General features: G+C 38.8%; 1 protein-coding gene across 1 annotated transcript; it reads right to left on the bottom strand.

Moving 5' to 3' along the window:
• Positions 1-20,681: 20,681 nt before the first annotated feature.
• adcy1a (adenylate cyclase 1a) lies at positions 20,682-69,370 on the bottom strand. The gene is made up of 20 exons (XM_039692974.2): positions 68,338-69,370; positions 66,000-66,149; positions 62,417-62,535; positions 56,607-56,718; positions 53,031-53,158; positions 49,265-49,423; positions 49,001-49,142; positions 45,357-45,512; positions 42,041-42,235; positions 39,465-39,562; positions 39,200-39,284; positions 38,645-38,734; positions 35,347-35,600; positions 35,016-35,142; positions 32,707-32,823; positions 27,818-27,964; positions 27,416-27,514; positions 25,985-26,099; positions 25,213-25,337; positions 20,682-23,587 (listed from the first exon to the last, which is right to left on the bottom strand). Exons 1-20 carry the CDS (start codon positions 68,953-68,955, stop codon positions 23,279-23,281), a joined length of 3,345 nt encoding a protein of 1,114 aa, XP_039548908.2. The 5' UTR covers positions 68,956-69,370; the 3' UTR covers positions 20,682-23,278.
• Positions 69,371-72,089: the final 2,719 nt, after the last annotated feature.

Genomic DNA, 72,089 nt, shown 5'->3' with positions numbered 1-72,089 from the left:
ATATCGAAACTCAAAAATTCGGCCCGAAAAAAAAAAAACGACAGTGGTACCCTTACGTTTTTTTTGTTGGCCAAAAAATTACGTTTTTTTCCAATCTTCCCAAATTCTGATAGAGGGCCATGAGACTTAGACCTGAGTGCAAAAATGGAGGCTCTAGCCCCTTCCAGAGCTGAGATATCGAAACTCAAAAATTCGGCCCGAAAAAAAAACGACAGTGGTACCCCTTACGTTTTTTTTTTGGGCGAAAAATTAAGTTTCTCCAATCTTCCCAAATTCTGATAGAGGGCCATGAGAAGTAGACCTGAGTGCAAAAATGGAGGCTCTAGCCCCTTCCAGAGCTGAGATATCGAAACTCAAAAATTCGGCCCGAAAAAAAACCCGACAGTGGTACCCCTTACGTTTTTTTTTTTGGGGCGAAAAATTAAGTTTCTCCAATCTTCCCAAATTCTGATAGAGGGCCATGAGACTTAGACCTGAGTGCAAAAATGGAGGCTCTAGCCCCTTCCAGAGCTGAGATATCGAAACTCAAAAATTCGGCCCGAAAAAAAAAAAACGACAGTGGTACCCCTTACGTTTTTTTTTGGGTGAAAAATTAAGTTTCTCCAATCTTCCCAAATTCTGATAGAGGGCCATGAGACTTAGACCTGAGTGCAAAAATGGAGGCTCTAGCCCCTTCCAGAGCTGAGATATTGAAACTCAAAAATTCGGCCCGAAAAAAAAACGACAGTGGTACCCCTTACGTTTTTTTTTTTGGGCGAAAAATTAAGTTTCTCCAATCTTCCCAAATTCTGATAGAGGGCCATGAGACTTAGACCTGTGTGCAAAAATGGAGGCTCTAGCCCCTTCCAGAGCTGAGATATCGAAACTCAAAAATTCGGCCCGAAAAAAAAAAACGACAGTGGTACCCTTACGTTTTTTTTGTTGGCCAAAAAATTACGTTTTTTTCCAATCTTCCCAAATTCTGATAGAGGGCCATGAGACTTAGACCTGAGTGCAAAAATGGAGGCTCTAGCCCCTTCCAGAGCTGAGATATCGAAACTCAAAAATTCGGCCCGAAAAAAAAACGACAGTGGTACCCCTTACGTTTTTTTTTTGGGCGAAAAATTAAGTTTCTCCAATCTTCCCAAATTCTGATAGAGGGCCATGAGAAGTAGACCTGAGTGCAAAAATGGAGGCTCTAGCCCCTTCCAGAGCTGAGATATCGAAACTCAAAATTTCGTCCCGAAAAAAAAACGACAGTGGTACCCCTTACGTTTTTTTTTTGGGGCGAAAAATTAAGTTTCTCCAATCTTCCCAAATTCTGATAGAGGGCCATGAGACTTAGACCTGAGTGCAAAAATGGAGGCTCTAGCCCCTTCCAGAGCTGAGATTTTGAAACTAAAAAATTCGGCCCGAAAAAAAAAACGACAGTGGTACCCCTTACGTTTTTTTTTTGGACGAAAAATTAAGTTTCTCCAATCTTCCCAAATTCTGGTAGAGGGCCATGAGACTTAGACCTGAGTGCAAAAATGGAGGCTCTAGCCCCTTCCAGAGCTGAGATATCGAAACTCAAACATTTGGCCCGAAAAAAAAACGACAGTGGTACCCCTTACGTTTTTTTTTTGTGGCGAAAAATTAAGTTTCTCCAATCTTCCCAAATTCTGATAGAGGGCCATGAGACTTAGACCTGAGTGCAAAAATGGAGGCTCTAGCCCCTTCCAGAGCTGAGATATCGAAACTCAAAAATTCGGCCCGAAAAAAAAACCGACAGTGGTACCCCTTACGTTTTTTTTTTTGGGGCGAAAAATTAAGTTTCTCCAATCTTCCCAAATTCTGATAGAGGGCCATGAGACTTAGACCTGAGTGCAAAAATGGAGGCTCTAGCCCCTTCCAGAGCTGAGATATTGAAACTCAAAAATTCGGCCCGAAAAAAAAACGACAGTGGTACCCCTTACGTTTTTTTTTTGGGGCGAAAAATTAAGTTTCTCCAATCTTCCCAAATTCTGATAGAGGGCCATGAGACTTAGACCTGTGTGCAAAAATGGAGGCTCTAGCCCCTTCCAGAGCTGAGATATCGAAACTCAAAAATTCGGCCCGAAAAAAAAACGACAGTGGTACCCTTACGTTTTTTTTGTTGGCCAAAAAATTAAGTTTCTCCAATCTTCCCAAATTCTGATAGAGGGCCATGAGACTTAGACCTGAGTGCAAAAATGGAGGCTCTAGCCCCTTCCAGAGCTGAGATATCGAAACTCAAAAATTCGGCCCGAAAAAAAAAACCGACAGTGGTACCCCTTACGTTTTTTTTTTTTGGGCGAAAAATTAAGTTTCTCCAATCTTCCCAAATTCTGATAGAGGGCCATGAGACTTAGACCTGAGTGCAAAAATTGAGGCTCTAGCCCCTTCCAGAGCTGAGATATCGAAACTCAAAAATTAGGCCCGAAAAAAAAACGACAGTGGTACCCCTTACGTTTTTTTTTTGGGGCGAAAAATTAAGTTTCTCCAATCTTCCCAAATTCTGATAGAGGGCCATGAGACTTAGACCTGAGTGCAAAAATGGAGGCTCTAGCCCCTTCCAGAGCTGAGATATCGAAACTCAAAAATTCAGCCCGAAAAAAAAAACGACAGTGGTACCCCTTACGTTTTTTTTTTTGGGCGAAAAATTAAGTTTCTCCAATCTTCCCAAATTCTGATAGAGGGCCATGAGACTTAGACCTGAGTGCAAAAATGGAGGCTCTAGCCCCTTCCAGAGCTGAGATATCGAAACTCAAAAATTCGGCCCGAAAAAAAAACGACAGTGGTACCCCTTACGTTTTTTTTTTGGGCGAAAAATTAAGTTTCTCCAATCTTCCCAAATTCTGATAGAGGGCCATGAGACTTAGACCTGAGTGCAAAAATGGAGGCTCTAGCCCCTTCCAGAGCTGAGATATCGAAACTCAAAAATTCGGCCCGAAAAAAAAACGACAGTGGTACCCCTTACGTTTTTTTTTTGGGCGAAAAATTAAGTTTCTCCAATCTTCCCAAATTCTGATAGAGGGCCATGAGACTTAGACCTGAGTGCAAAAATGGAGGCTCTAGCCCCTTCCAGAGCTGAGATATCGAAACTCAAAATTTCGTCCCAAAAAAAAAAAACGACAGTGGTACCCCTTACGTTTTTTTTGGGGGCGAAAAATTAAGTTTCTCCAATCTTCCCAAATTCTGATAGAGGGCCATGAGACTTAGACCTGAGTGCAAAAATGGAGGCTCTAGCCCCTTCCAGAGCTGAGATATCGAAACTCAAAAATTCGGCCCGAAAAAAAAACGACAGTGGTACCCCTTACGTTTTTTTTTGGGGGGGCGAAAAATTAAGTTTCTCCAATCTTCCCAAATTCTGATAGAGGGCCATGAGACTTAGACCTGAGTGCAAAAATGGAGGCTCTAGCCCCTTCCAGAGCTGAGATATCGAAACTCAAAAATTCGGCCCGAAAAAAAAACGACAGTGGTACCCCTTACGTTTTTTTTTGTTGGCCAAAAAATTAAGTTTCTCCAATCTTCCCAAATTCTGATAGAGGGCCATGAGTCTTAGACCTGAGTGCAAAAATGGAGGCTCTAGCCCCTTCCAGAGCTGAGATATCGAAACTCAAAAATTCGGCCCGAAAAAAAAAAACGACAGTGGTACCCCTTACGGTTTTTTTTTGGGGCGAAAAATTACGTTTCTCCAATCTTCCCAAATTCTGATAGAGGGCCATGAGACTTAGACCTGAGTGCAAAAATGGAGGCTCTAGCCCCTTCCAGAGCTGAGATGTCGAAACTCAAAAATTCGGCCCAAAAAAAAACGACAGTGGTACCCCTTACGTTTTTTTTTTGGGCGAAAAATTAAGTTTCTCCAATCTTCCCAAATTCTGATAGAGGGCCATGAGACTTAGACCTGAGTGCAAAAATGGAGGCTCTAGCCCCTTCCAGAGCTGAGATATCGAAACTCAAAAATTCGGCCCGAAAAAAAAACGACAGTGGTACCCCTTACGTTTTTTTTTTGGGCGAAAAATTAAGTTTCTCCAATCTTCCCAAATTCTGATAGAGGGCCATGAGAATTAGACCTGAGTGCAAAAATGGAGGCTCTAGCCCCTTCCAGAGCTGAGATATCGAAACTCAAAATTTCGTCCCGAAAAAAAAACGACAGTGGTACCCCTTACGTTTTTTTTTTGGGGCGAAAAATTAAGTTTCTCCAATCTTCCCAAATTCTGATAGAGGGCCATGAGACTTAGACCTGAGTGCAAAAATGGAGGCTCTAGCCCCTTCCAGAGCTGAGATATCGAAACTCAAACATTTGGCCCGAAAAAAAAAACGACAGTGGTACCCCTTACGTTTTTTTTTGGACGAAAAATTAAGTTTCTCCAATCTTCCCAAATTCTGGTAGAGGGCCATGAGACTTAGACCTGAGTGCAAAAATGGAGGCTCTAGCCCCTTCCAGAGCTGAGATATCGAAACTCAAACATTTGGCCCGAAAAAAAAACGACAGTGGTACCACTTACGTTTTTTTTTTTGTGGCGAAAAATTAAGTTTCTCCAATCTTCCCAAATTCTGATAGAGGGCCATGAGACTTAGACCTGAGTGCAAAAATGGAGGCTCTAGCCCCTTCCAGAGCTGAGATATCGAAACTCAAAAATTCGGCCCGAAAAAAAAACCGACAGTGGTACCCCTTACGTTTTTTTTTTTGGGGCGAAAAATTAAGTTTCTCCAATCTTCCCAAATTCTGATAGAGGGCCATGAGACTTAGACCTGAGTGCAAAAATGGAGGCTCTAGCCCCTTCCAGAGCTGAGATATCGAAACTCAAAAATTAGGCCCGAAAAAAAAACGACAGTGGTACCCCTTACGTTTTTTTTTGGGCGAAAAATTAAGTTTCTCCAATCTTCCCAAATTCTGATAGAGGGCCATGAGACTTAGACCTGAGTGCAAAAATGGAGGCTCTAGCCCCTTCCAGAGCTGAGATATCGAAACTCAAAAATTCAGCCCGAAAAAAAAAAACGACAGTGGTACCCCTTACGTTTTTTTTTGGGCGAAAAATTAAGTTTCTCCAATCTTCCCAAATTCTGATAGAGGGCCATGAGACTTAGACCTGAGTGCAAAAATGGAGGCTCTAGCCCCTTCCAGAGCTGAGATATCGAAACTCAAAATTTCTTCCCGAAAAAAAAACGACAGTGGTACCCCTTACGTTTTTTTTTTTTTTTTTGGGGCGAAAAATTAAGTTTCTCCAATCTTCCCAAATTCTGATAGAGGGCCATGGGACTTAGACCTGAGTGCAAAAATGGAGGCTCTAGCCCCTTCCAGAGCTGAGATATCGAAACTCAAAAATTCGGACCGAAAAAAAAACGACAGTGGTACCCCTTTCGTTTTTTTTTTTTTTGGGTGAAAAATTAAGTTTCTTCAATCTTCTCAAATCTCTGAATTCTGATAGAGGGCCATGAGACTTAAACCTGGCCACAAAAATGGAAGCTCTAGCTCCTTCCAGAGCTGAGATATCGAAACTCAAAAATTCGGCCCAAAAAAAAAACGACAGTGGTACCCCTTACGTTTTTTTTTTGGGGGGGCGAAAAATTAAGTTTCTCCAATCTTCCCAAATTCTGATAGAGGGCCATGAGACTTAGACCTGAGTGCAAAAATGGAGGCTCTAGCCCCTTCCAGAGCTGAGATATCGAAACTCAAAAATTCGGCCCGAAAAAAAAAACGACAGTGGTACCCCTTACGTTTATTTTTTGGGCGAAAAATTAAGTTTCTCCAATCTTCCCAAATTCTGATAGAGGGCCATGAGACTTAAACCTGGCCACAAAAATGGAAGCTCTAGACCCTTCCAGAGCTGAGAAATCAAAACTCAAAGTTTGGACCCGAAAAAAAAAAACGACAGTGGTACCCCTTTCGTTTTTTTTTTTTGGGCGAAAAATTAAGTTTCTTCAATCTTCTCAAATCTCTGAATTCTGATAGAGGGCCATGAGACTTAAACCTGGCCACAAAAATGGAAGCTCTAGACCCTTCCAGAGCTGAGATATCGAAACTCAAAAATTCGACCCGAAAAAAAAAAACGACAGTGGTACCCCTTTCGTTTTTTTTTTTTTCGGGCGAAAAATTAAGTTTCTCCAATATTCTCAAAACTCTGGATTCTGATAGAGGGGCATGAGACTTAAACCTGGCCGCAAAAATGGAAGCTCTAGACCCTTCCAGAGCTGACATATCGAAACTCAAAAATTCGACCCGAAAAAAAAAAAACGACAGTGGTACCCCTTTCATTTTTTTTTTTTTTTTTGGGCGAAAAATTAAGTTTCTCCAATCTTCTCAAAAGTCTGGATTGTGATAGAGGGCCATGAGACTTATACCTGAGTGCAAAAATGGAGGCTCTAGACCCTTCCAGAGCTGAGATATCAAAACTCAAAGTTTGGACCCGAAAAAAAAAAAACGACAGTGGTACCCCTTTCGTTTTTTTTTTTTTTTTTGGGCGAAAAATTAATTTCCACCAATCTTCTCAAAACTCTGGATTCTGATAGAGGGCCATGAGACTTAAACCTGGCCGCAAAAATGGAAGCTCTAGACCCTTCCAGAGCTGAGATACCAAAACTCAAAATTTGGACCCGAAAAAAAAAAACGACAGTGGTACCCCTTTCGTTTTTTTTTTTTTTTTGGGCGAAAAATTAAGTTTCTCCAATCTTCTCAAAACTCTGGATTCTGATAAAGGGCCATGAGACTTAGACCTGAGTGCAAAAATGGAGGCTCTAGACCCTTCCAGAGCTGAGATATAAAAACTCAAAGTTTGGACCCGAAAAAAAAAAAACGACAGTGGTACCCCTTTCGTTTTATTTTTTCGGGCGAAAAATTAAGTTTCTCCAATCTTCTCAAAACTCTGGATTCTGATAGAGGGCCATGAGACTTAGACCTGAGTGCAAAAATGTAGGCTGTAGACTCTTCCAGAGCTGAGATATCAAAACTCAAAGTTTGGTCCCGAAAAAAAAAAACGACAGTGGTACCCCTTTCGTTTTTTTTTTTTTTTTTGGGCGAAAAATTAAGTTTCTCCAATCTTCCCAAATTCTGATAGAGGGCCATGAGACTTAGACCTGAGTGCAAAAATGGAGGTTCTAGCCCCTTCCAGAGCTGAGATATTGAAACTCAAAAATTCGGCCCAAAAAAAAAACGACAGTGGTACCCCTTTCGTTTTTTTTTGTTGGCCAAAAAATTAAGTTTCTCCAATCTTCCCAAATTCTGATAGAGGGCCATGAGTCTTAGACCTGAGTGCAAAAATGGAGGCTCTAGCCCCTTCCAGAGCTGAGATATCGAAACTCAAAAATTCGGCCCGAAAAAAAAAAACGACAGTGGTACCCCTTACGGTTTTTTTTTGGGGCGAAAAATTACGTTTCTCCAATCTTCCCAAATTCTGATAGAGGGCCATGAGACTTAGACCTGAGTGCAAAAATGGAGGCTCTAGCCCCTTCCAGAGCTGAGATGTCGAAACTCAAAAATTCGGCCCAAAAAAAAAAACGACAGTGGTACCCCTTACGTTTTTTTTTTGGGCGAAAAATTAAGTTTCTCCAATCTTCCCAAATTCTGATAGAGGGCCATGAGACTTAGACCTGAGTGCAAAAATGGAGGCTCTAGCCCCTTCCAGAGCTGAGATATCGAAACTCAAAAATTCGGCCCGAAAAAAAAACGACAGTGGTACCCCTTACGTTTTTTTTTTGGGCGAAAAATTAAGTTTCTCCAATCTTCCCAAATTCTGATAGAGGGCCATGAGAATTAGACCTGAGTGCAAAAATGGAGGCTCTAGCCCCTTCCAGAGCTGAGATATCGAAACTCAAAATTTCGTCCCGAAAAAAAAACGACAGTGGTACCCCTTACGTTTTTTTTTTGGGGCGAAAAATTAAGTTTCTCCAATCTTCCCAAATTCTGATAGAGGGCCATGAGACTTAGACCTGAGTGCAAAAATGGAGGCTCTAGCCCCTTCCAGAGCTGAGATATCGAAACTCAAACATTTGGCCCGAAAAAAAAAACGACAGTGGTACCCCTTACGTTTTTTTTTGGACGAAAAATTAAGTTTCTCCAATCTTCCCAAATTCTGGTAGAGGGCCATGAGACTTAGACCTGAGTGCAAAAATGGAGGCTCTAGCCCCTTCCAGAGCTGAGATATCGAAACTCAAACATTTGGCCCGAAAAAAAAACGACAGTGGTACCACTTACGTTTTTTTTTTTGTGGCGAAAAATTAAGTTTCTCCAATCTTCCCAAATTCTGATAGAGGGCCATGAGACTTAGACCTGAGTGCAAAAATGGAGGCTCTAGCCCCTTCCAGAGCTGAGATATCGAAACTCAAAAATTCGGCCCGAAAAAAAAACCGACAGTGGTACCCCTTACGTTTTTTTTTTTGGGGCGAAAAATTAAGTTTCTCCAATCTTCCCAAATTCTGATAGAGGGCCATGAGACTTAGACCTGAGTGCAAAAATGGAGGCTCTAGCCCCTTCCAGAGCTGAGATATCGAAACTCAAAAATTAGGCCCGAAAAAAAAACGACAGTGGTACCCCTTACGTTTTTTTTTTGGGCGAAAAATTAAGTTTCTCCAATCTTCCCAAATTCTGATAGAGGGCCATGAGACTTAGACCTGAGTGCAAAAATGGAGGCTCTAGCCCCTTCCAGAGCTGAGATATCGAAACTCAAAAATTCAGCCCGAAAAAAAAAAACGACAGTGGTACCCCTTACGTTTTTTTTTGGGCGAAAAATTAAGTTTCTCCAATCTTCCCAAATTCTGATAGAGGGCCATGAGACTTAGACCTGAGTGCAAAAATGGAGGCTCTAGCCCCTTCCAGAGCTGAGATATCGAAACTCAAAATTTCTTCCCGAAAAAAAAACGACAGTGGTACCCCTTACGTTTTTTTTTTTTTTTTTGGGGGCGAAAAATTAAGTTTCTCCAATCTTCCCAAATTCTGATAGAGGGCCATGGGACTTAGACCTGAGTGCAAAAATGGAGGCTCTAGCCCCTTCCAGAGCTGAGATATCGAAACTCAAAAATTCGGACCGAAAAAAAAACGACAGTGGTACCCCTTTCGTTTTTTTTTTTTTGGGTGAAAAATTAAGTTTCTTCAATCTTCTCAAATCTCTGAATTCTGATAGAGGGCCATGAGACTTAAACCTGGCCACAAAAATGGAAGCTCTAGCTCCTTCCAGAGCTGAGATATCGAAACTCAAAAATTCGGCCCAAAAAAAAAACGACAGTGGTACCCCTTACGTTTTTTTTTTGGGGGGGCGAAAAATTAAGTTTCTCCAATCTTCCCAAATTCTGATAGAGGGCCATGAGACTTAGACCTGAGTGCAAAAATGGAGGCTCTAGCCCCTTCCAGAGCTGAGATATCGAAACTCAAAAATTCGGCCCGAAAAAAAAAACGACAGTGGTACCCCTTACGTTTATTTTTTGGGCGAAAAATTAAGTTTCTCCAATCTTCCCAAATTCTGATAGAGGGCCATGAGACTTAAACCTGGCCACAAAAATGGAAGCTCTAGACCCTTCCAGAGCAGAGAAATCAAAACTCAAAGTTTGGACCCGAAAAAAAAAAACGACAGTGGTACCCCTTTCGTTTTTTTTTTTTGGGCGAAAAATTAAGTTTCTTCAATCTTCTCAAATCTCTGAATTCTGATAGAGGGCCATGAGACTTAAACCTGGCCACAAAAATGGAAGCTCTAGACCCTTCCAGAGCTGAGATATCGAAACTCAAAAATTCGACCCGAAAAAAAAAAACGACAGTGGTACCCCTTTCGTTTTTTTTTTTTTCGGGCGAAAAATTAAGTTTCTCCAATATTCTCAAAACTCTGGATTCTGATAGAGGGGCATGAGACTTAAACCTGGCCGCAAAAATGGAAGCTCTAGACCCTTCCAGAGCTGACATATCGAAACTCAAAAATTCGACCCGAAAAAAAAAAAACGACAGTGGTACCCCTTTCATTTTTTTTTTTTTTTTTGGGCGAAAAATTAAGTTTCTCCAATCTTCTCAAAAGTCTGGATTGTGATAGAGGGCCATGAGACTTATACCTGAGTGCAAAAATGGAGGCTCTAGACCCTTCCAGAGCTGAGATATCAAAACTCAAAGTTTGGACCCGAAAAAAAAAAAACGACAGTGGTACCCCTTTCGTTTTTTTTTTTTTTTTTGGGCGAAAAATTAATTTCCACCAATCTTCTCAAAACTCTGGATTCTGATAGAGGGCCATGAGACTTAAACCTGGCCGCAAAAATGGAAGCTCTAGACCCTTCCAGAGCTGAGATACCAAAACTCAAAATTTGGACCCGAAAAAAAAAAACGACAGTGGTACCCCTTTCGTTTTTTTTTTTTCGGGCGAAAAATTACGTTTCTCCAATCTTTTCAAAAGTCTGGATTCTGATAGAGGGCCTTGAGACTTATACCTGAGTGCAAAAATGGAGGCTCTAGACCCTTCCAGAGCTGAGATATCAAAACTCAAAGTTTGGACCCGAAAATAAAAACGACAGTGGTACCCCTTTCGTTTTTTTTTTTTTGGGGTGAAAAATTAAGTTTCTCCAATCTTCTCAAAAATCTGGATTCTGATAGAGGGCCATGAGACTTAAACCTGGCCGCAAAAATGGAAGTTCTAGACCCTTCAAGAGCTGAGCTATCGAAACTCAAAATTTCTACCCGAAAAAAAAAAACGACAGTGGTACCCCTTTCGTTTTTTTTTTTTTTGGGCGAAAAATTAAGTTTCTCCAATCTTCTCAAAACTCTGGATTCTGATAAAGGGCCATGAGACTTAGACCTGAGTGCAAAAATGGAGGCTCTAGACCCTTCCAGAGCTGAGATATAAAAACTCAAAGTTTGGACCCGAAAAAAAAAAAACGACAGTGGTACCCCTTTCGTTTTATTTTTTCGGGCGAAAAATTAAGTTTCTCCAATCTTCTCAAAACTCTGGATTCTGATAGAGGGCCATGAGACTTAGACCTGAGTGCAAAAATGTAGGCTGTAGACTCTTCCAGAGCTGAGATATCAAAACTCAAAGTTTGGTCCCGAAAAAAAAAAACGACAGTGGTACCCCTTTCGTTTTTTTTTTTTTTTGGGCGAAAAATTAAGTTTCTCCAATCTTCTCAAAACTCTGGATTCTGATAGAGGGCCATGAGACTTAGACCTGAGTGCAAAAATGGAGGCTCTAGACCCTTCCAGAGCTGAGATATCAAAACTCAAAGTTTGGACCCAACAAAAAAAACAACAGTGGTACCCCTTTCGTTTTTTTTTTTTTTTTGGGTGAAAAATTAAGTTTCTCCAATCTTCTCACAACTCTGGATTCTGATAGAGGGCCATGAGACTTAGACCTGAGTGCAAAAATGGAGGCTCTAGACCCTTCCAGAGCTGAGATATCAAAATTTTTGAGTTTTGATATCTCAGCTCTGGAAGGGTCTAGAGCTTCCATTTTTGCGGCCAGGTTTAAGTCTCATGGCCCTCTATCAGAATCCAGAGTTTTGAGAAGATTGGAGAAACTTAATTTTTCGCCCGAAAAAAAAAAAAACGAAAGGGGTACCACTGTCGTTTTTTTTTTTTCGGGTCCAAATTTTGAGTTTTGATTTCTCAGCTCTGGAAGGGTCTAGAGCTACCATTTTTGCGATTAGGTTTAAGTCTCATGGCCCTCTATCAGAATCCAGAGTATTGAGAAGATTGGAGAAACTTAATTTTTCGCCCAAAAAAAAAAAAACGAAAGGGGTACCACTGTCGTTTTTTTTTTCGGGTCGAATTTTTGAGTTCTGATATCTCAGCTCTGGAAGGGTCTAGAGCTTCCATTTTTGCGGCCAGGTTTAAGTCTCATGGCCCTCTATCAGAATCCCGAGTTTTGAGAAGATTGGAGAAACTTAATTTTTCGCCCGAAAAAAAAAAGGGGTACCACTGTCGTTTTTTTTTTTTTTCGGGACCAAACTTTGAGTTTTGATATCTCAGCTCTGGAAGGGTCTAGAGCCTCCATTTTTGCACTCAGGTCTAAGTCTCATGGCCCTCTATCAGAATCCAGAGTTTTGAGAAGATTGGAGAAACTAAATTTTTCGCCCGAAAAAAAAAAAAAACGAAAGGGGTACCACTGTCGTTTTTTTTTTTCGGGTCCAAACTTTGAGTTTTGATATCTCAGCTCTGGAAGGGTCTAGAGCCTCCATTTTTGCACTCAGGTCTAAGTCTCATGGCCCTCTATCCTCTAGATGGCCCTCTAGACCCTTCCAGAGCTGAGATATAAAAACTCAAAGTTTGGACCCGAAAAAAAAACGACAGTGGTACCCCTTTCGTTTTATTTTTTCGGGCGAAAAATTAAGTTTCTCCAATCTTCTCAAAACTCTGGATTCTGATAGAGGGCCATGAGACTTAGACCTGAGTGCAAAAATGGAGGCTGTAGACTCTTCCAGAGCTGAGATATCAAAACTCAAAGTTTGGTCCCGAAAAAAAAAACGACAGTGGTACCCCTTTCGTTTTTGTTTTTTTCGGGCGAAAAATTAAGTTTCTCCAATCTTCTCAAAACTCTGGATTCTGATAGAGGGCCATGAGACTTAGACCTGGCCGCAAAAATGGAAGCTCTAGACCCTTCCAGAGCTGAGATATCAAAATTCAAAGTTTGGTCCCGAAAAAAAAAAACGACAGTGGTACCCCTTTCGTTTCTTTTTTTTCGGGCGAAAAATTTAGTTTCTCCAATCTTCTCAAAACTCTGGATTCTGATAGAGGGCCATGAGACTTAAACCTGGCCGCAAAAATGGAAGCTCTAGACACTTCCAGAGCTGAGATATCAAAACTCAAAATTTGGACCACTGTCGTTTTTTTTTTTTTCGGGTCCAAACTTTGAGTTTTAATATCTCAGCTCTGGAAGGGTCTAGAGCCTCCATTTTTGCACTCAGGTGTAAATCTCAGTTTTTTTTTTTGTGCGAAAAAATAAGTTTCTCCAATCTTCCCAAATTCTGATAGAGGGCCATGAGACTTAGACCTGGCCGCAAAAATGGAAGCTCTAGACCCTTCCAGAGCTGAGATATCAAAACTCAAAATTTGGACCCGAAAAAAAAACGACAGTGGTACCCCTTTCGTTTTTTTTTTTTTTTTTTGGGGCGATAAATTAAGTTTCTCCAATCTTCTCAAAACTCTGGATTCTGATAGAGGGCCATGAGACTTAGACCTGAGTGCAAAAATGGAGGCTCTAGACCCTTCCAGATCTGAGATATTAAAACTCAAGGTTTGGACCCGAAAAAAAAAAAACGACAGTGGTACCCCTTTCGTTTTTTTGTTTTTTTTGGGCGAAAAATTAAGTTTCTCCAATCTTCTCAAAACTCTGGATTCTGATAGAGGGCCATGAGACTTAAACCTGGCCGCAAAAATGGAGGCTCTAGACCAGAGGTCTCAAACTCGCGGCCCGCGGGATGATATTTTGTGGCCCCCTACTTGATTTTAAAGTTTAATGTTAGTGCGGCCCGCCGTTGCGTTTGCCGCGTTTTTTTATTATTAATATTTTAATCCCTTATGGGCTACCATATATAGTCTCGTGACAGCCTACCGTGTGTCTGTTGTCAATTGTCATAGACAACCAGGAAGTACAAATATACTGCGCCTGGAAAAAATGAGCGCGTCGCTTCAATTATGAGCGCGCTCGGCGCTTGATGCGCGCCTACATTTGAAACGTACTTGAGCGTGCAAAATATGTGAGCGCGATATGTGAACAGGCGAGCAACCACCACCAAATCAGCCCACAGCTACTGATAGCTCGCGAGCGAAGTGTTGGATACCCCTGCTCTAAAACAATGTGAGAATAATCATTTTGATCTTGTAATATGTGTTGTGTCTGAACGCGTTCAATGAACGATAGTTAATGAACTCGTTCATATTTTGGGCGAACGTGAACTGAACGTAGCCTACTCGTTCATTCTAGTGTCTGTGAACCGAGGAGCGAGGAGGCGTCGTAAGATCATTTAAAAGGCTTTTATGAGGTTGGTGAGGATGGGAAAATCTTACATGTCTGTGCAAACTTTGCCCGTCGATAAAATGATTGTTTTTTGTGGTTGTATATGGGTTGTGGCAATAATAATAGCCTAATAATAAAAAAGAAGCTCGCAGCAACATATGGAAAAAAAAGTTCATTTTTGAAATATAAACTGAAATAGTTCATTTTAAAATTTGTGAATTGAACTTTGAACTAGTTCATGTAATGAACTTGGTCCAACAGGTTGATAAGAAGGTTTGCTTTGATATGTGCAAAGTCAGTAATTTGCCTGAGACACTATACATGTGTAGAAAGAATTATTTGTATTTCAAAAGCAGTAATTGGTTTTCTAATAGGAAATGTGCCTTTTAGAAAAAAAATCAATATAATAGTGTTGTATAAAGAAAATAAAAAGCAAATATGACTATCATCACAACAAAGATGTTGTGTATAAGAAAAAGACAAAGAAAGTTTGTAAAACTGTCAACTGTCAGAAGGACAGCTCATCAAGAACCAATCATGTACAGAAAGGAATGTTCAAATTCAGAGGAACAGTTCAGAAGAAACGTTAATAATAAAGATTGAGAAGATTGGATCAGTTGTGCTCCATTTTTGGAATACTTAAATACATTTTTTTTATTTTTTGTAATACTTGATGCGGCCCGGCCCGGCCTGATCAGACTCTATCTCCAGCGGCCCCCAGTTAATTTGAGTTTGAGACCCCTGCTCTAGACCCTTCCAGAGCTGAGATATCGAAACTCAAAAAATTTTTGTATTTCAAAAGCAGTAATTGGTTTTCTAAGTATAATAATAGGAAATGTTAATAATAGGGGTACAGTGGTACCCCTTTCGTTTTTGTTTTTTTCGGGCGAAAAATTAAGTTTCTCCAATCTTCTCAAAACTCTGGATTCTGATAGAGGGCAATGAGACTTTAACCTGAGTGCAAAAATGGAGGCTCTAGACCCTTCCAGAGCTGAGATATCGAAACTCAAAAATTCGACCCGAAAAAAAAAAAGACGACAGTGGTACCCCTTTCGTTTTTTTTTTTTCGGGCGAAAAATTAAGTTTCTCCAATCTTCTCAAAACTCTGGATTCTGATAGAGGGCCATGAGACTTTAACCTGAGTGCAAAAATGGAGGCTCTAGACCCTTCCAGAGCTGAGATATCGAAACTCAAAAATTCGACCCGAAAAAAAAAAAACGACAGTGGTACCCCTTTCGTTTTTGTTTTTTTTTTCGGGCGAAAAATTAAGTTTCTCCAATCTTCTCAAAACTCTGGATTCTGATAGAGGGCCATGATACTTTAACCTGAGTGCAAAAATGGAGGCTCTAGACCAGTGTTGTAGTCGAGACCACCTCACTCGAGTCCGAGTCGAGACCGAGACCAGAGAGAGTCGAGTCCGAGTCAAGACCGAGTCCATAGAGAGTCGAGTCCGAGTTGAGTCCGAGACCAGAGACGGTCGAGTCCGAGACCAGAGTTTAAAAAATATGATCAGTTTAGGGTAAAAAGGCCACATAGTAGGTGGTGTTAAAAGTAATTTTATTACAATTTGTCATGTGCAGTTGCGCACTAGAAAATCACCAATCACTGAGCATGTCAATCAATTTAAAGAAATATTTTATTAACATACATTAATAATCATGAAAAATATTTTGAATTGAACTTGAGTGGACTCGGGAATAAGTCCGAGTCCTAAAAAAAAAATGTTCGAGTACGAGTCAATTCCGAGTCCAAATGCACATGAGTCCATGACAAGACCAAGACCATTAAAATATGGTCTCGAGACCGAGTCCGAGACGAGTCCGAGTCTCGAGTACTACAACACTGCTCTAGACCCTTCCAGAGCTGAGATATTGAGATATTTTTAATGGCATAAATGCTACGTGGGATCTCAATATCTCAGCTCGGGAAGGGTCTAGAGACTCTATTTTGGGACTCAGGTCTAAGTCTCATGGTCCTCTATCAGAATCCAGAGTTTTGAGAAGATTGGAGAAACTTATTTTTTCCCACCGAAAAAAAAAAATCGAAATTTTGAGTTTCTCTGATCTTCTTCCTAACCGACAAGCACAGACTGAAATAGAGAGAACTAAATACAGATACAACATGAACACCAACAAGGTGATGACAGGTGACGCAGATGATCAGGACGATGAACAGGTGGATGATTGAGGGAGTGAGTTCAGGTGTGGAGACAAGAGGATGCTGGGAAGTGTAGTGAAGAGGACGAAGACAGACTGGTGCAGACGACAATTATATGAAGAGTTCAGATGCAAAAGCATCTAAGTGCCATTTGAAATTTTCTTCTAGAATGATCATTTTTATCAAGCTTGTACATTTAAGTTCAGTGATTTCACTTAAATGGCAATGATAATTACCTATTAATTGTTATTTAAGTGAAATTACTGAACTTAAATATATAACTTTGATAAAAATCCTCATTAAAGAAGAAAATTTTAAATGGCATTTAGAGGCTTTTGCATCTGAACTCTTCATATAGTCAGTGAATAATTTTTCAATGATTATTATACTTTATGAATTAATTTGCTGAAGCATGTCGATTTTCTTGCAGTTTTTAAAGTCTTAACATGTCTTAATTTTTACCATATTAAGGCTTATAGGTCAAATATTTAACAATTTAATTAATGGGGTCTTAATTACAACAATAAACATTTGCATGTTATTTCAGCCATATTGAGGTCTAGAGAGAAAGCCATTTTACCTGGCCCACTTTAGCTGGAATAAACTCCTGCTCGGATGTATTACAGTGGCTGCTTTCTGTAAAAGCAAAAGAAAGATTAAAGTATAATTTCTGCAATAATGTGTTTAATTACCCACCAAATTGGTATAAAAATAAAGATTATGCACTGGAGAAAATATTTAGACCTACCTTGCTTAATTTGAAATGTCCTAAATACATGGAAGTGCTAAAAAAATATTAAATAAATGTCATAGAAATGATAAAATGTTATTTTTTAACACATGTTGAGACATTGTTACAACATTATTATTATTTTTTTTTTTAATTTAATGTTCAAATAATGTTTTGGCAGATAGAAACTTATAATTTAGCGAAAAGTGTTTTTTTTTTTTTTTTTTTTTTAGAATTAGAAGGTTCTATCTGCATTTGACCCATTCCAAAAATCCCCATTAACAAATTTGAGAGGATTTTGATATTGTATGTTTAGAATACATTTAGGGACCCTGTTATTTTCATGTTTGAATGAAACTTGTTCCCCATATAAATTTTCATATGTAATGCAAAAACTTTTAAGCTCAATATCTCAAAACTGCTCAGAACGTAGATAGAACCTTATAACTGCAAGGGGACGAGTTTTAAATTTCAATTACTGTGCGCGTGAAGAACAACAGTGCTCTGTCTGACTAGTGTTTTGCTCTAACAGACACCCGGTAGAAAGTAACATCATGATTTAGTTACAGCAATAAAGTCCAGCAAGACAAAGTTGGTTTATGCGAAACCATAGACGTTTATCTACAGATGAAGTATAATAATAGTAACATTAAATCATCTTTGAGAGAGTTTCATTGTATTGACTGTCGTAACCGAACTGCGGAAAACCTGAAGGAAGGTTTGGCGAATGCAAAATGTAAGTTACACTATACTGAAGACGGGGAGAAAAAAAATCTAAAAAAAAAAAACGATTTTTTGAAAATATGAATCGATTTGACCTGCCAACTCGATTTTTATTTCAAATCGATTTTTTCCCCAGCCCTACTTACGAGTCTTGAGCCTTCATTGCCCCTTAGGTGTCAGAGCTCATTCCACAAGAGGTATGGCCTCGTCATGGGCTTGGTCAAGTGGAATACCTATTGAAGATATCTGTGCTGCGGCCGGCTGGGCCTCGCCGTCCACATTTATAAGGTTTTATAACCTGGAAATTTCCACTTTGCAAATGAGGGTTCTTTCGATATAAAAGTGCAAGCACAAACCCCTCAAGCCATAGGGCTCGATATACATGTCTGGTCCAAGCTGAATTCGAACTATGGTTCTTGCATGCATGTACAGGTATATACAGTGGGGCTCAAAAAGGATTTAGTCAAAAGTAGTTAGTTGAAAGTCCGTGTTGCCCAGCGACAGCCCCGAAACATCACTGCTCTAGAGGAGATCTGCATGGAGGAATGGGCCAAAATACCAACTACAGTGTGTGCAAACCTGGTGAAGACTTACATGAAACATTTGACCTGGCAACAAAGGTTATGTTACAAAGTATTAAGTTGAACTTTTGTTATTAACCAAATACTTATTTTCCACCACAATTTACAAATACATTCTTTAAAAATCCTACAAAGTGATTTCCTGGATTTTTTTTTTTTGTCTCTCATAGTTGAAGTGTACCCATGATGAAAATTACAGTCCTCTCGCATCATTCGAAGTAGGAGAACTTGCACAATCAGTGGCTGACTAAATACTTTTTGGCCCCATTCTATATACTGTATATATATATATACACACACAGTATATACAGTATATATATCAGGCATCTTGCCTTGGGTTATAGTATGGAGCAAAGTTTAAGCACGCACTGCGCTTTGAAGAGGGGTTCCCATAGCGTAAGCTAGCCTTATGCAATAGGAGAGACCCCTCGAAAGGGAACGTCTCGGTTACTACCGTAACCTCGGTTCCCTGAGATGAGGGAATGAGTATTGCATAACCTGCCGTGCTACTGTGCTTGATCAGGGGATCGCTTCAGTCGATTAAACCTGAATGGTTTCCAACCTGTTAAACCTAGGCTGAATGGGTATTATTAATAATATTTTTAATATTACGTTATTATAAATATGTATTTAAAAAAATACATTTTATCTATTTTTTTAATCGATTTTCCCCCACCCCTAGTCTGACTAAGCATGACAAAAACACCAGAGCAGCCAAAACAACTTTCCAAGTTTTCTGATTTAAGTGAAGAACAGAATTTCTCGCTGGAAATCGTCTCCGGTTACTATCGTAACCTCGGTTCCCTGAGAGGCGGTCAGTATGACGTAATGTCGAGGGACCGCCTTGAAAGGGAACTTGCTCTCAGCTGTAACTTTATCTCATTCACGTTCTTTCAAAGAGCATGTCAAGATTTTTGCAACTTCTTTTTTGTTCCATAAACTCTCATTTTTGATCAAAATTCCTGAAAGGGTTAGTTCACCCAAAAATGAAAATTAAGTCATTAATTACTCACCCCCATGCTGTTCCAACTCCGTAAGACCTTCGTTCATCTTCGTTCAACTTCCTTATGGGCGCATGCGCGAGAACTGAGACGAGGACGTTCTCATTCGTCTACTTTTTGTTACCGGCTGCTCACCACTTAGGAGTTTTACCGGCACCTACCGTATAAAATGATGATCCATATATAAGGCGCTCCGGATTATAAGGAACACTGTCGTTTTTGAGAAGATTAAAGGCTTTTAAGTGCACCTTATAGTGCGGAAAATAGGCAATTTGAAAAGCGTATGTACAGCGCGCAACTTCCTCTGCTTGTAAACAGAAAGTTTTGCGCTTCCAGCTATATCAGCACATCATCTTATACGGTAGGGGGCGGTAATACTCCTAAGCGGTGAGCAGCCGGTAACAAGAAGTAGACGAATGAGAACGTCCTCGTCTCAGTTCTCGCGCATGCGCCCATAAGGAAGTAATGGAATAGTGGAATAAAGTCGTTATTTATGTTTTTTTCGCACAAAAAGTAGTCTCGTCGCTTGATAAACTTATAATTGAGTCGCTGTAGGCACATGGAATATTTAAACCTTTTATTTAATGACTTTATGGGCCGTCAAGAGCCAGTCCCTTAGGCAGTCTATGTAGGACTGATCTAGCTCTCAGATTCATTAAAAAATATCTTTATTTATGTTCCGAAGATGAACGAAGGTCTTACGGGGTTGGTACAGCATGGGGATGAGTAATTAATGACTTAATTTTCATTTTTGGGTGAACTAACCCTTTAAGCAGTCATTCAACTTTTATTTTTCCACTGTTGTTGGGTAGGGGATTCTTGTTTTTGTTTTTTTGTTTTTTACTATGAAGGATAATGTGAGGTTGACACTATTGCAAGTTAAGAGTGATAATTTGACCCCGGTAGACCACAATAACCAGTAACTATGGCAATGAGAGTGTTTCTCTTTCTGTGTCATGCTGAAAGGTCCATCCATCCCGACACCCTGAAATGATTGTGATATGAGTTTTCCTCTCATGCAGTTGTTTCCGGCAGTATGATGTGCCACATCCTTTCTATTTGCTGCTTACACATGCCTGCTAGATAAGACTCTTTTGTTTTCCCCTTTTCCACAAAATGTTTGGAACGGGCACATCCTGTAAATGGGAAATTGCTTTCAGTTGGAAAACTAGGGAAATATGCAGAAAAGAGAAGTGGGACAATAGGCCGGATCTACGGCAGTTCCTAAAGCCTCAATGCTCTGAATCACTGATATTTATTTCACACAAATATACAAGCACATAATCTAATGCAAACAACCAGACAGGAAAGCATGGGCTTTTAAAGGAGAAGGAACTGGTTTTCTAAAATATAAAAAAAATAATCATTTTAAATTAAATTAAATGAAATATGACCAAACTATTACAAAATTGACTCAAATGACCGAATTGACTTCCTTGTTTGCCCCAGTTGTTTTTCTCGAGTTGCAATGTCATAACTCGCAGGTCATTCACTCTCACAATCAGTCCATAGATTGACGTCTCCGTATTCAAGGCCAAGGCCATGGCCACGAAAACACGGATCGTCGCAAACAACACACAGAAGCCCAACGTCATCTCTCATTGTTATTTTATTTCTGAACAGTGCAAACACAAGTATAAAAGATCTCAATATGAAATTTACATTCACATAGAACCATCTCAATAAATACATCGCGACCCCAAAAATAGCACAAATATTACAAATCATCAATAAAATACTCTTTTTGTTTACTCTACAATATATTTAATACGTACAATAATTTTGACCCGTATCAAATATGAAAATATCTAATCGACATGAAAATCTACTTTATGGTTTTACTGTGCACACTTTATGCATTATTAAAGTTAATACGTCATTAATCTTCATAATATCAGTAAGTTAGGCCACTGTAGTCAAAATAGATCATATTAAGCCATATCAAATAGAACCATTTAGCTGTTTGGCTACATTTGTTGGATCATAGAATCTGAAATATTCAGTGATACGTTAAGCATTTTGGCATTCTGCATTTATATTCATTAAATAAAAACTAAAAATCTACAAATATGGAATTCGAATAGACAGCTCCTTACTTTACATTATTAAATATGCAAAATTCTGTATATGGTTAATGAGGCTAAATGCGGCGAAAAGTATAATCAGAGAAAGCATTCCTGAATACGTAGGTTAACATGAATGAAACATAGAAATAAAGGAATAGCCCATTTTGTGATTCTGTATTAAGCCCCACGCCACGTGGTTCGATCAGTCCATATGAAAGTACAGTTTAAAACGAAACGAATGCACACAAAGTCGCAAAGTTGTGCTATAAAGGAACAAGTTTGATATGTCGGTAACCATGTGTGTTGGCACATATTCAAAGAAATACACTTTTTCTTACAGACCCTGGATAAAAAGGCAGTCACTTTAAGAGCTTGAAAAGGCGCCAATGCTACAAATTCCCCACAGCACCACGCGTGAAACAGGTAAGCAGATACACTGTCAGAAAAAGATTAGTATGAAAAAAAAAAGATGGTTCGTTTCATCAAGGCCATTATTCTGGGCTCATGCAGTGCTACTAAAGCATGTTTCGCAACATATCTTCAACACTTTTCACCCTTGGTTTGTTTTTGCAGTAGGCATGCATTAGATACACAAATCAGTTATCAAATAGAGCGACGTGACAGAATTACGGCATGCTGAGTGGGACATGCAGAACGGCATGCTTGAAGCCAATCCCTAGGCATCATGGGAAATCTATCAAATATACAGTAAAAGCACATAAAGTAAATCAAAAGATATTTCTTAACTCGTATGAAATGAGACTCGTGAGGCTTTCGAAACCGAGAGCAGGTTTGCATGCTCTGAAATACAGTAGATGAACTATAATCCAGATGTTTAACCTACAGTAAGACCTAGAGAGCACATGACACATCCAGCACTAAAATATCATGCATGTTCGACCGCGTGTTAAAGATCATTCCGCAAGCACAGTGAGAGATGCTACCGTTGATGGGAGAATCTGAAAGCTAAGTGCCACTTAGAAAAAACACAGACAAAATATATGTAAAATAGATGTACTGTATATTAAGCCATTTTATCTCATACTGTAAGCCAATTTGATTTGTGAATTGTGAAAATTACAATGACACAGCTTCGATTGTGCTGGCTTCTCAAGCAGTGAAGCAATTGGAACGATATTTTGTGTCCTTTACGCTTATTATAATTTACGTTGGATCTGTTGTCATGTTATTACTGGAAAGGATATCCCAGAGGGCAAAGGGCAGCAGCAAATGCATACAGATGTTTTGTCCAAGTGCGTACACACATCGCATACAGGAAAACTGTGCTGATTCAACCCACGCAAAGTTAAACATTTACCCACGTCACAGACTCAACCGACTTTCTGTAAATGATTACAAGACACCATAGCGTTAGCATTCGCTAGTAAATCATTGCAGTCTCTGATTCACTGCGGTTGTTTAGTATTTCCGCCGATCTGTCTCTCTCTCTCTCTCTCTCTCTCTCTCTCTCTGCAACCGCAGACGTGTGCCTGAAAATCGAAGAGCTGGGAATAACTTTGCAATCAAGTCTGTAAACCCGTGACGTGTTCTTCATGTAAACAACTTATTCAAAGCAAATCTCAATATGAGTAACCGTATTTTTTCTTTTGTCGGTTTTGAAAAACCCCAACACGCGTTTGAAGTTTCTCCCTTCGTCGCCTGACAGTTACGTACAAAATACAGCGCTGTTTTGAATCGGAACTTTTGGTCCTCACCACTCACGTGTTAAAAATATTCATCACCGTGGCATCTCTTGATATTTTCAGATAATACACACACAAACAAACACACACACACGCTGGGTACGTGTCTCCACGGCTGGTGTGAAGCTGCCTTTGCAGTAGATCGCATGCTCCCATGTAGGAGACCCTGATATCCTGTTGGTCTGGGGAAGACTCAATAAAACACACGCATACGTGCACACGTAAAGACATACATGCTTATTATGTACTTGCGTGAAGGGGCAGGGCCTTTCTCAGTTTGGCACGTTTGAATGTTTCTCTCCTCTGTGCAAAACTGTCCCGTCTCTCTGTGTTCTTCATCCCACTTGTGTTCGGTTTCCCTCCCTGCCTCTGATTTAATAATGCATCGATTGATCACCGCCAAACCCGTCTACTTGCTATCACACCTCCATCTCTACATCGACGGACACGGAGGGCAGGTACAGAATGCTGTTGTTTGGGGTGCTAATGTGCCCCACGGTGAGACTTTTCACACCGTAACTGCTGACAGCAGGCGCGGACCCCAGCTTGGTCCTTATGCAGGGGCTTAAACCACGCTCTGGATTCTTGGATCGCTTGGGGTTCATGCCTTGTGCGGTTCGGCCCTCCAGAAAGTAGGTGAGCATTTGACCTTTGCCCTTCACGCTGACCTGGCCGCGACACAGGAAGTGATAATAACTGGAGAGTAGGCGGAAGACATCCTCTGTCACCTGGGAATGTAAGAGCAAATAAAGTCCGATGTGTTTGGAGTGACGTGCCAGTTTACCTTTGCAAAAAAGGAGTTTGTTCAAGTGTGCTATTGGTGTACTTCTTTTCAAATAAAAAATAAGAAAGTATACTTTTAGTCTTCTTTTTATGTACTTCTCAGAAATAGACTTAACATTACACTTAAGTATCCTTGACCTACTGTATAGTGACAGAAAAGTATATTTGGCATATACCTGTAATCTTTTGATCGAGATATAAAAGTATTATTAAGTATTCTAAGTATACTTGGCTTGTAGGCGGTTACTCTTTTTATTGATTAGCCTATTAAATACTTTCTTCCCATTGTCTTATAAATTATATTGTTTGAAATGTATTGATCTATAAAGAAAACAGATATGTTCCTAATTCTGAGTATGTACATTTTTGTGTACATGTACTTCAGATCTACTTAACTCTTTCCCCGCCATTGACGGGAATGTCTGTCATTTATGACACAATGCTTCCTGACAGTATTTTCCGGCAATCCATTTTTTTCAGCAGAGGGTGCTATTACGCATCTTCTGAAAGAATGCAGAATCTCTGGATCAAAAAACGGGCGAAGAAGCAGAGACAAGCGATAGAAGCATTGCTTACGCAAAATAACGTGATCATCAAACATTAAACAGCATATAAATCAAAACTGCCTAACGTGATCAGATAAAATATTGACCCAGGACGAACTACAGGACTGTGCAAGCATTAGGGGTGTTGATGGACTCGATCTACTCCATCTGTTTTTTGATCATCGTTCTGAATCCCTTCCGGACTAAGTTGACAAAAAAAAAAAAAAAAAAAAACACACATATTGAAGTGTTGATAAAAAATGAATGCATTAAGCTAGAATAAATTGTTTTGTTGTTTGTTTGTTTAAAAGCAGAGGCTTTGTTATTTCGTTCAATAAATTGCATGTTCAGATTCTCAACAAAATATTTAGTTGGCCATGGAAGTTTTAAATTATCAAAAATGTTGGTGCTGGCTAGCAGCAAAACACTGACGGGGAAAGAGTTAAAGAACAGTTACTGTAACGGTATATTTAAAGTATAAAAAAATACTAAAAATACTATAAAAAGAATATAGTAGCATGCTTAAAGTGCAAAAAAACAATATATAATAGATACTAAACACTTAAAGAAAACATGTAAGTATACTTGCAGTAAAACTACTAAATTAGAACTTCAAAGTGTAATTTCATAAACTAAACATTTTGTACAAGTATTTGACCAGTAATACCTATACGTTAACTTGTAGTAGTTGCAGTATAAGCGAAATGGTGAAATCAAATTTAATACTGTTACACTTCAAGTATACTTTTATACACAAATAAGTGGGCTAAAATAGTCCCAAGTAGTACTGAAATAGTACATTACACTTACACTTAAGTATACTACTAGTCCATTGTGCGTTAGTTCACCCAAAACTGAAAAATTCTTTCACTTGGTACTTTTAAGGGTGAACTTTAATATTAGTAAACTTCTTGCATAAAGTATACTTCAAAATATAATTGAACTTTACTTAAGTATACTTAATAAAATTAACTTGAAGTACACTTATTTTTTTTGTAAGGGCGGTGTAAGTCACAGTGTGTTACCTGTATTTTGCCCTGAACTCCAGTGCTGTCCATTCTGCTGGCGACGTTGACTGTGTTTCCCCAGATGTCGTACTGAGGCCTGCGAGCCCCAATCACTCCAGCCACCACTGGACCCACGTTAATGCCTGATCAATGAATCAAATCAATCAGTAATCAGATTTAACTTAAAATTTTAACTTAACCTAAAAGATTAATTTATTAATTTTCAGCAGTAATGTTTATACAAATTATTTAATTTTTTTTACCGCCCATGAAGCTTTGGTTATATCCGCAGAAATGATCTTACTTCATTATTAGTATATTGCAAAATTACTTCTCATAACTGCAATTTTATATTTTGCAAATGCGCCTCGTCTGCGGCTTAAAAAAATCGTTCTGCCCTTCTCATTAAAAATGATTTGTAGCAGGTATGCTTTTCCGAGCAGCTCCCTGTGTTAAACTTCTGCTGTCTGCGTGTGAAAAAATCTCCTTACCAACAAGCGTCTTGTGAAAATTCATGCCAAGAATGTTTTGTCATTTTTTTAATGAAGTTTGTATGCAGTGTAGAATGTTTATTTTTGTGCATTAGTGCAATTATGTGTTTGTTACATGTAATCTGTTCCCTAGCAAATAGGTTACACTCAGGACATCCTTCTGGATGTAGGATGTCTGGCACAATGTGTACACTCACTGACGTGTTTCCTCTACTCATACACAAAAACACACTCATTTACGCACACTAACTCACACAAACACATGGCTGATGACACCTCGCTCTAACAAGGTCACTCACCAACTCGAAGCACAAAGTCGTTGTAGGACTGGTAGTTGATCGCATCCAGGACATCAAACATCTCGATGGCAAAATCAGCCACTGTGCACAGGTGTGCAGAAATGGACTTCTTTACCTGTTGAGGGAGAACAGATGCACACATTATTCATATTCTGACACCTTTATACACTTGTTAAGACAGAGTGTCAGGTGATTTTCTAACCAGAATATGGGAGAAGTCTTCTTTTGTGGAATACATTTGGTGGGACAGAATTTTATTTTTTGGTGAACTATTCCTTTAATTAATGGGAGCTGTGTGATTATGTTAGCTTTAGGGTTCTGAGAAAATATCATTAGCTCAGAATAAAAATAGCTGTCAAAGTCAATGGAAAGTCTCCACTATGATAGAAAAACAAATGCATGTTGATGTTTGTTTTGCTTTAAAAGCTGTGGCAGGTTTGACTGGTAGCATAACAAGATATTCACCTTTCATGTCCAAATGCAAATACAATCTGAGATTAGCTCAAACGCGCACACACACAAATTCTCTCTTGATGCTCTAACTTTTCAAGATCTTACATGCACACTTAAACACATACACACAGACCCACACACACACAGACACACACACACACACACACACACCAAGGCCTAGACTCATGATGCCCACATAGGCGCATACACTGGAAGAAAAGATTTGATTAATGTGAGTTGTTTTCGTGTATTCAACAAGATAGATTAACTTATGAAGCAAAATTGATTTCAGAAAATTATTAAATAAAATGATTAATAAATCATTAAACAACGTTTTCCTTCTTTTAGGTGTAAAACTCGATTGATCGAAGGTGATAAACACATTACATATTTCTAATAAATGCTGTTCTTTTGAACGTTCTATTCATCAAAGGATCCTGAAAAATATCTAATATATTCAGTCGTGGTCAGAATTATTGGCACCCCTGGTAAATACGATCGAAGATGGCTGTACAAAAAAAAAAAAAAAAAAAACATTGTTTGATCTTTCGTTCAAAAAATACACACACACAAAAAAAAAAAAAAAAAAAAAAAAAAAAAAATCGAACTTTTCATTGAAGTAAAAGAATTGAAAGTGGGTTTTGTTTTTTGTTTTTTTTTTGTTTTTTTTTACATGTTTTTACCCAAAACACATTGGCCACAATTATTGGCACCCCTACAATATTTACCGAGTAAAATATCTCTAAAGCATATTCCCATTCATATTTACGTTTTTTAGTATGGTGACTGGGAACATGAAATTGTCTCGCTATGCCTTCTTTGTTTCAAATGAGAATAAAGATGTGGAAACATAAAGGCCAAATTCATGTCACAAATGCTTCAAGACTTGAAGTTCAAGTAATTGTCTCTTGGAAAATAAGGCAAAAATTCTGATTGAGAAAATGATTTTTGCTGTGTATGCACACACACTTTGTGTACCTTGGATCCCTCAGTGGGGACGAGTCCGACCGCAGCCATGTAAGTACTGCCAATAGTTTTGATCTTCTCAATGTCTTTGTAGCATTCCTTATCCATCAACTACAGACAGAAAGAGAGAGAGAGAGAGAGAGAGAGAGAGAGAGAGAGAGAGAGAGAGAGAGAGAGAGAGAGAGAGAGAGAGAGAGAGAGAGAGAGAGAGAGAGAGAGAGAGAGAGAGAGAGAGAGAGAGAGAGAGAGAGAGAGAGAGAGAGAGAGAGAGAGAGAGAGAGAGAGAGAGAGAGAGAGAGAGAGAGAGAGAGAGATGGTATGACAGAGAAATAAATGAAGCCTAGTGGGATTAAGGTAACTCACACACTGAGCCAAAACATACATTTCTCGGACTGGGAAACAAGAAATTCTCACCGCATCAAAGTCAGCAATAATCTCGTTTAGCAGCCGGAGGCATTCCACACCCATGTTGTTTCCATCCAGCTCAATGTAGAAGTCATTGAAGTTGGGGATGGAGGCGAATAGGACGCCCACCTGAGAGTATGACTGATAATACAGGTCCTGGAACAGTGAAAGAGCAGGAAAGGAAAAAGACGTCAGACCCTCAGGGGACGATACCACCGATCTAGGCTGAGCTGGGAATATAACAGCGCTTAGAGAAGGTAAGCTTACAGTCATTAGTCAAGACACATGACACCCATGAGCTGGACAAGCTGACTCTGGTCAAAGCAAAACTTGCTCTCGATATTAAAGGGTAGAGTACGTCAGATTGACCTGTCGATCTTAAATCAAAGATACAACCGCATCACAGCGGCTTATACGCTAAAACAAGATTTTTCTTGGCCTTCTGAAATAGAAGAGTTTAATTTACTATACTTTATGTAGTCACATACACACTAAAAAGTTTTGGGAGTGACAACCGCATTTAAATGCAGAAGTGACTCCCTTTAATTATCATTCTGAATGTATGGAGTACAGGAGTCCCTCCCAAAATTATGATTTGGTCATAACCATAGCAACAATTATGTGTCTTATGGATGTCAACAAAAAACAAAAGAGTAGGATAATAACTGTGCATTTTTGTTTAACAAAGTAATATTAGAATTTACATACACTTTGAATATTTGATTCCAGTCGGAATAAAGCAATATTTTGTCTTTTAAAAGGTCATGTTAATGCTTTACTCTGAAATCATACGAGGTTAGCCATTTTACATTACTGTTCAAAGTTTGGGGTGGGAAAGATTTTGTAAGAAATCTCTTATTTGATTATTTGACAGTAAAAACAGTAATAATGTGAAATATTATTGCTAATTAAAATTATTGCTGTGATGCAGAGCTGAATCTTCAGCAACATTACTCAAGTCTTCAATGTCATGATCCCACAGAAATAATTTGAATGTGCTGATTTGCTGTTCAAGACACATTTCGTATTACTATCAATGTTGAAAACAGTTGTGCCGCTAAAAGAGATAGTTCACTTTGAAATTAATTTTTGATATGTTTTAGCTTACCTCAACGGCATCCAAGAAGTAGGTGTCTTTGTTTCCACAGTATTTTCAATTTTGATATTTTTAGGTCAAACCGTTCTTGTTTATGGTCACCACCTCAACGAGCATGCACAGAGACGTCCAAATTAAACATTATTTAATGACTCGTACTGTAAATGTAAGTACACATTGATGGCCTAAGACACGAAACGAGCAGTTTTTGTGAGAAAACGAACAGTATTTAAATAGTTTTTATCTCTTGTTACCACAGCCACAAAGCACCCGCGCCCTCCGATCACTATGGTTACAAGAGGTAAAAACGATATAATTACTGTTCGTTTTCTCACACAAACCGCTCGTTTCGTGTCTTAGGCCATCAGTGTGCGCTTACATTTACGAGTCATTAAATCATGTTTAATTTGGACTTCTCTGTGCATGCTCTTTGAGGTGGTGACCATAGACCTCCATTATGACTGACAGACACGAACGGTTTGACCTAAAAATATCAAAATTGAAAATACTGTGGAAACAAAGACACCTACATCTTGGATGCCCTTAAAACAGGTAAGCTAAAACATACCAAAAATTAATTTCAAAGTGAACTATCCCTTTAAATACCTTTTTTTTCAGGATTCTTTAATGAATACAAAGTTCAAAAGAGCAGCTTTTATTTGAAATTGAATTTTACTGTCACTTTTAACCAATTCAAAAGTATCCTTGTTTGAATACAAGTATTCATTAAAAAAACTTACTGACCCCAAGCATTTTAATGGCTATACGATAATATAAAAGTCTTAAGCAAAACAGTGTGTTTTTATTATAAAAGTCAAAGTAAATATTATAAAAAAATTGTAAAACTAATTTAGAGTGTTTTTTTTTTTTTTTTGGTGCAAGAAAACAAGTGGACTCAAGGGAACAGTTGTACACTACAAATGCACACTTTTTAAGCCTTTGTTGTAGTAAAAAAAAGAGAAAAATTGAGGTTAAGTGAAATTTAAATAAACGGAAAGAATGCAAGGAAATAATTCCAGTGGTTGCATCTTGTGTGTGCGTTTGTGTATACTGTGTGTCTAAGATTTTCACTTCCCCGTGCCACTGTTTACAATGGAATTCCACTCTCAGGAGCTTGCTTCAGAGCAACTGTAACAGATTTCAGGATGTCTGATTGCATCAATTCCTTGGAAAGGATCTTGGACAGGAAAAGAGGCGAGTGGCATGTGTTGAGCATGCAGCAAACATACAAAACATAACAAACTGCATAACAGGACTGTAATCACACATTCATTGTGTTCATACGGCCTCACAATGAAGCCTGGTGAGTGAGATCACAGAGTCAGATGGAGTGGCTGAGTATTTACACTTTACACAATCATAATGTTATCTCAATTACATGATCAAAACACAAGCTATCATCAAAGCATCTGCGCTGACCTCTCACCCAATTAGCCGCTGGATCACTGCAACATTGCCATGAAGTGGTGACTCCGGGAATTACAACAACCAAGATGTACATTTTGAGGATCGCATAAATTCAAAACGAACCTAGTTTACATTCTTACCGTTTTTCTCAATTGGTTTGGCTCATTTTTTGAAACAGAAATTACATTCTCAAAACTCTAAGATCATATGGCAAAACAGTCTTACAGTTCAGCACAACACTATGGCTCACTTGCAAAAGCTCATACCTCTCCCAAAACAGTTCACTCATGTGGCAAAACTAAATTTCTTTCTCAATTAAATAGTCAGTGGCCCCAAAATGCTTAGTGCCTTTGGCATTGTGTAAGCACTGCAAGTCAAAATGTTTAGATGTTTTGTCACCATTGAAATGTCCCTCATGTCCATCTTTCAGTCTTAGCCCAGTCCTTCATTGACAATGGTTACAATTGTCTAGCTAACAGAATACAATTGTGCATAAAACTGATTTTTTTTTTTTTTTAGGGTTAGAGTAGCCTCCAAGACATCACACATTGCACTCATACTGCCAAGGAATTGACATTAGGCTATCATTCACACACATAAAGTAACTACCATAGATCAGTGGTAAAAGAAAATACATTCTCAAAACAACATGGACACACCTCCAATTACATAGGAATGTTCTATGTTCTCCACAAGTTCAATATACTGCTGGCCACTTCACCAGTGGCTCCAAACCTGGGGTACATGGACCCCTATGCAGAGGTACTACAGGGGGTATCTGACAGAAAGGGAAGGGGGAAAATCATCAATGACAAGACTTACTGAAATGTTACAGTAAAACCCACAGCATTAGATAGATTTACTTGGGAGGCACTAATTGCAGCTCTATGACCAAACATATGGTTTGATTGGTCATCTGAGATTAGTTAGATCCTCCTTCGTTAGTCAAGTTCTGTCAATTGCTGTAATAAATGTATCAAATGCTCCAAGGGATTCATATATATGGTATTCATGGTATTATGTTCTTGACTAATTTTGACAAATGAACAGACTATTGTGCATGTGATGACTTATACAATGAAATGACGCTGACACGTTTTGGAGTGAACAACCATTAGACTGAGAATGAACAATCAGTTTAGATCAACAAGATCTATTCACTTGGAAATTGTGCTAAATGTAGGCTACCTGTGCTTAATCATTTGCAAAGATGTACATTGGCATTGAGAAATGTACTTAGGCATTTGCAATTTGATGAACTGAATGAGAAATTCAATTCTGTTGTAAACAATTGCCAAGTAGTTTGGAGGTTTGTCCATGTTGTTTTGAGAATGTAATTTCTGTTTAAAAAAAAAACTGTAATTCATTTATCGGGTCTTATTGTGCTTATTCACCCTTATGTCGGACCAAACCAAGATGACTTTCTTTCTTCCGTAAAGAACATATAAAAGTTATTTTAGGATTTTTTTTTTCTCCATAAAAGTTGTATACAGACAGAAGCCATCTTAGAAAATAAGTCTCGGTAAGTCAAACCACGAACGTCGTGCTGAGTGAGCTGAACTGTATGAAGTTCAGCGAACTTCTGAACTGTATGAACGGGGTTCGGGGATCGACTTATCGAGATGGCTCCTGCTGTGTATACATGAAGTGAACTGTCTTTATAACGCATCATCTTATTAAACAGTCTGTACTCTTACAAAGTTCTCAATGCTTCGTTTTGCATGTATGGACACTCATTATGTTACTGTGTTAGTGTGGGGCTATTTTGTGCCTTGTTAGTGGTATAAACTAGCGATTTCTTTTTACTTAGTCAATGGCTCCATTACTAGCATTATATGCTAAACAGTATTAGAGATAAAACTCTTTACATTCAATCATCATGAAAACAAATCTCAGAGAACGATCGACTAGATACCGATGTTTTATTAGACCAAAGGTTCATTGTTCGCCGGAGTTCTCCTTTAAGAGGCTAAAAGCAGGTTTAGAACATGCCCAATTGAAGTCAACAGGGTGCGAATTTTAAAAAGAGGATAAAACGGTGTAGGCAACACCGATTTTTGTCGTTTTTGTCTGTACTGACAGCACCCCAAATGTACAAAAAATGAGCTTGATGTTAAAATTACCCGGAGTTCTCCTTTAACCCCTGGAGCCATAAAGATTACTTTTATGGTGGATGGATGAATTTTGGGGGGTTTCAAAATCTCAGGCTCTATTTATTTTTTATTTAACTCTGATTGTGTTTGGCTGAAAGAAAAAAATCACATACACCTACAGGATGGCTTGAGGGCGAGTAAACTATGGGATGATTTTTGGGTCTACAGACCCATTAAATTTACTCTAGGAGTGGGAATTCATGTTTTCCTTAACCCTCTGTGACGTGTAAATGAAATCTGACCATGTTTCGTGGGTTGGACAGCAGGAAGTGTTGAGCTACATGTGCAGGCAGCAGGTTGAACAGAATCCTCTTGTTGTCCAACTTCACTCTCTCCATGTCATCTCTCTCCTCCGCAGCCTGAGGATGAAACACATAAATAGAAATATTAACAACTACCTATACAATCATACTAGCTGCATCACCTGTACAGTCACTGGAGAGCGTATTGAGAAAACATTTAGAACTACAGTCTGAAAATATGCATCCGCCAGAGGGCACTGTTGCAGTAGCTTGTCTATCACGCTGCTGATGATGCTTATCAAGATTACATGTGACTTTATTTTAGTGTTTTCTGTTATAGTTTTTTTACAATCACTTTGCTACTATTTTCAGAACCTTGATGTCATTTTTCTCTAGACACAAAACTCAAAACGGTTATCACTTGTAACACAGGCAGTCTAATGTTCAAAACATTGCATTGTGCATTCACATCTTTAAAGAAATTGCACTTGCACAATCATTGATTCAAAAAACAAAATTACTGTGAAATACCATTGAAACATAACTATAGATCACCCACACAGGCAACCGATAGTTTCACTGTCGTTGTTTGCACAATCATTAAATATTGTAGAACAAAATAGGTGATACAAGTTTCATTATGGCACTACATGTACAGTAAATATACATCTCTGTAAAAGTACTGCAGTTGTAGAGAGAATACAGACAGTGTAATCATTCAACAAAGTGTGTGATGTATTGATGCAAAACACTAGTACAAACAAAAAGCAAAAATATATAATATTATGCTACATCCATGGATATTGTAGTCGAATTGGTTCATGCTCCACGCTAATTGGTGACAATGAATCTCGTTATCTTGAAACTTTCATGATTTACTGTAAACATGGAAGTGTGTCTGTTTCCATACAACTATGCATGAAAAGTACTGCAACAGTTACTTATCATTTCGAGCAGTTGTATCAATTGATAGTCAGATCATTGTAAGGAAATTAATAGACACTCATTTGAAATGCAATGTGTGAATTGCCTTTTGAAATAGTCGTACTTTGATGTTAAGTTGTGTCATTTTGAACAGGTGATTTATGTTGAATGAACAAATGATCTAAGTTGTATGTGTATTGTATCCAAGCAATTAAGAAATGAGTTAAAGTTTTTAAAAATGTGCATTTTGATCATTGGTTTTGAGTTTTGAGTTGTGAAAAATGACATCAAGGTTCTGAAAATAGTAATAAAGTGATTGTAAAAGGTGTAGGGTCATTCATTTTTGGTTTCAGGGTTTCCTCAAAAATATTAAGCAGCTGAATAATAAGCAAAAGATCATGTGACACTGAAGACTGATGCTTGAAAATTTAGCTTTGCCAACCCAGGAATACATTTAAATATGTAATTAATTATAATTCATCTAAATTTTATAAATTGAGAACTTAAGTATTTTAGCTATCTGTAACATGACAGAGACATAACATGCAACAAAACACACACACACTGGCCTGGTAAATCCTACATCATGAAAAACAGCTTAAAAATCATATTAAGTGATGTTTTTTGTACATGTAAAAATGCAGAAACTTTTCTGTGATGGTCAGTGTAAGGGGCAAATTGTGTAAGGGGCAAATACAATTTGTATCATTATGTCTATGGGAAGTCCCCATAAAACATGAAAACGAGTGTGTGTGTGTGTGTGTGTGTGTGTGTGTGACTGTGGGTGTGTGTGCCGGTTTGAGTTTTACACCAGCAGAGTAAGGACAAAGGGAGTAAAGAATGTGGAATCCAAGTGTACCAGAAGCTGGCCCGATAGGCAGACACTATATTGCTGTCTTGGTAGCTATGTTTCCATCACCCTGTTTTTCTGTGCATTTTGAAGTATCACATCACAAGCAAATGATAGAGACACAAGAATAATATAATTAAAAAAAAAAAAAAAAAAAAAAAAAACACTGACTCAAGGTGGTTTTTGACTTGAAAAACAGTTCATGCAAATAATGGGAGATGGAAATGCACTTGCCCAATAAATTCTGACATATGTGAACATTAAACCTACATAAGTAAGCAGCTTTTTTTGCTGATTTATTTACTGTTGGTTATAAGGTTCCCAATATCACCGCCTTGAACAACTTGATGGAAACGGACCGAATTCGCATTTGTTTGCGAACTTTGAAAAGATTTGCTTCACATTTGGATAGAAACCCAGCTTATGTGTACAAAGCTTCACATGGATTTTACACAGTTCTATGCATCATTTTGCTTCTTGTGAACCTAAGTATTTTAGCACTCTGTAAAATTGACACACTCACACATAAACTCACCTGGGTGGCCCAGAGGTAGTCCAGTCTGAGTTTAAGATCCAGTTGTCTGCAGTGAAGCACCAGAGCTCCAGAAAACAACAGCATTGCCAGAACCGGGTCATAGCCATGTGTGTGAAAGAATCCACCTCTAAACACACACACACACACAATAATATCCATCAGATTATCAGATAATTCAGGGATTCAACCTTTAGACCAAAATCGTTGACTTTAAATTGCTGAGATTTTAAGTAACTATTAGTTATTATTTTACATTTTTAGAATCTTTTCACCAACTTGTAAACAGTTTGGAAAATCTATTTCTGTAACCTTTGCGTTTAGCTCGACTCACCCAATGGCCTTCCTATAACCACTGGTCTCCATGACGACAGTGTGGAGAACGTTGAGAAGGAGAAGCAGGAGGATCTTGGGTAGTGATGACACACGAAGGTACAGGGCCACAGATAGTGACGCCATCACACATGATAAAAATATGTACGGAGTGTATTTGCACACCCCGGAGCCGTCGGAAGTCCCATTCACTGTGACAACTGTCACCATGGAGACATTGGAATTCCCCACCAGTGACCACGGTACACATCCCACCTGTGCAGGTTCAGAGAACCATATGCAATTAAACGCACACAGACAAGAACATTACAAAGAAATGTCCTATGTTTGGAAGTGATAGCTTTAATTAATTCGGTTGCAACGAATTATGGTTGCAATGAATGGTTGCAACAATTATAAAAATACATTACAAAGGGTATTTTAAAGCTTTATAAAAACATTTCTTATGTATTAAGATATAATAAAGGCACAGTATGTAAGTTTTGCCAAGGTCATTTTTTACAAAACAGTAACAAAGGCGCAGTTTGTGAAGCGTGGAATCATGGGAGGTGTCGTCTTTGCCTCCACAGCCAATGGAAAGCTATCCGACAGGACTTAGGCAATAATCATCTTCATGGGTGAGCTCATTTATTAACATTACCAGAGCCCGTCTAACGGAGAGCCTTGGCATTTCCTATTTGCCCCATTGTGTATATTCTTGGTTGCAGTTCCATTAGAATTCCACTGGAGGTAATCACGGGCGAGTGCAGAATGAATGGGAGTCTATGGAGCTAAATAGCTAAATGTGTCTCTTTCTCCTGCTTGTTGTTGAATCAACATAGATTTTATTGTTGATACTGCAAGGTCAATATAGATTATAGGCCAAAAGTCGAATGAACGAGTACTTATGTCCTTTCAATGTCTTACAAGTTAGGCCGTTGTTGGCCGGAACATGTTAGCATTCTGCTATTGTGTGACGTCATCACATTTTTGAACGGATTTTTAGAACAGATAAGTGAACTTAAAAATGCAATTTTCAGCTGAGTGTATTTTCTTAGCTCTCCCTTTTGAATGCAACTTCCAAATTACTTGACAAAAAATTACATCCTGAGAAAAGTGGATTTCTGGGGGTGAAACCCCATAGACTCCCATTCTGCACTCGACCGTGAGCGCCCCGCATGGACAGAGACGCGTTACTGCAGCCAGTCCAGAAACCGGAAGTAACCAGCCAGTGCCAATTCTCTTCAATTAGACATTCTCTGACTTTGCTGTGTGTTTTACCTTGTTGTTTTATTATGCTGCAGTTGACCACTTTAAAGTTACGTTTAATGTCCGCCTCCTTCTTCCGTGAACTTGAAATTTTGTTACTGTTACGTTTGATCACTTAAATTCACATTATTGTATTTAATTCTAATAAAACAGCTGCAAGTGCTGAATTACTATTCATACAGGTCACTTTATCTGGCCAATTAAAATTGTGGGGTAACGCAGCACTGTTTTACTTAATCAAAACAATCATACTAAAATTGTGTTGAAAGTTATGTTAACGTTACTCAGTGCCTGGTATGAGACACGTATTGCACATTGCAATTAGATTGATATTAGAAAATAATTTGCTCCCAGGCACCGCAGTGAATGGCTGCCCACTGCTCAGTGTGTGTGTGTGCGTGTGTACTCACTGCTCCTAATGTGTGTGCACTAATTTGGATGGGTTAAATGCAGAGGACAAATTCTGATTATAGGTTGCCATACTTGGCCTTCACGTCACTTAGATTAATAAAAGCTGGATGACTTGTGTTGATAAATGGCATGTAATTAATTTTTTTAATGTATTGTGTGGAGGAGAAAATGCTATTACTGTTACTATAAATAAAGCTTTTTCTGATTATGCCATGTTATCCTCTTGACACTGAGGCTTGTACAAACATGTTATTTGAGGTAAATCAAGAAAACAAGGGACTCAAACAATAAGACTAACACTGAGTGATTTCATATCGAGAAACGTATCCAAACAGTTGCTCTCCTGTCTAATAAAACATACATTAAAGTGTCTTTGATGTTTATGGTTTCTACGAAAATCGAGGGTTATGCAGATATGCGTCATTGACAGGCAACGCAATGGCACCGGCAGTTACACTGGTTGAAACTGCTGATTTCTCTGGATTTAAACATTATTGTAAACATTTGAGATAAAGTACACAAGTCAGCCAAATATATAATATTGTTCTAGTGGTTTTTGGATATTTTAATCCCAAAATCTTACATATTGTGACTTTAAGGCGAGACACGGCAGGCAAAAACCTTAATTTTCTTTTTTCACTGGTCAATTTTGAGATTTTGGGATATTTGTCTTCAATAACAGACTTCTTTCAGACTTGTGATGAAAAAAAGTCCGAAATAAACATTTAGGTGTACACTTTGTCTGTTTGCGTCTGTAGATTTCTCATAAATTCTTCAAAAGTTGTTGTTATAAATCATCCTGCTGCTCAGTGATCGCGATCTGCACCCTGTCATCACAGACACCGTTAGAAAGCACTCTTTCTCTTGTAGAATGCTGTTGGATCCAAATATGGTCATTTCTTTTTTATCAGCAACCAATCGTGAAAGTAAAAGGGGGGATTTAACTCGAAATGCACAATCTCATTGGCTGATGCTAAATCTTTAAAGCCAGTTTTCTCAAAATGACATTTCTCTCACACTCCAAGTCTGAAATCTTCACTTCAGCTGCACCTATATACACCAAACTTTCCAGTCTTGTACCTAGTTATATTATGAAGACATTTACAGAGGGATTTGTAAATATATTATTCCTAGCCTGATTTATATAACATTTTTTTTTTTTAAATGGCGAAAACCATTTTTTAAGGCAATTGACAATATATTCTGATTTACAGGATAGCAAAAGTAGATTTCCATAAATCCCTCTGCAATTTTTCTCATCTAATATGTGAACACAATAAAAAAAGAATTTTGAACCTGGCTTTATTCAAAACCCAGATTTCGTTTTTTTTAAATATATGAAAATTAGTGCATATTTAATTAGATAATGCATCATTTGCATATTTAAATTACAGAAAACTTGTAATATATATATTTTTTTCTCATCTTAATGGTAATCAACTGGGAAAGTTTCATGGTGATATCTGCTTGTTAAAAAAAAGACCCAATTCACATGTTGTGTCTCGTCTTAATACATTGAAATGTTACAATAAAGTTTAAAATATTGTAAGCAACATTGCTCTAATCAACTCTAGTCATTGCTCTAGTCATAAGCAACACCCTCAGTTATTCTCTCCTCTACTACACACACACACACTCACCACACACCCCTGGGTCACGGAGTACATCAGCAGCACCAGAAACCCACACAGAACTGTTCTGATCTGCAGGGTCAGACAGTCAGGAGAGCACTGAGAAGACACACAGACAAAGACAGGAGAGAGGAATCAGCAAACCTGCAGGGAAAAACACAACTAGAGTTTTACATTTTTCTGAAGAAAATGACAGTGGTGGCTGTGGGTGGATGCTAAGGTATTTGTAGCGTGTTCTGGATGCTTGTTAGGTGATGCTAGGGAGTCGAGCTCTGTGTGTGTGTCTGTGTACCTACTTAACTATATTATAGGGAAAAATTTGTACCCAAAAGTGATGAAAAACTGACAAAATCTCCAAAAACCTCCCTTTAGGGACACCCTCACTTGTAAATCTAGTATAAAAATAAAGTAATTAACGGTTTTCTTAAAATATAAAAATGCAGAAAGTTTTCTGTGATGGGTAGGTTTAGGGGTAGGGTTAGTGTAAGGGGATTTCATATACAGTATGTACAGTATAAATGCCATTACGTCCATGGAATGTCCCCATTTAGATGTGTGTGTTACCTGTACATGACTGATGTGAAGGTACATCACACTTGCCATGTGGAAACACAAACAGAGAACCAGAAGAATCACAACCAGAAGACCTCTGCAGTAAGAGAGAGAGAGAGGGAAAGAGAGGGGTTACATATTATATGCATGTGTGTTATGTTGTGTGTCAGTGACCTGAGCATTTAAAATGTGTATTTAATTTAGTGTGTCTGGTAAATAAAGCAAAGGTGCGTTATGTTGTTGTGTCGGGTATTGTGTGTATGTGCCAATTACATACTGAGGAATGATGAGAAAATAGACCACTGCAAAAAATGAAGTGAGGACAAGCGAGATAACCACCGCACTGATGAAGGCCTCGTCATACACTTGCTGATACTGTGTGACAGAGAGAGACAATTTGATAGATCGTAGAAATTACATGTGTACATGTGTGTAAATGTCTTTCTTCAACATCTGCACTTTTAGCCCTGATGAGTATTAGAAAATAAAGTATTTAAAACTGTATTTCCAGAACCATAATGCACAAATATCATTTCAAGCTCATTAAACATCACCATTAATTTTGTGATGGAAATGACGATGAAATTCATTGTTTTAAAAAAAAAAAAAATGGTGACTCTCGTCTTTCTAAGGCTAATTTTGCATTTCATGTATCCCAAACACACACAATTAAATCATATTTCCACACAATTAAATATATATTTTTAAAACCATAAACAAAAAAAATATCTATATTTTATCTGTTTTCTTTACATCTAAATGCAACAAAATTTATAAAGGGGCGACGTTGGCTGTGCCATTGTTCAAACAATAGATTCTTAAAGATACATTAATTTGTTTTGTTAGTTTTAAACATTTAATATTATTTGAAAGATTGTTTTAAGATTAAAAGGAAAGAATAAATCGAAATTAAGTACGATATAAAAGCCATTTTAAAAGTAACAACGTGGTTAAAAGTTCCCAGGACAATTTTAATAACATATTAAATTTCAAACATTTAATTTTGACAAAACTCAATACATAAAAGTGCTGAAAGTTGAAGAAACAACCGCGTGTGTGTTCTGTAAACATATGTTTTTTTGTATCTCTTGTAGGTGTCACAAGCAAACTTGTATTTGTACCATTCCAGCGCAGCCTGCGAGAGATCAATGCAACACACTGCTTTGAGCGTCAGCTTCATTAGAGTATAAAGCCAGCATCCCACTCTTCACAAGAGACAGATGCAATGTCATTATACTCCCAGAGAGAGAGCAGGGAAAGCCACCGCGCTCGAGAGTTTGTATGTGTGTGTGTGTGTGAGAGAGAGAATATATGTCGTGAGTCTGACAGATTTTCCCAAATCATTACTGTTGCCCCCATTCTAAGGGTGGGCAGGCGTCTAAGGAATAGAGAACAGAGCAATGGAGAGAGCTAGTGAGAAAGGAGGAGGAGGGGGAGAGGTGAGGGGGAGAGAGAATGTTGAAAGTGAGAGGAGACATGGAGTCACGAAGCACAATGCGGGGGATGCGGCGAAATTCTTCACTCCATCTCTCTCGCATTTCGCCATGTCACTACTGCCAAACGCCCTGGATCGCTTATCGCTGTGTTTGGGACGCTGGGGCATGTTGTCACACTTTTCACTCCAGTGAATATTTCACATGGTTTTTAAAGTCTATTTCTGCATGGACATGCATGTAAAGGTTTGGGGTCGGTCCGAATTTAAAAAAAAAAAAAATGTAGCATTTTAATGTAGCAAAGGATTTCGGTGTCAAATATATTGAACTTTCTGTTAAATGTATAATGGTTTCCACAAAAAGCAACATGACTGCTTTCAACATTGATGATTATAAGAAATGTTTCTTTAGCAGCAAATCAGCACATGATCAGAAATTATTTATAAGAACCAGTGGCATTGATGTGAAACTTCAGCTTTGCCATCACAGGAATAAATTACATTTTTAAATATATTTAAATAGAAAGCAGTTATTTTCAAGTGCAATAATATTTCAAACAATATTGCTGTTTTTACTGTATTTTTGATCAAATAGATGCAGTTTTGGTGTGCATAAGAGACTTAAAAAAATGTTTTTTGTAAATAGCCAAACTCCAAACTTTTGAATGGTAATTTTCTTTTTAAAAATTAAAAAAAAAAAAAAAAAGGCTTTTGATTAAGGTCCAAGAACACACGGTAACCGTAGTGGAGTATGTTTAGTATTAGATTTAATAATTTTATTTTCAGCTATTTAAGTAGTATTATACAAAACAAAGAAAAACAAATTGCAGCAAAGCTGTAACTGTCACGGTGTTGTGGTGCAGTGAGGACAGAAGAATAAGACGGACGAGGTGAAAGCTTAATACAATTACTTTACTAAGGAATCCAAGAGGTACACTCACAGAAACACATCTAAACAGGAACAACGACCGACAATGAATGACTGGGTCAAAGGGAACTAAATACACAGAGGAATCAAACATAATGGGGTGAAAACAGGTGGTTCTGATGAACGAGACGATGAACATGAGACTAATGAGGGAGTGAGTTCAGGTGTGCAGACGAGAGGATCTTGGGAAGTGTAGTGCTGATGACAAGACAGACTGGTGCAGACGAGGACTGTGACAGTAACATTGTAATAAATACATTTATAAAACACAAAAAATAAATTACACTTTTGACTTTTTTCAGTGTGGTTTTATGGTTATTACTTATTTAGCAAGCAGTTATAACAAAAGTATGACAATATAATATGATGTTATGTTGGCTTAGACACATAATTTAAAAAAATCATTCTATTTTAAGAGGTTCAAACCCTCCCATGTAACAGCTAAACTGCTCACACCTACATATTTATCCATTATGCAGCTGTGTGTACTCACTCTCTGCTCTCTCTCTCTGCTCTTGTATGTGAGGGTAATATAGTTGAGGTCTGCCGTCTCGGACTCCGTCTGTCGTGCTTCTAGCATTCGACCGATGTAACGGTTCACTCTGGTCCCGGGAGAGTTCTGCACCTGGCCCGCCGAAAATGACGTCCGATCGCGCAGCTTCTCAGAAGCTGTTCGCAACGCCCGTCGCTGGAAACCCAGGGACAATTTCAATTCAATTCCACAATAGCAGATTCCAGTTAAGCAAAGGGAAGATTTTCAATAAATAGTCATTTTTTAATCTGTTGCTTATGCAAAGCTGTCATATAACTTCAAAAGATTTCAAATATAATGCAGGATTCATATGAACCACTTTTATGGTGCATTTTTTAACAGCATAACATTTTTCAAACGTGTGTATATACAGGTTTGGATTGACATGAGGTTGAGTAAATGATGACACATGTTTCATTCTTGGGTGAACTATCACTTTACAATTATTAGATAAAGAAAGAACCACAAACCGACATACTTTATAACTCATTTAGACACAAATCTACATAACACAGTGACAGATGGGTATTCAACACATCTCAGCATATTTTCTCACTCATGCAATGGTGATAAGATGTTTAATTATGCACTGATACAAGTCAAAACACACACAGGTGACACACACACACACACACACACACACACACACACACACACACACGATGTGAACAGTAAATCTGCAGTGGTGATTGGATCTGTGTGCAATCATCCACGCATCTGAAGGAGTGGCATTAGAGAGTGGACTGGATTAAAAGAGAGTAAGAGTGAATGTGATTTGTGTGGGTGTAAAAGGTGATTTAGGGTCATTTGGGGATTTTGGCTTTGCGAGTATTGGAGGACTGAACACAAAGCAATCACAATGTACCAGCAGCACCGGAACAAGCTTTCGTTGACTGTCTGGTCATGTCATGACATCATAACACTGTGATGTCTTAGCTCATGGTTAATAATTAGGCTATCAGTATATTTACAATAACCTTCGTAAATTAGGTTCTTGTGAAGATACAATTAAGACATTTTGACATTTTGCTGTAATTTTTTCACTTTTTATAAGCATTACAAACACCTATTTTAGGCTGTTTACTCAACAACAATGTAGAAAAAACGGTAACACTTTACAATACGGGTGCACAAATATGCATTAATTCATCCTTAACTAATGCACAGATAATCATGAGTTAATGTATAACTCATGAAGAATTAAGCCATTAATTAATGATTACTGCATCAGCAACTAATAAACAGTCAATATGATTAATATATTAAGTAATACATGAATTGCTATTAATTCAATGTGTCATTGTGTATTAATTTCTTAATAACATATTTTATTAACTAATAGTGTAAATTAATGTGTTAATTACCACAATTAGTCAAAGTTTTGCACTTCAACTTCCAGTTGTCTGCTTTAATTAATCATTAGCTAATGACTTGCAAAGGTATCATTATGTTATGACTTTACTTGTTGGGGCACATCATTATTAACTAGACATTTAGTAATTGTAGTAATTTGCACATGAATTTGCACTAACAATGAAGTAATTTATGATGTATTAATGCATATTAGTGTACCTGTCATATTGTCTGGAAGTTGAAATACAAGGCTCTGGCTCATTCTGGTAATTAACATATTAATTACCACTATTAGTTAAAAAAATGAGTTATTATGGAATTAATCCACAATTACATATTTAATAAATAACAATTCATGTATGAACTAATACATTAACCTTGCAGACTCTTAATTAGTTCCTAATGTGGTAATCATTAATGAATAGCTTAAATGATCATTAGTTACACATTAATTCAATATTATCTGTGCATTAGTTAAGCATGAATTGATGCTTATTAGTGCACACGTATTGTAAAGTGGGTAACACTTTACAATAAGGTTCATTAGTTAACATTAGTTAATGTATTTACTAACATGCACTAACCATGAGCAATACATTTGTTACGGCATTTGTTCATCTTTGTTAATGTTAGTTCATGAAAATACAGCTGTTCATTGTTTGTTCATGTTAGTTCACGGTGCATTAACTAATGTTAACAAGATTTTAATCAAGTATTAGTAAATGTTGAAAATAACATTAACAAAGATTAACAAATGCTGTATATGTGCTATTCATTATTAGTTCATATTAACTAATGCAGTTAACTAATGTTAACTAACGAACCTTATTGTAAAGTGTTACCGTAAAGTGTTACCGAAAAAACGAAGTGTTTTCAGAGCAAAATGCTGTATTATGCATTTTCAAAGTTGATTTCAAAGGTTTTCTTTTCATTCCTTCTTTCATTGGTTTAAATATAGAGATTACTTTTGCAGTCATCAGCATTTTGTTGTACATGCACTCATTGTGATAAATATCTCCATAAATAGATATTACTTCAATCAATCTCCATACCTATTCATTTGTATGACTAAGAATCATTTTCATTCGTTTTGCTTAACAAAGTCTCATCCCAAGAGGTCATAAAACTGACGCTTTTGACCATACGTCAACATCCGGCATTTTAGGGTACCCTTAAATGCCGGTTAGATGACGATCCTGGGGCGTCATCCAACTGACGCTTTACCTTTAACGTCAGTTAGCTGACGGGTTAGGTTTAGGTCTGGGGTAGGGTTAGGATTAAATACCGTCATCTAACCGACGTTTAAGGGTACCCTAAAATGGCGGATGTTGACGTATGGTCAAAAGCGTCAGTTGTATGACTTGAGATGAGACTGTAGGGGAGGCAGTGGCTCAGTGGTTCATGTAGGTTCTCAACAAACCGAAAGGTTGGTGGTTCAATCCCCGGTTCCACCTGACCAAGTGTCGAGGTGTCCATGAGCAAGAAACCTAACCCCAGCTGCTCCCGAACAGCTGGATGGCGCCTTGTATGGCTGACACCGCCGTCGGTGTATGAATGAGTGTGTAAATGGGTAAATGTGAGGCAATATGTAAAGTGCTTTGGTGGCCATTAGGTCTATGAAAGCACTATATAAACGCAGTCCATTTACCATTTACCATTTTGCTGGTGTCGGTGTAGAGATCAGTGGGTCAATGTTCAACATCTTTCTTATCATATACGTATATTTTTTAAATAGTTATATTTAACTCTTTGAATAATATCAGATGTTAAAGCTTCAGACTATTGGATGTTATGACTATAAAACTGTTTAATTTCAGTCTATTAAGTTTGGTTGATGAGAAAAAGTGGGCAGCTGCCACTGCTTCTGGCCCTCCTGGTTCCACAATATATCAAATTAACATGGACATATGCAGTTATCACGCACCTTATCATCATCCTCACAGGTCATGACATTGGAGAAAGGGATCTCAGCCTTGAACATCTTTCTGCAGTGCATGAGCTGCACCAGCAGGTAACAGACTGTCTTAAACTTCATCCTTTTCGCTGGCTTTATGTCTGATAGGATCAGCCCAGGAAAAATCTGCAGAGAGAGAGAGAGAGAGAGAGAGAGAGAGAGAGAGAGAGAGAGAGAGAGAGAGAGAGAGAGAGAGAGAGAGAGATGGGGAGAGGGAGGAAGAAAGAGTGGAAGGGGGTGGGAATAAATGTGGAATGAGGAAAGAGAAAAGATTAACTGAATGTGTGAAAATAGCTGCAGTAATTGTCGTCTGAAAAAAAGAAGTGACTTAAAAAAGTGATATGAATCCTTTTGAACTCCAGATGGATTAGGATTTGTATAAGGCTTTTGATTGTGCATATGTGACCCTGGACCACAAAACCAATCACAAGTCACACGGGTATATTTCAGTCCCTCCAGGATTTCACGATTTTTTTTGTGTGATTTTTGCGATCAAATTGACTGATTTTGTGGTGGTAATTTCCAAAAATTTGTGAAAAAATTTGCGATTTATATCTGCGATTTATGTTTTCTTTAAAAATGCGATGGAATATGCGGTATATTTATGCAATTTTATGCGATGAAATTGCAGGAATTTGCAAAAATTGAGGGAACTTGCAAAAATTGCGGTTTGATGAAAAAGAGAAAAAAAGTGATTCCCCCAACATCCTGTTAATGTAAGAGTCATTTCTTATTACTTCCTTTGATAAACAAGCATACTACATCATGGAAAGTGCTGGGAATATTTAATTTCTCATCTTGTTTTATTTCAGACTGTAAGAGTGTAAATAAGGTGTGGCCCCTTTAAGAGCTGCGTGCTCTCTGCAGTGTTATATGTGCGCCTCGAACACCCCATGTGTGCGGGTAATTTCTGATTGATAATACTTCTTTTATCTTATGTTGTTTATTAAGTAACGATGTGACAGTAGAACGTGCGACAGGCAGAATACGAGTTTACGAGATTTGTGAGATGTCAATCGTCTCCGTGAGTCTGTCTGGCGTCGCGTAATTGCGTCACTTCATAACGTTCCCATGGAAACAGGGGGAAATGGCTGCTCTTGTGTGAAGCAAACGCAACATTTTTAAACTTTCTGCTAAGATACATGTGACTTTTTTGCAACGAAAATGCGAGGATTATGAAATTATGCAAACCCCGCATATTTTGCATGTAAATCGGCAATTTATGCGGCGAAACTGCGGCGTATTTGAAAAAATGCGGCCCCTGCATAAATATGCGGACTTTGGCTGATTTTGCATTGAATTCAGCAATCGCATAATCGCGTTTTTTCTGGAGGGACTGATATTTATGGAAATAGACAACAATGTTAGAATATGATCTGTATGTTATTCTAATGTTGATCTAATTTACTTTTAGTCTTATACAGCCAACAAACAAACACATAGAATAGAATTCAACACACTCAAATGCTGTTTAGTGTGATCGTGTAACTGTTAGACCAAGTGAAACAACGTTGCCTCACAAGTTTAATTCGTCTAATAAACTGACCTGTGTGAGTAGTAATAAAGCACTTGCGTGTAGTTCGGTAGAATTAATTGTCCCTATTACTTTATATCCACGGGATTCGCTCTGATATCTGTCTCTCATCAGCAATCACGCCCTGCTTCATGTTAAAAACATCAATGTATTCACTCATCCATAAACATTATTAGATCCATCAGCTTGACGACAAGATCCATAATTCCACTTAATGCTTTGCGTCATCAAGCTACACCTTTGTAATTCTAAGAGGTTAGCGACCCCTAGCGGTGAAAAAAATGACATATTGTAGCTTTAACTAATCATGAAAAATGTTGATTATAGCATTAAATTTAGATCTACTCCCGTCGCATGAAATGTTGCAGAGATGAGCATTGAGCAGATGACAGGCAATCTGTTGAGAGCATGAATGCACATCACTGCAACACTGTAGTGTACATGTACTGTACATGTGGTGTAGTGTACATACTGTAAAATAAAGTGCAACCTTTTACTCTACTTGCATTTATTTGTGCTGCAAATGAGTTTGATTATTTGTTCTTATTTTCTTTATTTTATTTGACAGTTGTCGATTTTCCAGTAACATAGCATATACCGATACCGTGACCCTAAAACTGTGATAAAAACCGAACCGTGAGTCATTTGAACCGTTACACCCCTAGGTGTTTAATAAACAATTCTTATTAGTATCAATGTTGAAAACAAGTTTGCTGCTTTTTGTGGAAACCATGATCATTTTTTTTAGGAATCTTTAATGTATAGAAAATTCAACGTTCACAACGAATGTTTAAAATGTTCTTCCCACTAATAAGCAAAAAGGTTCTTTGATGAACCAAAATGGCATTGGTGTCAAAATTTTAAACCTTTCATTTAAACCTTCAGAGTGTGGCTGTAATATAAATAAAGTCTATTGGCTATTTAAATGCTACCCGTTTCATTAGGAAATGAGTCAACAAAAGGAAAGAAAACTGCTCATCATTTGTGGCTCTTTAAAAACAGCATTAAAAAAGTTAAATGGAGTTTTGTTCTTTGTAATTGTTAATCAAATGCAATCATTTCTTGTACCACTAAAACTACTTTACCTAATTATTTACTGTCAATGTAACCAAAAAATAAATAAAAATAACTCTACCCAATTATAGCACAGCCTTATGTACACTTTGCACAATCCAGTCAAATTCTAATGGATAAAATCAAGTCAGTCACGTTTGACGTTATGTCAAATGTGGTCTCTCTTGGGAGCCCCAATAACCTCTGAGTTGTACAAAAAAATGGCTAATGGAATTGGTGAGTGTAATTTGCATCCCAAGCCACTATATCTATATAAGATGTTGCTTGTATAAGGTATATAAATGGCATCACGCATACACTGATTAATATTTTTGCTTCTTAGTTGCGTACAGCATTCATTCTCTTCCAATTGCCTCAAAAAGAGTTTCCTGATCTAAAAGAGCTTGCAAACAAAAGGAGATCTCTCTTGCTGGAGACAAAGCGCATTCAGTGGCGTTTCACCTTTGAGCCAGTGCACAGTTATAAGTGCGGCGATTCCCTCTTGGTGCTTCGGCGCAAATGAAGCTTCCTTAAAAGATCAAGCACGAACTTCTTTTGTAAGATGCCTTTCCGTCTGTGTGTTTCTGGATGCATTCATTTCCTGTCCTCATCTGACAGCCACGATCGCTATCTCACATGTCTGAGCCGCGAGCATGCTCAGATTGTGGCGTTCGCGGATGGTTCATGCTCGAAGCGGAGGGTTACCGTGGAAGCGCTTCCGCTGGGCCAGTCCCCACGGACCTCCCACTCCTCAAGCATGCCGTGTGCTGTCGAGCTGTCGAGTAATGGCGCGGGTTCTTCTCGCGAGGGACCCAGCGTGTCATTCGGCACTCTGGGTTCCATTGCCTGCTTTTCTATAACTCAGAGATGATTGGGTCTCCTAAGTGAGGGCCTATTTGCCAGACTTTGACATAAGGTCTCAGTTCCCTCCATCAGGGAATGACGCTTACATCAGTAACAAAGACTTTCCCTTACGTTATTTACAGTACAGGTTGTATTATCAGGTTGTATGATGATGTGTTTGTACCTTGCGTCTGTGTGAGGGTACAATGAAGAAAGTCTCGATGGCGTGTTTGCTGAGAAAAGCGTGTCTCTCGTGGCCGAGGCCCGGCTCCACCTCGTAATCTCCATTAAGACATTCCAGCGTTGCCTTGGTGATATGAACTTTCCTGTTGAGGGAAGGGCAAATGGTCACACTATCATCTTTCTGCTCATATAGGAATGATATTCCACGTAACATGTTGTATGATGGTTTGATATCGAATTATGATGAATGTGGTGTGTGACTGACCCAGGCAGTCCTCCTGCCTCCATCATATTGGCCAGTGTGACGTCATTGGACCAGACATCATATTGCCACTTTCGGAGCCCCAGAACCCCGCAAAGCACGCGGCCCGTGTGCAAACCCACACGCATGTTCAGGTTCACCTCGGTCGCTTCCGCAACAGACCTGATTACACACATATTTGCAAAAAGGTACATTTTGTTTAAGTTTTGCATTTTTAATACATTAGTGGTCTTTATACTGACACTTACTTTGGTTACAGATGCAATTGAAGAAATGACCACAGGCACATATGATAGTGGGTGTTATTTAATAGGGTAATAAAACAACAAAAATGCAGATATATTAGGGACTTGTACAATTGGGATTACCAGATCTGGAAACTCATAAAGTAATGGAAATAGTAAACTTTTAGTTATAATCTGTAAAATATTGTATTTGGCGGAAAATTACTTTTGACACTTTTGACTCAAATCAAAATACGAATCTAATGGGTTTTTTTAAGTTGCAAAGAAACAGAAGAAGCCAAATAACTTTTCTTCCTTATAGTGATGTATACTTTACATGGAAAATAAAATGGATTATCCAAAAGAACATAAAAAGGTACTTGGTTCTATCCATCAGTTATAGCAAATAAATAATAAAAATAATAATAAAAATAAAAAATATACATGGATAAATCATTCACGATAAAATCTATAACAAATATATACTGTCACCGTCCCACAGGTGGGACGTTTGCCACTATATTTTTAAAACAATAATATCTTAGTAAATACCTTAAATAATATTGACAAACTATATATCATTTGAAAGCTTACAATCTCTAGTTTCCATATTTGGTGACTGATTTTCAAAATATATTACAGAGGAGCCATAATTTATCAATATAAAACAAGAATATTTTCATACTCATAAGGCGTGTTCAGACCTTTATTTTAAAATAGCAGTAAACATGAAAAATCATGAAAAAATGGTAGATATCTCAGTTTGTTTTCATGCCAAAAGTTCAAAAGATAGAATCCATTCAATTATTTTGGAAAAAAAAGGCCTGAAAAGTTTGAAATATCAAGAAAAAAATAATAAATTCACCATTTGTGACGTGGCAGCTAGCTATGACTTACATGCGTGTTCTTTGTATGTGTTTCTTAGAGGTTCAATTCATATCAAAATCTGCCAAACTTCCCATGCTACTTCTGAATAGGATCTCTACTTCAGAAATTGTATGAAAATTGTGAAAATAATGGTTCATATCACTCAAAACACGAATGGAAATGCAGGCGCCCTTATATGGGCAGTAATGGAGTCTGATTGTGCCCTAGTGAAAAAGTTTGGTACTGCGCTCAAACAAAATCTTACTGAAAGCTCATTTTTTGAGATATCAACCTAAAATTTGAAACACAACTTGTTCAGATTTTTGGCTTTGATCTTTCTGCCATTTTAGAGTAGCCCAGGTTTTGAAAATATATATTTTATGTAAAATATGAATAATTAATATTTTTACATTGTACATTTCCATAAACTCAAACTTCTATAACTTTTTTTCTGTTTTACTTTCTTAATTTATTTCACTTCTACAAAAATCTGCCAAATTTCTTCTTTAAAACAAGACCAATAATATGTCTATATTCCAAAGCATTCTTGAATTACAACCATTTAAGTTCGAAATGTGCATTTTCATGTCTATTCAAAAAAGGGGGGGGGGGTGACAGTTAACAGGTTAAACTGATTACAAATCCTCATGTACTGAAATCACTAGGTGTGTAACGATGCATGTATTTGTCTCGGACGTCATGGTTTGGTGCATAATGTCAGACGACGAATACAGTCGTTACACTCCAATCCAGAAGGGGGTGTGAGGTAATGCAACGCTGTTAGCTAACCTCCACAACAGAAAAAAAAGAAGAAGAAGAGATGATCTTTGCTAGCCTGGGATGCCAGACCTACATCAAGTAGGTTAGGTTAATGTTAGGTCTGGGAACTCATCATTGACAGGGCTGAATCGGATGTCTTTCAAATTCTCTTTGCGCGCAATTGGATAGCGCTACAATCATAGACTACAACCAATCAGAGCAACGTAGAAGGTGACGGCTGAGTCCCATGCGTTTTCCCAACAGGGGAGCAAGTTGATGTATTAAATTTTTACCGTATCCTCTTTTTTTTTTAAATTAATCAAGTGCCGTTCTTTGTTCTGGTTTCAAAGAAAAGCTTAAGTTCAAATCATTCAGAGTAGCGGTCAAAGCTGAATCGAAAGCTGTTCGCCAGCAGCAGCTGTTCACCATTATTTGTTTTCTAGTAGCAGTGAACCGTCGCAACTCTGTCATCACTATGTTAACCCCGCCCACCGACTCTATATATAATGTGATTGGCCTGACCAGAGTTTGGTTTTTCCAGCTAAAACGTCTATGGAGAGTTGCTCGACCACACTGGCTGTGAAATAATTTGTCTAGATTTCAAGGCTAGATCTTTGCACCACCACCTCAAAAGCTTTCAGATGGCATGCAAGAACTTTCTAGTGGCCAATACACTGAGTTTCGACTAATTTTTGGGACACGCTCCACTAATTTCATGTAATGAAAACCAGGAGGGCAGAAAGCGGCATCCTCTTTGTTTTCTTTATTTTACAAAAGCACAATGTTTTGTTTTTATTGTGAGTGCACACAAATACAAATTTTACAGTTTCTTTACAGTTTCGAATGATGTCTTACTATTTAGCTGCAAGACTATAAATGAGTATTTTTCAGCTGTTTCCGCTGTTATAATGAGGTGGGTGGGCAGACGATATCATCCACATGTGCCAATCACCAGAGCTAGGCAGAAAAAAAAGTCTCTAGTCTTCTAATCTCAGCACAAGTTTTATTTTTAATTATTCTGTTTGTATTTATCTATTTTGTTCTTTTACGCAACACAAGAGATGCTTTACAGTTTTCAAATCACTTAACAAAAAATATGACCTATGCAACAGTGTATTTACTGAATAGTGCTTTACACTCTAAAGGAGTCTATAATAAACAAACTGTCATTTACACCACAGTCGGGTCAAAATAAATGAAAAGAAACCTAGCATTGTGGATATGTTGTTTTTTGTTCTGTTGTAACAAACTCATATTGACCACTGACCCCAAAACCTAGGTACATTTTGAACCGTGCTTTCTGTGTAGCCTACCATTACACCCCTAATAATCACCATAACAAACAACATGACAAACAATAGAAAAGATCCAAGAAAATAATTGGTGAAAAGCGCGGGAACCCTGAACGCTATATTTCCATCTAGAAAAGTAGAATCAGGTTTTTCCCCCTTTTTTTTAAAGCTTCTTATTCTCTCCTCACTATAATGCTGGATCTGATGATTGAAGAGAGAGGGGGCTTTGGCAGGAGGAATTTCTTTTCTGTTTGCTACCAGCACAAAGCAAGATATCTACACTAATGTGAGATCGAAAGTGTGTGTGTGAGAACGAGAGATATGCGTTTCTGTGAGAGTTTTTGTTCGTGCATGTGTGTGTGTGTGTGCATATTCTATCACCTGTGTGAGGTGATAAGAGACTTCAGCAGCGAAAGCTGCCTTAGAATTCAGAGCAGAGAAATGAATATAGAGGAGCTGCAGGTCTCTCACATGCACGCGCACACACACACACGCACACACACACACACATTCCCACACAAAATCACTACAGCTTTCAAATACAGCCTGCCAGATGATGGTCCTGCTGGTTGGCTCAAGTGACTGATGTTAAAACGAAATGAGATTTAGCCACAAACACTGACTCACGTGATGGTGTCGATCATGTCCAGACCCATCTCCACACAGCAGTGAGCGTGGTCCGTTTTGGGCTGGGTCAGGCCAGACACACAGTAATAACAGTCTCCCAAGATCTTAATCCTCCTGCAATGGTTTTCCTGCCAATCAGACACACAAAAGCACGATGGGAGTTTTGCCAGAGACCCACAGAGCCAATAAGAGGGAAGTGCAGTTGAAAGCAAGTCATAAATATCACATAAATACCAGGTTACAGAATCTGGTTTCCGAAATACAGTATTTACACAATTTATGAGTAAAGAAAAGTATGATCATGATATTTCTGAGACAAACCATTAAGAAGTGTCCAGTTAAGAAATGACCAGATGAGAATTAAAATACCACTTATGTTTGTTTTCATTATATAAAGCTGTTTGTGTGCTTGTCACTTTATAAGGAACTTTAAGTCTAAAGGCCTGTTCACACCAAGACTGACAACGATAAATTTAACTTAGAGTCCACACCAATGCATGATAACGTTCTGTTTATTGTAACTGCTTACTGCAGTTTTGCACTACTTTTAAATGCTTGAATTAATTGAAGTGCCAGGTTTCTGATTGGCTGTCAATGTTTTTATCATTCATCACCTAAAAATGTTTTAGAAAGTTTTTCCAGCAATTTCGTTCCTCTAGTATTATCTTTATAGTTGATTTGATGTGGAATTACCTATATTTGTATTAGACTGATTAATAAAACTTTATAATTATCATCCTTGTTATGAATGGGCCTTAACAAACATATTTTTCTGTGTTAAAATGGATAAGGTCAATTGAAAAGGTTGTATTTTAAATTGTAATATGTCACAATATTACTGTTTTACTGTATTTTTGATCAAGTAAATGCAGCCTTATGCTGAGGTGAGCATAGGACTTTTGAACAGCAGAGTAGTTTCTATTAATTTTTCCAATTGAGTTGAGATTTTAGAAGCTTTAACACATTTGGAATTTCCACTCCACAATTTTGGGTTACACTTTATTTTAGGTGTGATGTCGTTACATTGTACTCAAATAAGTAATGAGTAATATTAATTAACTACATGCAAGAGTTATGGTTAGAGTTAGGATTTGGTTTAGTGTTAGTTACTTGTAATTATAATTTACTGTTATTACAATAGTAAGTATGTGTAGTAACGTGTAACTATGTCACCTGCAATTAAAGTGTTACCCAAATTTGTTCTTAAACTATAAATACTAATACAAATGGGCCTAACCTTTTGCAAATGCATTATCAAAAGCATACCATTCAAATTAATTAAACAAAACAATGAGACACTTAGACCAGTGGTTCTCCGGTGCTGGGGACCCACATCCCTGCACAGTTTATATGTCTCCCTCATTTAACACACCTAATTCAGATCATCAGCCCATTAGGAAAGAGCTCTATTAACTGAAGTGGGTGTGTCAGATAAAGGAGACATATAAAATGTGCAGAGCAGTGGCTCCCCAGGACCAATAAATAGAGTGAGGCGCACGCACACACACACACACACACACACACACACACACACACACACACACCATCTGTGCCAATCAACTGTTGCCTGAATTTCAAACCGAAATCTACCTGAATTATTATAATTTATTTATTTTATTTTTTTGAGCTACACGTCACAGAAGTCGTAACTTACTATGGAACAGATTGTATTTAATAAAGACTTGCACTTGCTGACTTGGGGATACAGAAAAGCAAACTGAGCCATGAAATTGTTGAAGGAAAGGAAGATTATTTAAGTGAAAATTTAGAGCCATAATCTCTTTCAACACCAGGACATTAAACAGTTCTTACTTATTGGAGGAATTATTACAATCCACGAAGAAGATCCAAATAATGCAAAAAGCCTCTACTAAAAGTTAGTTGTAATTTACAGTGCATCAAAGATCCTTCTATATGATCACAGGCTGCACCTTTGAAAAGTGCAAACACAATCACAGCTGTCAGGATGATAATTTAGCATTTACTGTTAAGGCCTGCTGAAATATGTATTGGTGTTTGAGACAAGAATCTCTATTACTTTTGTTTGGGATCTGAAAAAAAAAAACCTAAAATTCTATCAAACTTCTGTGAGTAACCTGTCTTGCACAGTTTATTCTTTGAACATGAATGATACCAAATAACATCTCAAGTTATGTGGTTTGTTCAGGACATGGTGGGCAAATTCAGCGTGTTTCAACAAGATAGACCCGACTTGAATTCACTACAGTATATCTCTGCAACCACAAACCACACATGAATTAAACTCTCAGCACTTGAAAGAATGGGGCATAGAGTTTCAATGGTCGCCACCTGATACCTCTCCCAGCGCACCAACAGCCTCTAGCCTCAATTATTCACAAAATGGTGACCCAATTGGTTCCATTTATTTGAAACACCCTGTACTTTTCGAAGTGATCTGGTGGATGATAGAACAGGCAAGAGACTATCACATTTTTTTTAAGTACATTTTAGTCTATTTTTAAAGTATAATTACAAAGATAATATACTTAATATATATAAGTATATTAATATATATATATATATATATATATATATATATATATATACTTAATATATATATATATATATATATATACTTGAGTAAAAAAAACTACTCTAAAAAATGCTGGATTTTTTAAATGCATGTTTGGATCAAATATGGGCAAACCCAAGAATTGGTTTAAATTTTTTAAATAAATGTTAAAACCCAACAGTTGGGTTTGTCCATATTTTTCCCAAACATGGGTTGAGACAACCCAGCATTTTTTTGTCAGAAACGTACTTAATTTGAACATACTTAAAAGTATGTTCTAGCAGGGGCTCCGTCATTTATTTATTTGCCAACGGAAATTTTCTTCAAATCTGCCAGTTACAGAGTGTTTCAGGTAAGCGGATAAACAGCAGCTTTGGGCGCCTCACTATCTATGGATCAAACATGGCAGCAGATGTAAAGTTACCTTTTGATTCAGCCTTAGATATTTTTTTAAGTAGTTTAAAACACAAATAAATCTCTGACCCATCCTCTTCTTCCTCATCTAATTTCTTTCGCTCTACATACGTCATCTGGTATAATTGAAACAATTGGCTATGAGCTACGTACAGGCACATTTTATAGACATTCGTAGCACCCAATAAACAGCTCTAGGCATTTGTAAACCATGCCTCAAATATGAGAGAATAAACATGTAGTTCCCAGACCACGTCTCAATGTCAATGAGACGTGGTCTGACGTTAGCTAGGCTAGCTATTTTACAGTTGGCAAGTTGATTTAGAAGAAGTGGTGTTTTTTCTACCAGATCACTTGACATGTAATGTATGTAAATGCAAATTGAATTTTTCTCAGTCAGAAATCTTTTGTCCATTGTTATTTGTTGTCCATGCTATTTTTGCTCTAACTCAAATGCTCCCTCTATGAGCATTGAGGAAAATTGTACAGAGGGACTCTATGAGAAGCTGTGGCCACTAATGGGGAATATGATTATAATGCTGTTTAGCAAACTTTGACTCAAGGTTTCTAATGTGATTTGCTCCTCTCTTCCTTACTCTCAACACATACATGCCAATAGTATTACTTACTGTAGCGAGCTCATCAAATTTTCCGAAGAGCTCATTCAGTAGTTTAACCAGCTCTTGGGCCGTGCACTGTGATGCTAGACTGGTAAACCCAACAATGTCTGCAAACAGGATGCTGCACAGAATGAGAGGACAACAGGTTACAGGGATTCACAACAGACCTTACACTGTTCTATGTAATGACTTAGGGACAAGCCAGAAAATGGTGTTTTATAAGAAACATGTGCAGGACTGTAAAAGCCATATCATACTCGGTTACTAAAGAGGGAACGAGTACTGCGTAATATCTTACGGTAGAGGAAGATTACGTTTCCACGAGATATTGAACCAAAAAATTATCCATAATTTTGAATTAATGTAAAATGCATTGCGGCAGCATGCAGACATAGGCAAGATGGCTCGCATGCTTATTGGCTCTCCTGCAGTAAATGCAGCAGCCTATCGAGAGAGGCACGTGGTAACGTCAGATCCAATGGGGGCGCTGTCTGCCCACTACGTCACCTTCCCGCCAAAGCGGGAGTGGCCTGGGCCTATCTTGATAGGCTGATACAATCTGTTTTTTTCATTACTGAAGCGAACCAGAGCGTGTTGCAGGCACGGCAAAGAGTCTCTTCTAGAGAGAATTGAGGTTACATTAGTAAACGAGTATGTTCTCTTTCGAGAGGTTCTCTCGTACCGCGTAATATCTTTCGCTAGGGGAACACAGTGTAAAACGCTGTGCGTGCTGGGATCCAATGCCAAAGTCCCAAGGGCAGGTGCCCTGGGCTCATTTAGTGCACAATCACCAGGGACTCACAGAGAGTCTGAGAAGAGTGGCTAGAAGTGTTATTCCCAATAAGTTAACATCTTAAGGGAGCTAATCATATTAACAGTCTTTCACACAGTCAGGGTGTAAACGTTCAGTCTGAACTGTGTAACAGTATGGGTCTTATTTTGCCCATGGAGTAATTTTATCGATCACGAGCAGTGCTCAAACGGTTCTAGTATTCTAAGCAGAAGCGATGGGACAGACAATACTGATTTTAGACCAAAAGTAGTTTACCCTGCGGGAACCTCTCTAAAGAGGAAACCTCTTTATAAAACCTTATAAATGTAGCCATGGGGGCCCAGCCTCCCACCATACAGATATCCTTCAAGGTAATCCCGCTAGACCAAGCCCACGATGAGGCCACTGCCCATATTTGAACGATCTGAAACAATTTTTTACATCTTCATGGACACCACAATGATTTCCCTCATGTGTTAATATGTTTCCTTGTTATAATGTATGATTTGCAAAAATAAAAAAACAGCTGCATCTGTGTTAATGAGAGAATCAAAGTGTATGTGCGTTGTGCAACCGCTACATTATGGCCAAGCATGCACGCTTAAAATAGCATTATGAACAACAATGCGCCACTGACTTTAGACTAGTTTTTCTCTGGTCAGTTGCGGAATTGTTTTCTAAAACTGCAAAATAGCACTGGGGAATGTTTGCGCCGAAACATGCCTCATTTTTGCACCGACCCGCCCAGGGAGCGCAAGTTCATTTCCTAGTTTAGCGACGTCAGTCTGTGGAGGAAAAAGTCCGCTTTGTGCGGGTGCAAAATAGGAATGATAAATGCGTCAGTGTACAAAGTAATTTGTGCCGGGTGGGCAAAGGAACCTTCCCTGCTGAAAAATCCAGCTAAAACCAGCCTAGGCTGGTTGGCTGGTCTTAGCTGGTTTAAGCTGGAAGTAGCTGGTTTTAGTTGGTCACCCAGCCTGGCTTAGCTGGTCTCCCAGCCTGGCTTAGCTGGTCAAGCTAGTCTCCCAGCCTGACTTAGCTGGTCAAGCTGGTCTGCCAGCCTGGCTTAGCTGGTCAAGCTGGTCTCCCAGCCTGACCAGCTAAGACCAGCCTGACCAGCTAAAACCAACTTGACCAGCTAAGACCAGCCTGATCAGCTGAAAAAGTGTTCAAAACCCCTCTAAAACCAGCCTGATAAACCAACTATAACCAGGCTGGGAGACCAGCCAAAACCAGCCAACCAGCCTTGGCTGGTTTTAGCTGGATTTTTAAGCAGGGTTGCGTCCTTTTCCTCATTGTAAACCGGCAGGGCAAACAGGGAAATGACCCGAGCCCTGAACGGTGTGTTGAAGGATTTAGGCACGTACCGTGTCTTGGTTTGAGTATAACTTTCGAGTCATTTGACCCAAATTCCATATACACGTTGCACTTACTGAGACCGCTTGTAAATCCCCTATGCGCTTCACTGAAGCAAGAGCCCGAAGAAACACTGTCTTGTTTCATGTCCAACAAGTGGATAGGCTCGAACGGAGCACCTTTTATGGCTTCCAAAACCGTGGAAAGGTCCAACATTGGGACTGAAGAGGGTCTGGGAGGATTCAGGCTCTTAGCTCCTTTAAGGAAGAGGATGATCAGATCGTTCTTCCACAGTGACTGACCAGTCGTGGGCTTTGTAAAAGCCTCTATGGCCGCCACGTAAACTTTGAGCGTGGATGGGGTTCTGCCCTTATCCAGCAGCTCTTGAAGGAAGGTGAGAACTTCTGTAACTCTGCAGTCTAGGGATGAAAAGCCTTGGGCTTTGCACCAGTGAGAAAATACAGACCATTTTGAGGAATAGAGTCGTCTAGTAGACAGCGCTCTAGCCTGCGTGATCGCATTTAACACTCCCTCCCGGGAGATTTACAGGTACCCGTTGATGGCCCATGCATGCAGGAACCACAGCCCCGGTCGAGGATGCCAAATCGAGCCCTTGGCCTAAGAGAGGAGGTCTTTCCTCATCGATATTGGTCATGGGGCAGTGCTTGTCAGCTGCATCAGAACTTTTCCAGAGCGTTTGTAGTGTTTGTGGGCACTGGGTTGTGGGCACATTCACTACAATTAATGCACAACCGACATGGGTCGATCCAATTTGTGCGAGCCCTGTATTGTGGCGGGCTGTGTTTGTGTGTAGAAATGAACACTGGGCTGTGGGCATTTTTATTATACTCATAACATCATCGGCCGTGGCCGGAACACCAAAAATTACACTCTTTATGTGATTCATCTGGGTTGCCGTAAAACAGCGTTTGTGTGCAGGAAAGCGGAAATACACTGGAACAGTCGCATTTTCTGGACCTGAAAGAGCGAAAAGTTTTGGAGGAAGTCTCGCCATGACAAGACTTGAACACCGTCGTTTACTTAGGAGCGCTAGGAAGACTTTGGGGCCTCGGGCTTAATCTCAATCTTTTGTCAGGGCCCACGCGGAGTGGGGTAGCGGCCGGCAGAGCAAGAGTGTGGTCTCTGGTCCCGGGCTTGACGACGCTGTGAAGTGGTGGTGGGCGGCGGCTCTGCCTGGGAGCTTCGAGCAGATGGATATTTTGAGCGACCTGCTGTGGGGCTAGAGCGCTTTGGGAGGAAGTGCTTTATCAAGTGCCTCAGCCAAAGGTGTCTTTCAGAGATGGTGAGAGAGGCCATGGTCCGCCCAATGGCCTGTGCAGCGGATTTCGTAGCGCGAAAAGCCAGGTCCATAGTGCTCCTTAGATGCCGGCACGCTGATCCAATGCCAGGGTAGAGTACATACATGTAGCTGCCTCCTCATCGTCACTGGCGGAAGCAGTGGCGGATGACGGCCGTTGTCGGTAGGCACTGTAGTGGGTGGAACTGCAGTCTCGGTGAAGGATGCCAGGTCTTCAGAGTCACCATTGGCAATAGCGCGAGAGCTGCATGATCCTCTCCCAGGAAGGAAACGCAGATGACATGGTGGTCCCAGTCACTGAGTGCAGCTCGGCATGAATGGCAGGATAGAGGTATCTTTAAAAAGACGCTAGCTCTTTTAGAGAGGATAGAGAGAGAGAAAAGTGTGAGAAGCAGCGGCGAACACACACACTATGCAGAGTAAAAGGATATAACGCTGGAAAGCCAAGCAGGTACGGCGACTGAAGGTGTCAAGATTAAGGCCAGTGGCTTCAGATGCAAAGGCTCGTCCTGCAGAAGACTTTTTTTTTTCCAGACGGCGCAGCTTCTTCAGTCCGGATCCAGCAATGCGTGAGCTTCGCTGAAGAGATGAAAAATCTGATTATATCAGCCCATCGAGCTATATTTATAGGCCCAGGCCACACCCGCTTTGGCGGGAGGTGATGTAGTGGGCGCAAAGTGCCCCTATTGGATCTGACGTCACCAAGGGCCTCTCTCGATAAGCTGCTGCAGTTGCCGCAGGACAGCTAATAGGCATGCGAGCGGTCTTGCTAATGTCTGCATGCTGCCGGAACACGTTTTACATTAATTCAAAATTAAGGATAATTTTTGGCTATAATATCCTGTGGAAAAGAGGTTTTCCCCTAGAGTAAGATATTACGCATTACAAGAGAAACTCTCGTAAGAGAACAACCAGCGTCTACTGAGTCTGTTGGCCTGTAGTCAGATTAACCCAGGCCAGTGGTCCAGGGGGTACTTGGCTCACCCAATCATTTATTGAGTGAGCTTAACCCACCTGAGGTGTCAAGGTTTAGCTGGTTAGTAGTCAAATACACTTATCAGTTTGTATCATTATGTCAATGAAGCATGTCAAAAAATACTTTTGTTGAAGTTGTAATGAATTGGAAGTAGTAACAAATCTACTATTAAAAAAAAAAAAAAAAAATCGACAAACATTCTTGAAAAGGGAAAAAAAAATGAAGGGCAGGGACTTGGCTCAATCCATTAGTTGTTGATTTGATGGAAGCAGATCTGAACACAAGCTTGATGTAGATTGTAAGAAAATGGTGGTATTCGGAAAATTGTGAGAAGTGGACTAAATAATTGGAGAAGTCCAGCATATGTCACCAGAGAGCAGTCTGTCGTTTAACCAGAAGATTTAGTTTAGTCATTTTATTTCAAATCATTTAAAAACCTTTTTAACGATTAAAAAGGTCCAAAATGAAATAACGTGCTTATAGAAAATAAAAAGGTACATTTTCATTTAATTCCAACCTCAGCTAAACTAAAACATAATAAAACAGTAATATCATAATATTACATAAAAAATATAAAATAACGAGAAATGATTGGAGAAGTCAATCATTGAAAATTGAAAAAAAAAAACTATTGAAAGAAAAACAACCACAGTGAACTCTAATTAAAACTACATTAATATTACAAGTTCAAAATAAAACTAAATTCAAAACAATAATAAACAAAAGGCTCCAGATTCATTGGTTATCACATTTCTGACTATAGGTTACAGACTCAAAATCTCAAAACTAAGCAAATAGTGAGAGATGAATGCGAGTACTAACGTATAGCTTTTACAGAGCTTGTAGTTACAGCCCACCTTTCATCATTAAACTGGAGCTGGGCCTGCATTAACCTCATCTTTTAGACAGTTAGTGGGTCATGGAAAAGTTACTTGTATACATCATCCAACTCCCAAATCGCTTGGTTGGAGCAGGTCTTTAGGGATAGGAAATGTGTGTATGTGCTATTGTGTGAATTTGCCCCCCAGCACTTGCTCCATCTCTCACTCTGCGTCTCTCCGCATGTGTGGGCAGCGTGGGTTAATTGAGCAGCTCTCGAGTTGATAGCACTAGCGCTGTAGGCGCCATACATGCTGTGCGAGCTTTGGTTGGGAGCCAGACTCAGGAACTTAGACGACTGTGCGTGAGTGGAGTGTTGTTGACTCTTATTGACTCACTGATTCAGTATTCGCAATCACAATTTAAGTACAATTGAATTGACACTGTCTGTCTACTCTGAAAAGAAACAAAACTATAAAGTGCTCTCCTCTCTCATTCATTGAATGGGTTTTCAACATGAATGGCTTGATTGAAACACTCTCCTCTCTCTCTCTCTCTCTCTCTCTCTCTCTCTATACCTGACGTTGTCATGCCGTTGGATGTATATCTTGTGGAAGATTCTTTCTGGTGGCTTCAGGAAGTCCTCCTTCATCTCCATGGCAACATTCCTGGGCAGCAGGCTCATTAGGAGGCGTTCCTGTTGAATATGTCCATTACATTTTGAGATAAATAGTGAGTTTTTTGAGTGTGTCATCAGTTAAGCTTAATATGAATTAAATTATCAATTATTTTAATACTCTTTGGAATTCGTTTAACTCATTTTTATCACAAGTATTCCAAAATTTTTAAATAACATAAAGCCTTAAAACTATAAAATAACACAAATGGAATTGTGGGAATTTTGCAGTGACCAAATATGACAAACAAATCAAAACTCCCTAATTGTTCACAATTGCTGCCCTTTAATTGATTTTTGACAGTCACTCAACCAACTTTATGAGGGATGCTTTTCCAACAATTTTTTTTCCCCACAACCAATGACAAATTGGACACACAACACGTAATTTATGTTAGCAATGTGCTAATTTATGCTAGTAAAAAGAATGCTAATTCATGTTAGCAACATGCTAATTCATCTGTTTTCTGATTGACTGGATTGCCTTCAAAACTGTCAAACTTTAAGCTTTAAAACTACTTTTAACTTTAAAATATTTCAAACTGAAAACAATTGAAAACCAAAGTTTTTAAACTTCTTCAAACTTTCCGGGGTGTGTTTCCCAAAAACATTGTTAGCGAACTATGTGCCTTCTGGCTGGCCTTTAAAATTATGTCATGATTGAGCATCTCTATTAAAACATACAAATCACATACAAATGTTTGTGCTGGCCATTGTGTTGTGCTATTGTTATTTTAAAACTGGCCACTTCTTATCTAATGAATTTGCTGATAGCTAAAAAGGGCCAATCTCTGTGAGAGATCACAGTTTTGAGCTTTGGAGTTGGTTGGCATGGCAAAGGTAAGTTTCTGTGGAAACGCATACAGTTCATTGCCAAGCCATGCGTTACTAAAAGCAGGTGATAAATGCTTTCTCGAAGAGCAAACCCCAGCGAGCCATGCCACTGTTGGTAAAAGCCCAATGGATCGGTTTGTCAATTGCCTTAACTCAAAAGTTGAGCTGAGAGTTGTGTAGACTAGAAAGTTTGTATAATTAGCAGCATGACTGTAATCGCCTAAGCCCTTTCATTGACTTTCAAATTTAAAACCAATGAACATTATAGTCTGTAACATATAGGTTGTTCCTTGTCGACAAAGCTATACATTTGTGCTGTGTATATACTTAATATTTTTACTACTGTATAATGCCTACTTATTTGACCAAAAATGCAGTAAAATAACAGTTAAAATAACTGTTCCTGTGATGGCAAATCTAAATTTTCAGCATCATTTCTCCAGCCTTCAGTGTTACATGATCCTTCAGAAATCATTATAATATGCTGATAAATTTCTTAATATCATCAATGTTGAGAAAAGTTGAGCTGCTCGATATTGTTGTGCAAACTGCAATTCATTTTTTTTATAGGATTGCTTGATGAATAGAAAGTTCAAAAGAACACCATTTATTTGAAAAAGAAGTCTTTTGTAAATCTATAAAAAATCTTCATTGTCATTTCATCTTCATGGATTTTTTTTTTTTCATCTTACTGACCCCAAATTTTGAACCAGAATAAACATTATATATATTATTGTTGTTCTGGTTATTGTTATAAATAATACTACGATTACTCAAAAAAACAAACAAAAAAAAAAAAAACGATGTGATAAGACTCTAGACCCCTATCCCACTTAAGCCCAGTTTCACAGACAGGGCTTGACTAAACCAGGATTTGGCCTTAAAATACAGGATTAGTATTTAAAGAGGTCATCGGATGCCCATTTTACACAAGTTGGTGTCTTTAGGGTCTTCATGTAAAGTTTGTAACATGCATTGGTTAACATTCCTCAATGTTTGTGTAAAACAACACCCTTTTTACCTCCTCAAAAACAGCTCTGATCACAGTGACATTCACAGTTCACGGTTTCGGTGCATGTCTCTTTAAATGATAATGAGCACCTGCTGACCCCACCCCTCTCTTCCATGGGGCATGTCGACAAAGTGCTGCTTTGGCAGAGAGTATACAAATGGCGGAAATATAGTCAGTCTGCATTCGTGGGCGGAGCATGAGCAATATGACATCATAATCAAGTATATGACATGATTATTGAGTGTTTAGACTTTTTGAGGATTACAAAAAAGGAGTGAATGGATTGTTTTTCATTGTATGGTGGTTGTGTCCACACACTGCAAACACATTTATATGCAAATACCATCTAAAAGTAAATTTTGCATCTGATGACCCCTTTAAGAAATACTATGCAGTGCAAATTGCTTTCAGTTAAAGCAGCTCAAACATGCATTTTAGTCTGGGACTAGGTTTAAGTCTGTCATCCATTTGCCCCAGAAACTCACAAACTTTTGAAATCAATACATAAGCCAATCTTGCTGACTGTGCACTTTTGTGCACACAAATGATAGATCATCTGAATGTGCGAATGGAAAGATTAGAGACTGGTCCATATCCATGAAGAGAGTATGAGAGTTTGTGTGTCAGAGCGAGAAAGAGTTGTGTGGTACAGCCTGGTGTGATGTATAGAGTGGGTGGTGTTACCTTCTATTCAGGGAGTTTGTTGGGTGGGAGGTGGATGAGTCATGTGCAAACAATTATAACCAATTTCAGTCGCCAAGGAACAAGGGGAAAGTGTCCTCTCCGCTTTAGTTTGTACGAGTATGTTTTGCATCTTTCAATCTTATGCCCCTCTCCACTTCATTTATAAATCATTCAGTAATTATCCACTGCAATTGAGCTCGGCGAGGGAGATAAGTTATGCCGATGCTGTTATTTGATTCACATACTTTATCATTGATATAATCCACAACGGCAGCTAAATGAAGCAGTCTCACTGACAAATAAAGTGGGATGGTGGATCTGCTAAGGTAGATTGCTGCAAAAAAAAAATAAATAAATAATAATAATGTTCACATCACAATCTGCTGTGTGTGCAGTTTTGTCCTGAAATGTCCATACCGCAAATATGCTAACAGATCAACCACTTCGAAGCAGGTACTCCCGATAGAGCTCACGGTAGAGGTGTAACGGTACACAAAACCCCGCTGCTCTCTGTCATTTATTCTTAAACAACGAAAGAAAACGAGAGAATCATTCACTGCACTTCACTATGTAATATTAATAACTTTAAGAAGAATCAATAATCCATAAAGACTATGCAATGTTTCATTTATTTAACTTTTATTTAAATTTAACTTTTTGTCTTTTGTCTCTTTGCAAAAACATACCCTGACAGCAGAATAAAAAATATACTGTATAATCAGGGTCCATTTTGATTTCATGTTGGCTTAGAAGTTTGTATTTAAAGCTAGAAAATGCTAAAGCTCTGAGGTGCGTTTGGTGGACTGTATTTTCATTATTGTTGTATACAACCTGTATACCAACTAAGTCAACCGCCTGATCCCACAGGGAGAAATTAAACCAGCAGATCATTTGATATAAAACATGCAAGTCCTTGTTTGAGTGTATGCCAAAGCACGTGTCGCGCGAGTCTGACCTGTTTCTCGTTCTCGTCCTCTAGTTGCAGGCGCTGCTGGATGCAGTTTCTGGCCTGTAGGAAGGCCTTCCTCTGGGTGCGCTCAGTAAGGACTCGTACAAACACACCCGACAGATTCACGCCGACCAGCAAGACTGCATTTGCTACCAGCTACAAACACACAAAGAGAGAAAAATCACAGGATTTGTGTGACCATCTCTGTTTATCAGACCATGGGGAAAAATTCTGACATTTAAGCAACAATTGGCGACTGAATATGAAATTTCAGTGATTAGGAGTGGTGTGTGTGTGTGTGTGTACAAGAGAGAGAAAGTAGCTTAAAAGACGAGAAGGACAAAGATGCCGAGAGAGGGAGCAGTGAGTTCCTTTTTTCAATCTGTCCTGAGATGATAAAGGGACACAAGTTTTGTTAAGCAACAAATATGCGCGTATGTGTGTATAACAGAGAGAAAATCGGGGCAAGGAGCCAGTAGCTTGAAAAAGAGACAGACAAAAGTGTTGTTTTTTTTTTCAATACATCCTCAGATGATAAACTTGAGTGCGGAGACGGACACCAACCCCCCACGCTAGATAGCCTGAGAAACTACAGATATGCTACAGTGACTGAAAGTAGCAGCAATTGCCTCTTTTTGAGACACTTCAAACAGGCACCCATTAAGGGCTTTGTATTGTTCATTCATATAGAAACATAAAATTAGATTACCCAGAATCCCCTCAACTGGTCTATGCATTCTTTTAAATGGCCTTTGTAATTGAAAGTGAAGCCTTATAAATTAGGTAATAAACAAAGTGGCCAGCTTGGTAAAGTAGTATTGGCTATTGATCTGTGATTTAGTTTAATTTAAAGTACTTTAAAGTCTTGAGCCATTGCAAGCGGCTTATAAACGGCTGACAGTCCTTTATTTTAGTGGGTGATGTGCACCAAGGTTACACTGCGACAGTGAGTGAGAGGTTGTGGAAAAAAAACCCTCATTAACTCAGCATGTGAGCAGTGACACTTGTGTCTAGATGTGAAGTGTTCTTGAAGTTTTCAGTGCAATAATGAAATACTGTATATGCTGTGCGCTGTGAGATTATATTTTTAGATCAGGTGATTTTAATGAGTTTATGTCGATCCTCTTCGCTTTAAGATCTTTGGAGCATTTTGATAGGATTTGAAGCACTGTCTGTCTTTTCAAAGAAATCAAGGCTTATTAGGTCAACAAATCCAGTCCCTGTTCTCACAGGTTCGGTTTTTGATGATGGAAGCTGCAATTCCTGTGTGAGTGTTTGTCACAAACATCACTTAGCATCCGGCGAGGATGTAGTGAGACATGTGAAACTGTCACAGTGTTCAGTAAATCAGTGGCTGTTACAAGCTGAACTGAAATTGTGTCTGTCTGCCAGAATAAATAAAAGATCAATGCATTAAAATTAATATGGGACTTGCTCTGTTTCCTCACAGTTTGTGTTTAGAATCAATCTGACCCTAGCAAAAACAATTAACGCACAAATGATGCCATCACATTCATTCTTTTACACTTTCAAAAGAAGATATGTTGAAAAATGTCAGTAACCTAAATGTTTTGGTTACCATTGACTTCCACTGTATATGGATATAAAACATATTTCTCAAAATATCCTCATTATATTGTTCCACGGAAGAATGTCATACAGTTTTGGAATGAGGGCAAATTTTCATTTCATTTTCAACCTTTAAATAAAAGGTCTGTATGAAATGTCTGTGTGAAAAGTTCCAACCCCAAATTATGTTTACTGTGTTAAATGTAAACAACATTTAAAATGAACATTTTTTTTTTATAGTTTTGTGGTAAAAGTACCTAGCTGTTCCCGGTGCTAGGTATCTCAATACTTTTAAAATATAAATTTTAGTGAATTTAAAAACACTGTAATATCAGACTGTATATCAGACAAATGTGTGAAATGTTTAACTGTATTATTCAAACTCAAATTTTTTTGTAAAAATTGTTTCATAGTCTCTCTGTACTATGTTTGACACAAGTTTGGCGTGATATATTCAGATAGTTCCTTCATTTTATGTTGGCCATTTTTATTAACTTATTCCTGAAGAATTCTGATGATTGCTGATTTCTGAACGATTTTTTGATATATTTTTCCACAAATCAAGTTCATTCTGACTGACTCCTTTCACTGTGCTTTCTTTAGGAGCTGTCCATCCTCGTTGGTGCTGAAGTCAAACAGGGCGCGCGCTCTTCCCGCCACCTGTGTGCAGCACACTTGCCCCAGCAAGCACACCTAGTAACCACTAGTGCTTTACCATATATGACACGCCAAATAAAGTAAATACGAACATGGTAAGTTCAATGACACGACTTACCGGTGTCCACGCGAAAGGTCTACGCGCCGTAACCGATGTCACCATCACGATGAAATGCGACGCAGCCACCAGAATACCGAACAAAATCGCCAAGAGCGTCCTGACCGGAAGCAGAGAGTAGGCAACAAATGTAACGAGCATCAGCTGCCAGACACCTTGCTCAGGTGTTATGCTCGGTACGTCAGGTGCCAACGCGCCCTGCGTCCCGTGACCCAGCGCGAGGGGAAACGGGCAACAGAGCAACGCGAACGTGAAGCTGAAGAGCAGCGCGAGGCGCGCGATCTGCTGCAGCTGTGTGACCTGCAGATATTTGACGTTGGTGACGATGAAGAGTGAGGTGAAGATGACGCAGTGGACCGGGTGCGAGCCTTTGGACACGGTGAAGCGCGAGCCGGCGGACAGCAACTCCACGAGCGCCAGCGCGGACGCGGCGAGGATGAGGATGGCCAGCGCTTTGAGCGTGGCGTTCTGCTCAAGCTTCAGGTTGTACTTCTGGAAGAGAGTCTCGAGCTCCTTGCAGTCAAACTCGCGCTCACACGCACCGGCCAGGCAGCGACTTTTCCTACGCCGCGTGCGGACTCTGGGAAACGGAACTTCCTCCATAACGGGGCCATTCATGCAGCCAGAGCTCTTCTTCACAAGCACCACATGTTCGGCACTTGTCGTCGCGGTCCTGGCGGCAACTGTCGCGCCTCGAGACGGACTCGCGCACACTGACCCCAGCGCTAGACTGTATCTAATCCGCAGCACGCGCCGCCACCATCCACAGGTTGGTGACTGTAACGAGCGCAGACAGCACCCGCCTCCTCTTTTCTCTCCCTAGCGCTCTCTCTCCTCCCTCCTCAAGGCGGTCTCCAGGGAACAGACCACCCGTAGCGTTTGTTCGGCCCCAGAAAGAGGTTAACATCGATCACGCAGAGCCGGGACTCCCCTCTCCGCATCCCACAGCTGCATCTCAGCTCCGCGGTCAGATCACGCATGCGCAATGTCAGCCCGCGATTGAGAAACCAAGCACGTCTCCCAGTCCTCAAAAAAGATAAGACAAGACAGCAGAGCTGCTCTGACAGGGCTCGTCTTATATGGAAAAACGGCAAGCACAGTCTTCATGCATGACGCTGCATCGTGTGAATGATATTTTCCTTTCGACACACCAAAACAGAAATAACCCAGGAGAGTCTCCCCGCCGCGCGCCTATAAATAGCACGCTGATCAGTGGCCTTTTAATTAAGCACTTTAACTCCAGCTCGAGCCTTTGTTTGGAGTGCCGTTACCGATCTGGCAGCGGAGCAGGTGTTGCGGATTACAGATCGCATTCATCTTTTATTCTCGCGCATCTGCGTCTAAATTGATTACCGCCGGGTGCCTAAGTGGATTTTTACGTTGGGACAATGGGGTTGAGGAGGTGTGCCCGCTCCTCCATTCATGACGAGCTGCTTGTGTTCATTTGGCTGCTGTTAAATGGCATGTCAAGAGAGCGCTCGAGTCCCACTTGGACCTAAACCCATAGACGCAGACTACGGGCGCCGTTAGTGACCCTGACTTTTTACTCACAGCTCCCGCGAGCTAGACGACCTCTGACAACAAATAATTCGATCATAAATAATAATTGTATTAATAAATAATTATTAATTAACATAACGCAATGTTGATGATTGAGTTTGTTCAAATTATCTAATTGCTACATCTTAAAGTTTCCATTAAACCGTACATTTTTATAGGCTAGAATAAGAATTAACTGTGCACTTCATTATTTTTTTACGGAGCCCCTAAAGGGACATCGTGAAGAAAAAAAAAATATCGGTGAATACTTTTGCATTCTATTGCAAATGCATTGCGTTACCCCGAGAAACATTGTGTTCCCTCGCAAAGTTGCGTTCGCTCGCAAAAAGCTCATTCATTTTTTTTCTATTTCGCGAACTCTTCACACTGATATTTCACAATAGAGAAGAAAAAACTATCGTAACTTCCGTTTGCTTTATTGACCGATCACACTATGAACAATAACTGTAAGGACAGTTTTTTTTTAAAAAAACTGCTCTAACTCGAAGAAAATGAAAGAGAGCACACCACAACGATAACAATAAGAGAAAGGATTGTTGTAATCACTTGCAGAGCGTTTTTCTTCCTATGACGTATAAAAACATTGAAAGCCAATCAAAATGCATCAGACTTTAAAGTGTGCACTACATAATTTGCTCCATGTTTTTAAAATAAACATGCTGCTGTGGACGCCTACAGTTATCGTTACGGCCATCGTTATAGTTTCTGTTTTTGGTGTGAACCAGTCTTTTGATCGGAGCATTTCCATTTCTCATTCCACGTTGTTCACTTGTTTTTTAATTAGCTACCCTCTCTGTCATTAATTTTTGTCTAAACCTTTGTACTTCTACTTTCATACCAATTATGCCATATAACCCAACAAAACATGTAAAACCATGTAAGCAATTCAAGCAGATTATTCAATCCATGTTCAAGCAGATTATTCAATGTGAGCATGATTTTGACATCAAAACAAAGCTCGACGATTTCAAAATCTCAAATTAACGGGTTTTCCTTGTGTTATCAGGTTTTCAATTGGCCTTTTTAAATCACAAAATCGTGTCAGTATAGTTCTGCTGTCTATGAATTCATCTGAAGCAGAGAAATATCCCAGAATCATCTTGTTTTAGTAGATTGGGATCAAAAAGACATCATTCAATCAAACCGTAACACCATAGAGGAGGAGGTTAGACGTTGAAATACTGAATTGTGTGTGGGTTGGTTGAGGCAAGGGAGCATGCGTGTATTATTTATGAGCCCTTGATTAAACATGACTACGGCTTGTGCTGTAGAGAGTATTATCTGTAACTTTATATCCATCTGGCTGCTGCTCAGATGTATTGGGAGGAAGCTGTTTATACTCAGTAAGTAGGCTACACTTCACATAAGCCGAGCTGGCACTCAGCAGAACGGTAACTGTCAGAATGATCACAATACATAACCGTTAGCACCTCTGAGGGATTCATGAATCTCGTAATTGCGATAATTAAAGGCTGACGTCTAATCAGGCTTCGGAGAGAATTGTATGTGATGTCCTCTTACAATTCATGACATTAGACTTCCTTCAGTGGCAATCACTCAAACCTTCAGAGCAGTTAGAAGTTATTTTAGTCCATTCCTCAAATACTGTTTCAGTTCATGTGTATTTTGGGGGCATCTTTATCGCATGGCCTGCTTTTGATCGCACAGCATGCAGTAGATGCCCTTGTTAGCCTACTTTTCTTCATAAAAAGTCTGTCAACATTATGAATTAAATCTAAACCCCTACTGTGCCTTTTCTTATCAGGCTGATTTAGTCATCTCATCTATTTTTAGACTGCTTACCTTTAATGTTAAAGAAACAGATTTAGTGTCTGACACTTTATTTACACCTGACTTTCAACGTGTTATTTTAACATAGATTTATATCAATCCATCTATGGGTTGATCTGTGCTTGTGATTTGATGTTGCTAGAGGCGTTTGAGTCATTGATTTTTGAACGTTTTATTGACCCCGATACCATCACACAGATTCATCTGAAGGAAAACTGTTTGGCCAGATTTGAATAGTGCAACCAGCTGGAAACCGTTTTGTTATTATTTTATTTTCACAATTAAATTAGCATAAAACATAATTTTGATAAATGGCTATTCATTGGGAGCAACAGGTCAGGCACATTTGGCTCTTTCTGTTCTCCTCATTTACTCATCAATCCATCTATGCCAATATGGGG

Source organism: Pimephales promelas, chromosome 13 (assembly GCF_988280905.1).
Source record: "Pimephales promelas chromosome 13, fPimPro1.hap1.1, whole genome shotgun sequence".
Taxonomy (NCBI): Eukaryota; Metazoa; Chordata; class Actinopteri; order Cypriniformes; family Leuciscidae; genus Pimephales; species Pimephales promelas.
The sequence above is the reverse complement of the archived record's forward strand: the minus strand, read 5'-3'. Positions and strand labels throughout refer to the sequence as shown.

Excerpts from the sequence above, each read along its gene's own strand:
- adcy1a (XM_039692974.2), bottom strand. The coding sequence starts at position 68,955 with ATGAATGGCCCCGTTATGGAGGAAGTTCCGTTTCCCAGAGTCCGCACG. Across the intron at positions 49,143-49,264 it reads GAGGCAGGAGGACTGCCTGG|GAAAGTTCATATCACCAAGG; the intron begins GTCAGTCACACA and ends TTCCCTCAACAG. Across the intron at positions 39,563-42,040 it reads GCAGAGAGAGAGAGCAGAGA|TATCAGCAAGTGTATGACGA; the intron begins GTGAGTACACAC and ends TCTGTCACACAG.